The sequence below is a fragment of the Gavia stellata genome, chromosome 16 (genome assembly GCF_030936135.1).
Source record: "Gavia stellata isolate bGavSte3 chromosome 16, bGavSte3.hap2, whole genome shotgun sequence".
Classification (NCBI taxonomy): domain Eukaryota; kingdom Metazoa; phylum Chordata; class Aves; order Gaviiformes; family Gaviidae; genus Gavia; species Gavia stellata.
In genome coordinates, this window is record NC_082609.1 from 20,937,306 (window position 1) to 20,994,844 (window position 57,539).

General features: G+C 41.8%; 1 protein-coding gene across 1 annotated transcript; it reads right to left on the reverse strand.

The window, feature by feature from the left end:
• Positions 1–6,209: 6,209 nt before the first annotated feature.
• Positions 6,210–56,693, reverse strand: PCDHAC2 (protocadherin alpha subfamily C, 2). Its single transcript, XM_059825612.1, has 4 exons — positions 54,171–56,693; positions 44,493–44,551; positions 42,133–42,221; positions 6,210–6,520 (listed from the first exon to the last, which is right to left on the reverse strand). Exons 1-4 carry the CDS (start codon positions 56,691–56,693, stop codon positions 6,210–6,212), a joined length of 2,982 nt encoding a protein of 993 aa, XP_059681595.1.
• Between the last annotated feature and the right edge of the window lie 846 nt (positions 56,694–57,539).

Below are 57,539 nucleotides of genomic sequence, written 5' to 3' on the forward strand. Positions count from 1 at the left end.
ACACATATTCAGTCTAGTTTTCCTCAGAATTACACACATTTTTCCCACTGAGGCTGCACTGAGTGGAATTTGAGCCCTAGAAAAGCTGAATGATTTATCTAACAGGAATACTATTGCAGGATTAAAAGCCTAGGGTGGCTGTGATTGATGTGTTGTAATAACTATTATATCTTGTCAGGGTTCTTGTGTGGCACCATTCCTGTAATTAATGGGCAAGGACTTTCTAATTCTCCTCAGTGCTGCTCAAGGGGTGCCAAGACACTTGAACCTTCCATTAAATATCACCAAAGGAGCTGGGACATGTTATCCCATCTCAGTGCTGAAGCCTGAAATCAGCTGTAATGCCCCAGCACTGATGCAGGACCCACTGCTGAGTCCATCACGCAGCTGTTCAGGGTCTCACATTTGGTAGGAGATTCAGATATTATTTCCACTGGAATGGCACACTGGTAATGTGGGCTTTCATACTTCACCTAACACAAAGACCCATAGGTGTGCTCAACACCTGATCTATGTATCTTATTGCAATGGTATGCCTGTAGCATGACATTTCCCACCTGACAGCATAGATGGGGTTATCTCTTCATGACATGCCCCACTCCCCCCCACCATAATGGAGCTCATTATGTTGAGGGACAAGTGAGCTGAGTGGTTGGAGAGACAACAGACTCAGGGCTGCTCTACTTGGTATGAAGGCCAGCTTAATACCTCCAACTCTTTGACAGGGTCCTGGCTTTGAAATCTTGTTTTCAAGCTTACCATTATTTTTGCCAAGCTGTGTGGCTTCTGAGAGATGTTTACCTCATTACCTCTCTGTCATCTTTTGATGTTAAAAGCTGTGTCAGAGTGATTGCATGGAGGCAGTCCTGGGATATGAAAGGGAATCCACAGTGCAATGTAAGATACGCTCTTCCCACCATGTGGCAGAAGAATTCTTTGGTATTTCATGCTGAAGAATTCCTTTCATTAGTTCTCTAAGCCAGCCGAAGGCACCTAAACAGCACATATTCCAGAAGTAGGTGCCTAATGTCACTGTAATAGCCTCACCTTGAAAAATCAGATAGATTTGCATCATAGGCTTTACCTAAGCAGCATTACCACTAACAGTAGGTGTTGCAGTATTCTGTACAACAACATAATCAGATCCCATATTTTTATATATATTTATATAAATGCTTGCATATATATGTGTGTGTATATATATACATACACACACACAGCTCCCCTATCTGCAAATGCAGAGTGGTATCACTGGATCCTCTAGTGAGGGATGGAGGCCATAGAGGGGAGAAAGAACTCAGGAGAGTATGGAGTACAGCATCCCCATACCAAGAGCTAATGGAAAATTAATTTATATGCTAGCAATATTGATTTTCTAGTATGTTGGTTTAAGCTGCACTAGGTCATTAAAATGTGATAAAGCAGTTATTGTATAGCTACAGCTATTCTATGCACTGTTGGTATGTCCAATTGTGTGAGCACTCTGCAAAGCCAGTCACTCAGGCACGTGTGAGCATCATACAAGACCATATACCAGCCACCGTATCAAGCCTTTCATATACACAATTTATTATTGCATTGCTTGGAGTCCTCAGCCGTTCCTATACTTTCCAGGGCATACATTTGCTTCATGCAGACTAAACTACGTGTGATGATATCAAAATGTTGTTCAGCTGTTCACTCACTTCTCCTTCAGAGACATGTGAAGGAAGAAACCAAAGGACTTCAGTGTACACTTACTCACCAAAGCCGAACTTCTGATCAAAGTGCTACTTCTGCATATTTACAGGAGCCTTAACAGAACATGGGACTCTTGGCACTGTCTTAAAAAAGTGTCTGTGTCAAGGAACAGCCAGTAGTTTCCGAACAATTAAATTACAGCAAAACTGAGGAACCTACTCATTCTTTAGGACTCAAATGAGGATAATGGCTCAGCTCCTTCCTTAATACCTGTTTTACATGAGATCCACAAAACTGCTGCTAGGGGAGAATAGGACAAGGAAGGAAGATTGTGCATGGTTTATTTTACCCAGTCATTGACACAAACTTGGCTATAACCTAGATTAAAATGTGAGGCCAATTGTGTAAAAGAAAGGCAGTAACTGACTTTACATTTTAAGAATGTAATTACAGTTTGAGAACAGGTGATTTTAGAAACACAGAAAGCGCTAGCTGAAGTGTTTGGTGGCATGAAGCAGGAAGAATCATGGACTCATTTTTGTACCTAAATATGTTACATATAGATTAGGGAGCTAACAAAATGAAGTTTCCTGGAGCAAATGCTATTTATTGGAACCTTGAGACTGTTAAGCCCCAGAATGGGCAGGTCTAAGTTTTTGACCAGCCAACATGAATTATGTATCCTATAGAAACTGTAGTCACTGTATCATGTACTAATAAGCACTGTTCTATAAAGGTAGCTTACTCACATTTCTCCTGGGGAGAAAGTCAACTAACAGTGTAACAGCTTTTTCCAAAAATGGAAGCGGTTCTTGAAACACATCACATGAGTGAAGAAGAAAGGGAAATGAAAGATGATCCTAAAAGATAACACAGCTGGCTGCAATTAATTCCATAATGGCTTTTCATATATGCAATTCGGGAAAGGCATTTTGGGTTCTATGTTCTTCCCCTTATGTAAGATCATTGGAAAACTGTAATTGGATCCCCTCCTGTGATGTGCAATGACCCAAATAACTGAGCAGAAAGAAATTGCACAAGACTAAGTCTTAGAAGCCTAATGTAAAATAAAGTATCTTTTTAATGACAGGATGTAATTAATGTACAACAATACTCAGGCTTAATTGTTATAAAAGCCCAATAGTTTTGGGCACTGATCTTGTATGCATAAAAACCAGACTTCCAAAGACAATATGCTCAAAGAAAATATATGGATCCTGAGACAAATAAATTGTTCAAGTGGTAAAAAGCCCCAAAATTGTCATTTCCTTATTAAACAAATTCTGCAGTGTATTTTGTCTCGCTGACATTTCATTGTCAGCAAGAGGATAAAAGACACTTTTGTTTCTTGATTCTTGTTGGTCTTGGCCACCTCTGATTCTCAGTTCTCAGTTCTCATTGTTGTGTGGTATTTAGACAGTAACCCCCTAAACTGTGGTAGAATGTGCAAATTCTGCCCCCTGCCCTCCCCACCCCAGTCCTCCAAAAATACTTCATGCCAAGGGTTTCTCTTCCTCCTGGACATCCAAAATCAAGGATGTCAATAGTATAATTTGTATACTAGTTTTGAAATAGCCAAATTTCACTTAAGACATCCCAGCATTCCAGTTGTACTAGAGGGTTCAAATAGGGAAAAAAATCTTTTAAAAATCTGGTGAGTTGCCTGACTCAGTCTTCTGAAAACACAGTGAATCTGTGTAATGTATATTCGACTAGTGCAATCCAGCCTCCTTTTAAACAATTCCAGCAAGAGCATCTCCTCTGTCCTGAGAGTTTTTTCTCCCTTCTATCAGATCTCCATACTGGAATGCTTATCTTTAGATATTCTGCTTTTGCCTACCAAGTCATGCGAGCCTACAGTCCTCCTGCAGTAAGCACCTGTAACAAACCAGCATTGGCAAATGTAATTTTGTGTTAAAACAGGCAAATAGGAGACATACTGCAGCTCTTGGTTCATTCAGATAGAAGCAAGTCTTGGAAAACCAGCTATGTATGACCACTGATAAAAAATGAATTAATCAGATTGGCCTGTATAGAGGAAAATGCAAGCACTCAAAAGAAAAACAAATATTCAATTAAAATCTAAAAATAAACAAATGTTAAAGATTCCTGGAAGAATTAAATCTTTGTGCTGGATTCTTGCCAGAGACATTGAGGAGAACTACCTTATAATGAGTACAAAACAACAGTATCCTTCCGTGTGTTTAAGTTACTGCTGTAACTCCAGTTTATGAACATTTTGGGAACTGTTGGATTAGTCACCAAATAAAAAAATAAGCCTACGTGTACTTGCATAGCACACTTGCATAAAAGAACATCTCCCTCCCCAAATCTTAAGTTTTTTCCTCTTGGTTTTAAAACTGAATCAAGGATTCTCTTTCTCAAGGAGCATCTTTTTCATTGCCAGTAAAACAAGACATAGCAAAAGAAAACTCTAAATAGACCACATGAGGCCATTGGTGGTTCATGCTTTGAGAGATGAATTCTTTTATTAGAGCTTTACCTTCTGTGATGTTTTATGACTTGCTGCAGGTTCTTAAAAATGAATAGGAATTGTCCTATTCTGAACTTGGAAACTTAAAACATCCAGGACATGTCTCAAGAAATCCAGTTGTTCTCTTTGATCGTAGATTAAAGGGCCTGTAAGAAATTTTAGAGCTATGTAGTTTCTTACACAGTTCAAATTAATATGACACTTGAGCTTTATTCTGTGAATGTACAATAATGTAGAAAACTCTTTGGAATTCCCTCATCAGCTATATTCTATTTAAAAATACATGTATTGGGTTTATATCAACATCCTCAACCACATTCAGTACTCCCTTTGTACCCTTAGGTTTAGTAATTCACAGAGCTTTAGCTTCACAGATTCTTACCAATAAATCCCAAAACGCATGCATGGCTTGATTTAAGAAAGATATTTTACTCGTGTTTCATACACAAAAAACTGATAATCAACAGTGGCTTAAAAAATTAACACTACTCCACTTTTCCACAAGTGTACAAAAAAGAAATAATGAATTTACATTCAACGGTAAAGCTTAAAGTCCACTCTAATAATAGTTGCATTGACATTCACATACACAAGCACAGAATAAATATTTCAGGATTCTTATAAGAGCATACAGCATACATACAGTACTTGAATTTTACATAATGAGGGTTAGTAGGATCAGAAATTCATAATCTCATAGAAAAGTAAAACTAAAATCAGAAAAGGTTGTGTGGGAGGTAACACCAAGATACTGCACAGAGCTAGCAGGTTAGTAAATCCATTTGTGTGAGGAGTTTGCTTCTGCTTCTTCATATTAGGACAGTTTCTTTGCAAAGGTGTATTCAAAGTGCAGATTAATGCAAAAAAAAAAAAAAAAGAAGATATTCTTGTATTTATTAATACATGCAAGAGGCAGCCCCCAAGTCACCCGACAGAATAAAGCTGTTATTGGCAAGTGGCCGATATAATACGGATGTTTCAGGCAATTTCTCTAAAGCACTTTAATAGCAGCAATTGTAATTTATAATGGCTCTAGATTGACTTCTGTTTGGGTTAAAGGGCATCATATTTCTTTAACATTTACAGCTATATTTCTTTATAAATAAATATCTCAAATAACAAATAGCATAGTTAACTTATCTTTTTTCTCTCTTTTGCATAAGTGTCGTGGAAAAACTCTGACCTTTTCAGAGACATAATGTGCAAAATAATGTTAAGAGTGGAAATAGGGACACAGAGCATCGCAGTCGGTTACATTCCTGGGATGTCAGCCCAGCCCTTCTTACACTCTGAGGGCTAGCCTTGCCAGGGTAATGCAGGGCTTTAAGGGACAATTTTCCCAATGGCTTGCTTGGTAAGAGATAAAATTTATGGTATTTTCAAGAGCTGTAAATGTGAGGTTTTATTTGCAGGACTGTGTACAATACGTCATGTATAGGACTCAGTATTTCCACACAGTGACTTCTCAAGACTTGAAAAGTCTGGTCATCTCCTTTCAGACATTTCCTCCCCAGCCTGAACATCTTTGAACATTTGTGTTCATTAGGTGTTTCCTCTGCTGCATATTTACCAGCTCTTCTTGCATTTTATAATCTGAGCTCATATCACCTAGCTGACATCTGCACACAAATATTTCCAATCAGATAGAGGGTGCACAACATTAAAACTTTTAAACCTGTCCTGTAAGTGTCATCAAGACAGGAGCACAGGAACCACAGTGCAGAGTCCAACCTCTCACTGGCTGTACTGTGAAGATTCTCCTTTTCGGCGTAGGAGAAAGGAAACTTGTGTCTGCTTTTTAGATTCTGAAAACAAGCCAGAGTGGAGAAAAAGAGTTAACACCAGACTTAATAAAGCTTTTAAGACAAAACCTGTTAAGCAATTCAGACAGACACTGTGAATTTCCTGCTGATTTTCTCAAGTCTGTACATACAGGAAATTTCTTAACAGTAAGAAGAAGTTGGGAGTTGCTACATAGGAGAAATCTGCCATTATTACAAAAACTGGCTAAGTGGGTTCTTTCAGTATAAACCCCTCACTGGTCACTGTTCTCAGTGGTGCTGTTGCCCTTTTCTTTTTTCTCCTGAGTCTTGTTTCCCTTCTTCTTTTTCTTCTTTTTCTTGGTCTCTTCCTTCTTGCCAAAGGTTATGAAGTCACTTTTGTCAATTTGGCTGTTTGATGGCTCCTGCCGGATGGAGATGATTGCAGGAGATCCTGGGATAATGAATTTGTCTGGCAACTCACCAGGACCACCTTGTTTGGGATTGCCCGGTCCAAATTTAAAGGTCCAGCTGTTGCTGTTCACACCAGCTCCCACTGGGGGGGACACCTCTCCCGCCTCAGGTTCTGAAAAAGTCAAAATAGCAAAAAAAGCTTAAAGCACCATTAAATACAAGCACTCAGTGAGTATCAGCTTCCTATTTGAAAGCTATAGCGTTAGCCTGGCTCTACATTGACTCTTGGTTGCCTGGCTGCACATCTGGGTGTTATCGACTGGTTCTTGACCAGGCTGCTCAATGCACTGACTCACTCCCTATGCTGCTGGGCCCAACGTGCTCTGGATCCCATCTTGTACCTTGAAATACAGTTGTTCTCTGTTTTAATTTTGAATTTGAAGTGCATGGAATAAGAGATCGCTGTGATGCAGCCCACTGTAGTGTTTTATAGCATGAAACACAAGCATGTGTACTGCATGGCGCAAGGGTATTTTTGAGGGTGTCAAGTGTTTTGGGATAGGGTTAGAGGAATGTCCAGGGCATGGGGAGTCAGCCTTGGCAGTATGCATATCCATGCTGGATATCTTAGCAAACCATCCTGTCAGCTGTGTCCAGGATTCCTTGTGGAGGGAATGAGTTGGTGCATCCCAGAGAGGAACCTGAGAGCCAACTAGCACATATATAGTATATATGCATATATAGTATATATGCAATGTGTGCTGGAAACAGTGTTGACAACACAGAGATGTTTTCATCACTGCTGAGCAGTGCTCACACAGAGTCAAGGCCTTTTCTGTTTCTCACCCCGCCCCACCAGTGAGTGGGCTGGGGGTGCACAAGAAGTTGGGAGGGGACACAGCTGGGACAGCTGGGACCCAACTGACTAAAGGGATATTCCATACCACATGACATCATGCTCAGCAATATAAAGCTGGGGGAAGAAGAAGGAAGGGGGGGGACGTTTGGAGTGATGGCATTCGTCTTCCCAAGTAACCGTTACGCGTGACAGAGCCCTGTTTTCCTGGAGATGGCTGAACGCCTGCCTGCCAATGGGAAGTAGTGAATGAATTCCTTGTTTTGCTTTGCTTCTGTGCATGGCTTTTGCTTTTCCTATTAAACTGTCTTTATCTCAACCCACGAGTTTTCTCACTTTTACCCTTCTGATTCTCTCCCCCATCCCACCAGAGGGGAGTGAGCGAGCGGCTGGGTGGTGCTTACTTGCTGGCTGGGGTTAAACCACGACAAAGCAAAATGGGAAATCAGAAAGGGCTGGTGCCTATTTTGGAGTAAGCTGTCAAAAATGGTTCAGAAGTAAATAATGCTGCAGTGAGTTCTCAAACTGGGAAAGTCCTCATTATTATGTTCTTTTTTCTTATTGTAGTATCACAACATAAAGTCTGAAAAACACCAGACTGGTGACTAACTCCTGGTTCTTTGAATTGATATGGTAGAATGGTAGATCACAATACTTTATACAGGCAGATATAAAGTGAAGTTCTATCCCAAGCTTTAGGCTTGCAATATGAAGCAAGTTTTAAATTTATTTCCATGATTTTGCCAAGATTGAGCTAATCAGATTGAAATGTTTATGTATGTTATCCTGACAAGGACAATTTTCTAGCATAATGAGATGCAACACAAATCAGGTTCTTCTATGACAGAAAGTCTTAAAACATAGCTGTTTTCTTTTTTATAAAACTTTGTAAATTCTTTGTAAATTACATAACTCCCAATTTTGAATAGGAACAGCATATCCATTTTAGTGGATCATTTTAAGTGTTTAAAGGATTGTGATCGGGGAAAGCTCAATGCTTACGCATTGAGGCTAAAGCCCTCAAACCTGATGAAAACATTCTTACCTACACTCTCAAAGTGCAGTATCACAAACATAGGACCTGTTACACTTGTAACACCCCTAGCCACACAGAAATTCTTGAAATACCGCCCCCAAAATGCCAATACCACTGATCTGATGAAGTCTCAGCATTGTGTATTCTGCATCAGAGCTGTCCAGTTGAATAGGTAAAGATGGGATCTGCATTGCTACAAGGGAGGGTTAGAAAACCAGTTGAGAGGGACTCCATACCCCTTGGAAGAGGAGGCAACGGCACAGAAAGGAGAAGAAATGGAGAAGTCCTAGGTCTCCCACTGGTGAAAGAGGGCAGGAAGAGAAAACGAAGTAGACAATCTAGAGGGAGATCTCCAATGTTTTGCCAGACCAGAAGATGCTATTCAGTAAACCTCAGCCAGTGACTGCTCTGTACCCCTGTAGCAGTAATGAAGAATACTGCATTTACTTTAGCAGCCATTTCATTAAATGAACAGCAGCTCCTATACTTCTTATTCTTTCATGATTCTTCATCTTCTATAACGTTCATACAATTTTCTATTTTATGAAACAAAATGTATGTCATGTGTGCAGACATAAAGGTCTCCTGGTTCAAAAGCTAAAGAACACATTCTGTTGCTTGACAATCTTTCTCTTGCCTGGCAGCAAAATAAACACCGCTGGAAAGCACGTTTCCTTTTTAAGCTTTTCCGTACTTCCGCAGCACGTCCACGTTACAGAGGCGAAGAAATGTGAATACATGACACATTGGAACTGTCTCTGAAACCATCTATGTAATAGGTTTGGCACATGGAATCTTTGTAATGGAGGTGATATGACTGCTTTTACAACATGGTGTTTAATCAAGAATTAGAAGAGCCTGTACACTTCTTTTTCCCCTAAGACTGTATTTAATGATGAAGGTTTGACTTCATGTTCTTTCCAGGAACTGCTGAAGTTGTTTTAGTGACCTTAGCCTCCCTAGTCTCAAATATCTTTTCTGAAGTTATTATTAATGTGGAAGTTCCTCTATTTTATCAGTTGTAGATTTTCTGTAAATTTCCTAAGCTCTTAACGATCAGCTTCAGATTTTTTATGTTTGTTGTTGGTTAATAGCAATGTCCTAGCAAGCCTCTTCATACTAAACGCATGAATATGAACCAGCTTTCATTTCTGCTTAATAAAGTATTTTGGTCAGGTACCTTTTATATCGCTTTATTTTCTTTGAGATGCTAAATTACAAAGGTGAATGTTGTGTGTCTTGGACTTTTTCCAAATTATTAATCAATTGTCTTTCTCCAGCAATAAAAATTGTGAGCTTTCATATTGTACATAATAAATTAAGCCCTATTTGACAAATAAATCCTTTCTGCTTCCCAACAAGCCCATGCAATATTCATTCCAGATAACATTGGCCCAGACCCAATGCTCTTTTCCTGTTCCTGGCAGGAAAAAAACAGCTGAAGGTGACCTCAAATCATTTTTGAACCATCCTTGCTCTGGTTGGGGAGATCTCTGTAGCAGTGAATACTCCAAAAACTGCTTTGAAGTGTACAGGGTTACACCACTCCATGGATTGCAGTGCTGCCCCAGCACAGCTGAAACAACGTGGTGTGTGGTCGTGCCATTTTGACGTGAGGGTATTAGGATGAAGACAGGACCTGAGACAATGACAGTGACTTTATATTATCCACTTTACCACACAAATACAGTCACTTGCAAGAATAGAGGGTATCCTTAAGGTACGGCATCTCTTTTTCCTTGCATGAAAAGTCTTGCCAGTCTAACAGGCTGCACATACACGTCTGCATTATTGAAATCTAATTCAGAACAGGATCCTGACCCCTTAATCTGGTTCTGCCTAGACAAATCCACTCACCAGATGAAGTCAGTAACATTTATCACAAAGCCATCTGACATAATGTATCTGAACACAACAAACCCATCGTATCTACCCTGGAATCAGGATTCTGTCAAGCTAAAGACTAAGGGGGTTTGCTTGCATTTCTGTGTGTTTTATTTTCCCAGCCCCTGAATATGTTTGTTGTCTGTACAAACTAAGCATTTTAATACTCCTTAATACTCACTAAGCCAAAGGAAACTAATTATCCTTACAGCTGTGTGGAGAGCTCACATACAAAAAGCCAGAGACAGACAGAACTTAATGAGTTAATAGCCATCATTTCCTACGAGCAGGGCTTCAACAGTGTCCTCAGGAAATTTCCCTTCTGCGTGATTTACCTGATAACATGTGTGTTTATCTGTATTGGCAGGCTGGGAGGTCACAGTTCAGCTGTATTAACAAAGTTGTATGTTTAGGCATTTCAGATCAAGGATAAATGTCACTTACCACCTAGTTTCCCAAGCTTCCTTAAACATCTCTTCTGTTTCTTATCAGCAGGAATTTAACAACAAAAAATTTCCACTTAGATGCTATTCTACATTTAACAGGATTAGAAGTACTTCTCTTGCATATTTTCTGGGTCTTATTGAATGCTTTAAAGTTGTTTATCAAACAGAGGAAAATCTAAATAAAGCAAATCTGCCAGCTATATTTATAACACTTAATTTAAAACATTACACTTCTTCTACAGCCACACAGTTTTTTTTTTGCCAGAGCTCCTACATAAAAGCCATTTCCTGGTGTAACTCAAAGGATTACTTTGGAGACTGCCCCTTTGCTTTATTTTCAAGGAATACGGCAGTCTTCATGTTCAATGACCAAATGATTTATTTTTAAAACGCATGCATGCAGCAGAACCCAAAATCTAGGCTGCACCTGCAGCTCCTGATGCTTCTTTGCCTGTGTGTCTGTGTGCTAAAATGGGAGATGAACTTTTCACCCCTTCCATTTCCTCCTGCTCTCGCTAAAATGCAAGTGTCTCAGTGGAATTTAAATGGAACCTAGAGCAACAGAGACTCTGCAGTTGAGCAGATCATGTATTTAGTTGGGAGGAAAGCAGTTCTAGGTTGTCTTTTAAAATACTTCTTTTTCTATCCAGTGACTGTTGTCTGAAATGCACAGGGAGATCAACATACAAAAAAACCCCCACATCCTAAAATCACCTATCTGAAAGCTTGAAGCAGTGGGCTATGGTGTCTAACTACTTTTTTCTCTTCCAAAGGCATTTACAGGTCATATACGGTAGCCCTCTACCTCTCACAGGACTTGAAAAACATACAAATCTCATTCAATAGGCACTTATTCAACAAGTCCTAATTGCTCTGAAAGCACCTGATTTCCTACACATTGTCAGATAGAAAGTGTCATGTGGATGTCATAGGTTCCAAGATACTGGAGAGGGAGCAGGTTGCAGGTGAGCTGTGTCATCTCGCTGAGCACAGAGCTTCTTGCTCTTATGCTCTGGGCAGTCCTGAGCTCAGCACAGAGATTTTTCAGAGGTACCTAACTCTCCCCGTGCTCCGTGCAGGGAGCCCAGGCACCTACTACAAGGAACAGGGTCCCTAAAATTTAGCTTGTAGTAGCTGTAGGCACCTGAATTTTTTTTTCTTAGATGTCATCCACAGAGTAAGGTATTCCTTTTCTAAATTCAGTCACCAAAAACAGTAGGCATCCAATCTAAACTGTCTAATTTAGTTCATGCTACAATCTATAAAGAGAGACAGGCACCCTCAGAAGGCAGTTCAACCCACCTAGCTTAAACACCTGTTTTTAGATGCACTGAATTTTCTTTGTTCCTCTCCTCTCAGCTGGAGCTGTATTACCTTTGCTTCTTTAACTACAGATAAAGCCCAGACAGCTAATTTAAACTAGACAGCTAACTTTTGGGTGGCTAGTGCAAAAGAAGCTGTATTCCACCCTCAGGAGCAAGCTAAGCAGCATTATGGCTTGGGGAATGTTGTACTAATGACCATGGCAGAGTATTTAAAAAAAAAAGAAGGTTGAAACTAACCTCTTTAACAGTGACAGCCACAAAAATCCTGTGCAACTATTTCCAAGATGAGACCACTTTCTCAGCCCTAATCCCTTCATAGGACTTTCATTTAGGCAGGCATTGGCATCTTCTGTTCAGAAATACCTGAGAAAGCTCAGCCATACTATTATGGTTGCACCATTTCCACCCCTTAAAAGGCCACATCTTAATTATGACAGCAATAACACCAGTACAGTTTAGGTCTTGAGTGATACTCTGCTGCAGAACACTGAAACAGGTTTGTCACTGGGATTTACAGTACTGTCTTTTCAGATGCGGCATGTGTGAGTTCACTCAATTGGGGTGGCTTTCATCAGCTTGTAAAACCAGCCCAGCTGAATTGTAAGCGGAACAAAGTCGAAATGCTGAGTGATGGGTACAAACAGTCTGAAACTGAGATGCCTGCTAAATTTGGGGCAAAATCCCTGCTCACAGAACATGTCATCACTTAGCCCAAGAATCGATATTCCATCAGGTCTGGGCTAAGACTGCAGTTTCTACCTCACTGACATTTTTCTCTCTTTTGGGGAGGCCACATGTTTTTTTCTTGTCCCTGTATAGCCCCACAGTTCCAATCTGGTGTTTACTAGGAACAGGTTGTGCTTACTTCTCATAATGCGAGCTGGCCATATATTCTGCATGTCATGTACACCCTCTCTACCTCCCATGTCTCTGCTGCTCTCTTAAAGAACCTTTGTCAGAAGAAGGCTAACTCGTGTTAGAACAGATGTGCCCCTGCTCAAGGGGGAGAAGAGGAAAGCATTTCTGTGCAGCTCTGTCTCCCTGCAGAGCCATTTTTGACTGTGTGACATGCTCAGCCAAGACAGCAGCTTGCTTTCACTCTGTTCCACCCCTCCCCTCTCGCCACTTTGTCCCCTGTCTTTAAAAATTTGATGGCTCATGGACTCAGGAGATCATTTAGATAAAAGCTTTCAATCAAAGCATCTATTATTATTAAGTTTAAAGGAAATATTTTTCAATTTTTTTTTCTTGACACCAGATCATGCCGACTAAAGCCACCGTGAGACTAGGAATACCCCAGCATTAATCACAGCCCCTTCTGTCCGCAGGTCAGAGTAGCAAAACACATTAATTAAATGCATTTATTTAAAACTGAGATCAGGCAATAAGCAGGAAGCAAATTGCAGAGAAAGCTAGTCATTAACCTGATTTCTCTCTTCCCTGCCTCCTCCACTGATGCTGTACTGACGGCAGCTTCTGCCTCTGGCAGGCTTAATGAATATTCACTGTTATAAAGAGTCTGACATTCTGCACTGATTCCGAAACAGCACATCAAATGCAAACAGCGTGCACTGAAAAATCCTCTCTGTGTCATTTGGAAGTTCTCTGAGGACATTCTGGCTTCACTGATCATCCCTAAGCCTTTTTGGGATTAAAATGCCCATTTAATCTTTTTTTTTTTTAAAACAAACAAACAAAAAAAACCACAAAAAAAAACCCCAAAAAACCCAAACAAACAAACAAAAAAACCCCCCACCCAAACCCAAGCCCACAACCAACAACACAACAAAGCAAGCAAATAAAAATCCATCATCAGCATGATAAAATGACAGATACTGAACTGAAAGATGGAGAAATGAGTCAGAACAAAGTTGAACCATTTTAAATATCAGTTTGCCAAACAATCCCAAGCATCTCTAAGGACTATGTCAATTTGGAGTCTTAAAGAAAAAAAAAGAATAAATAATTCTCACACTCTGTCCTTCCATCTGTTTAACCTGTTCTGCACTAATGATTCAGAGACAGGAGGAATGAACAAAATGAAAACTTCTCCCCACCAAGGAGCCTGTATCTTTAATCCATTGCTTGGATTTAAAGTCAGTAACATTAAACGGGGTAATTATAGCACATATATTGTGGGAAATCCGTAACCCCCCGCTGCTCCAACATCCCAATACAAAGCAGGGGCGGCACGGAGGTCACTTCCAGCTCAGTCTCAGGTTACTGTCCATGCTGACATTGAAACGGAATTTAAATATTAGAGATTATCTATCTCATTATAAGAAACGAGTCTTACATGGCTGTGTATTAAAGCACTTGTCTCAGCTACCAAATAGCTCTGCCAGCATATTCTGAGACATGTGAAAGCAAAAATTGATTTGCTTGCTACCACAGCCTGCTGTGGCCAGAGCACAACACAGGCTAAGTGGTTTCTCACAGCTGCTGAAGAAGAAAACAGAGCCCAGTGTCTGCAGCCCCCAAGCTCCTCTCACTCTCTTTTCATTGAAAGAGGCTTTTCCTCCCAGAAAAACATCAGCCTTCTCAGGTAACATCCTTCTAGGGCTCTACTTGTGCCCAGTCCTGCTCCCACCCATAGAATTTGTCTTGTAAAGCACCTGTTAGTACTTGCTCAGCACAATCTTTAACCTCTTCCTCAACAAACTGAGGACTAATCTGCTGCATCACCGAGACAGCATGAGCACACACCCAGGATGCTCCATATCATCTTTCCAGCCCTAATTGGACACTGGACTCTGGGGGATGCAGCATCTGAATGTTTGTATGGCATGCAGAGTGGTTAGGGAAAGACTGCTCCTGCAATGTAAGGTAGATGGATTTTTATTTGGGCATTTCACCATGTCTGCAGGCCCACAGTGACCATTTTTAGGAGTTCATAGTTGAAAATAGCCAAAAAAAACCCCAGATGATTTTCATCTTATAAATGCATTGTAAATATAGTGCGGGCAGCTAGAGCATCAGCCCTTCTGCCCTTGTTTTAATGCAAACAGTAAGGTAAAGGGCAGTGAACAGTGCAGGAAAACTGGACTTGGTGTTGGGGGGACTGCTGTGCCCCTCAGTACCTGGGAAGGGAGAGGGGAGAGGTGGTGTGGGCAGCGCCTGGGGACAATGTTCCCCTGAGGACCTGCGGTGGGTTGGCCTCGCTGCCACCCACCCCACCTCCACCACAGAAGAGGCTTTTCTTTGCCTTCAGGTCAAAACAGGTGCTAGGTAGCCTCCTTAAATGCCCTACACTGAACTGACTGGAAGCAGCAGACAGCTACCCAGGCCTCTGCTGAGGGCTGATTTTAGGACTGCTAGGTGACACATCCCAAAAAGGTGGTCTTTGAGACAAATCTTTAAAAACTGGGATGTCTGACTTGTGGCTCAAATCTCCCTCTGGATGTGACCAGAAAGGAGGTGGCATTCTAACTGCTTTCAGCTGACTGGTGCTGTGTGCGGGTGCTGCTTCTGTTATATGAAGACATGAAATATTGCAAAGAGAGCAAAAGTCATTGCAGAAGACAAAGATCCGAATGTCGGGAGGACAGGAACAGGGCTGCGCACTGCTTAATCTGTATTACGGAAAGCCAATTCTGGTTACTGTGTTTTGTCAAATTTAAATAAAAAATAATTTAATTCTTACATAAAAGCACTTCTACGTGAAAGACAACAGGCTCACAGACCATCATAAATCCTGCTGTGAAGGTGAAAAGGAGGAAGTGTTTCCTGGCTGCTGCCGCAGCCTGTAACAGCATTCTGCAGCCAGCCAACACCCCCTCCTTGCTCTCTCCTAGACGAGCCATCAACCTGAGGCCACGAGCACAGATGCGCTACCTATCCAGTCACCTCCTGCCACTGGAGGCCACTCTGCTTCTATGGGGTGATCACAGAATCAGCAGCTTGGACTCCTGTCTACAACCACTACAGACACCTTCTGCCTCAGCCCCCATCTCGGTGGCTGGCTGTGACTGATTCCCCAAAGAAGGAAAATTTCAGGTCGGGGATTTCAGGTTACCTGAAGGGAAGACAGAAGGCAGGATTAGATGTTCTCCTAGCATTGTATGTCCTGGACAGGACTAGCTCGTTTTCATTTGTGTCCACCTTGGAGAGTGAACACTCCTAAGAGAATTCAGTTGAATTCGGTCCCTTCTGCTTACCCTCAACAAAAGTGTTTAGCAAGTACCAGTCTCTACAGCTGTGAAAACCTCCTGCAGGTAAACTTACCTTAGCACAGTCCATATTACTGCTGGTGCATAAAGAGGAAAATGCCCAGTACGGCTGCCAAGCCCAGTGCTGGTAGGCAAAAGAGAATCCCCACTTTTTAACTGAGTGCAATTAATAGAAAGACAGTAACTATGGAAATGTGAAGCATCAATTTTAGTCTTTTGAAGCAGAACCTAATTTTAACCAACTAATTGGATGCTTGAAGAGTGAAAGAAAAAGGGACACATTTATTTCAGTGCTTTTAGAGGTGTCTATTTTAAACATGAATGACTGTTTGAGCTTCACCACTTAGAAAGCATAGTATAGTAATGGATCATGGACACCTAAGAAATGGTCTTAAAAGAAACTTCTTTTTTCTTTCTTCATCATCTATGTGTAGCCTACAGGCTTCAACTGTTCCTCTTGTATATGGCTCCCACCCCAGCAGCCCAAACCATTGTAATCTCCAGCCCAGATGACTACAGTGTGACGCTTTCTGCTTGGATCTTCCTTTCAAAAACCACACAAAGCTTCAGAGAGTGGAAAATGCAGTGCCTTGTCTCTCAGATGTTGAAGGTGGTTCCGTGCTCTGAACCTCAGTGCTGGAACCTGTTCCCTGGCTCCTTCTGGTTCTGATCACAAATAAAGGGATAATTCTACTGCTATTTTATGGATGAAAGCTGAAACTGGCATTTCTCTGTCTGGACCACAAAGGGGAAGAAAGTGTACTATTACGGTTTAGTTTAATTGGGTTTTGTTATCCTCAAGGGATTTCTTATTTTTAAAAATAAACTATACCATACAGGTATATGAAATTAATTTAGACCTATAAAATCCTTTAGCTGACCTACTCTGACTAGTTTATCACTGAACCTCTGCAAACTTCTCCTCCTCTGAAAGCCAATTAACTAAATACTAACCAATGCCTATTTTGATGCTCACTGATGTGACTGTTAGCCAGCAACCTGCCCTAAGAGGTGTGTTACTTTAATACCTTCCACAGGAAGGGGTTATAAAACTGAAGACATCACAGGCCTCAAAACAGACTCTAGCAGTCACAGCCCTCTTCCCTTCCACAATATGTATGTCACATTAGCAGCTTCCTATCATCTCCTGTTAGGATCACATCCCATTATTATTCCTTTTTACTGATATGGGATGAATGCAGTTAATAATATTTCACATCAGCTCAAAAGGAATCTTAATTAAATGTGATAAGTAACTGCTAATACAATATGATAAGCCCCCTGGATAAGCACGCTACACAATTTCTCTATTTTTCAGAATGCTTTAAACATTCTCCGAGGAGAAAATGGAGGTGACCTTGCGAAGACTCCCCACATCCTTTCCCCTGCTGCAGCAATAGTTTTGCTCTTTCAGGTGGTTGTGAGGTCCACACTCGGAGGACTTTTTCTTAGGTTGTAGGTAAATCCAGATATTATGATCATTTAGAGTCATCTGGGTCTTTAACCCTTTAAAGTAGATTATTTTGGTACCGATGACCCTGGAAGTCTGGACCTACTGTATCATGGCTCCAAGCCTTCTACCTGTTTCACGGAATCACAGAATGAGAGGGGTTGGAAGAGACCTCTGGAGATCATCTAGTCCAACCCCCCCACCAGAGCAGGGTCACCTAGAGCAGATTGCACAGGAATGCGTCCAGGTCAGTTTTGAATATCTCCAGAGAAGGAGACTCCACAACCTCTCTGGGCAGCTTGTTCCAGTGCTCTGCCACCCTCAAAGTAAAGAAGTTCCTCCTCCTCATGTTTAGATGGAAAATGTTTAGATGGTTTGTCTGTCCCTGCAGCTAAAGGTGTCCTCTCTTAATTGAGAGGACAGTACCCGCTTGAACCATATGATGAAAAGTTTGCATTAGGTTTTCAACAGATATGTATCTGTGTAGTTCTGCTGAATTTAATCGATCTGCATGCAGTTCTGCTCTGGCTGGCTGTTAAAAGCCGATTTAAATGTGTTTATGAACCTCCTAACTTGTTCAGCGCTTTATTCTACTTGGTCACATAAATTGAAATCACAAACTGCTAGCTGATGTGCTGTAAAGGCCATATGATGCTGAAACAAAATCAGTTTAACAGAGAGATTACTTGAGGGGGGATAATACACCATTATGTAATATTAAAGGTATATTATCTAAATAAAAATGAGGTCGTAGTTGGCAGTTGCTTGAAATGGATGGCACCACATTGCAACAGCCATTTTAACAAAGTTGCAGGTGCCTTTTGTGTCTTGTCTCTAGGACTACACTTTCTCAAATATTCATCAGATGGTAAGTATTAAGTCTTGGAGACTTAACACTTATACAAAAAGTGGGTAGAGCCATCTGTCAATTTTTGATCATTGTAACCTTTTCAGAATAGAGCCCTCATAATCCCAGTTTAAGAGTTAGTAAATTATCTACTTTATATTTCAATTATTTTGATTCTAATTTTATAGCCTCCGTTATGCTTTAAGCCAAGAATTGTTCCCTCAATGGAACAATTGGAGAAATGGCTCCAGCTTGTCCTTCCACGTAAAATACGCTTTACATTATACTCAGGAACTGCTTATTTGCTGATGAACTCTCTTTCAAGAAAGGCATTGCTCAGTTGTAGTAACATATCCGAAATTTATTTATATAATACGCCTGCCATTTCACTTCTCTGAATGAAAAATTAAAAATGGAGGAACTGGCTTGAAATGAACAGGAAGATCAAATCTGGAAAATGAGTTATTATACATAAAGTGTAATGGATGTAAAATTGATGTCTGAGAGCAAAGTAGCGAAAATTAACTTCATTTCTACATTATTGCTTAATGGAGGCTGACTTAGAAAAAAATCCTATCCTGATTAAATTTTCGAAAATTCACATTTCTTATAGCTGTGATTCCTTTAAATGAAAAGGCAGGGAAAAAATCAAGGAGATACTGTATTGATAGTATAGCTATTTTCCTTCCAGGAATTGTGTCATATGCGCAGGTAACTAGGACAAGCTGTCAAAGAATAGAGACATTAATAAGATCTTAGTGTTTATAAAGGCTAAAAGGTGATGTTATTGCTTCTTGAATCCTTCACTTCAAAAGGAATTTTAAATTACCATTGGGTGGGATCTACATGTAGAATATTTAAAAAATATTTTAACACTGAGTTAAACTTTAAACTTTTGTTTTCCATTGTAATTGTGTGTATATACATACGTGTTAACACACAATTGGTTCATTTGTTTTGAATTTCTGTGATTGTTGAGGAGGTGACTGGCTTCTTAATTATTACATATATGCTTTATATGTAAGCGCACTCAGAACAATGCAGAGAGCAACTCCTGACAGAAACAGGGACCACCATGAAGTGTCAGCCTCATGTACGCCGATCCGTAATATGGACAATTCTCTGAACTGCAGCAGATGGGGGGCTGTGCAAGGCACTTCTATAGCAGAAAGGAAACCGTCGACAGAGGTGCGTGCACTGATACATTCTCTGCATAAATTGTGGCCTGCTAGTACCCACAGTAGTCCTTGCATAGAGGTGGACATACTTAATATAAAGACAATGTTTCTTTCAAATGCTTAATCAGATGCTTACACCTCCAGAACACTTTAAAGATTGATTTGAGTTAGAAACATAAGGTGAGATCACGTTATTTGCAATTCCATCAAAGCCATATACAACCAGGGCCTTCTGAACCAGTCTTTGTGCTTCCCAGGTCAGGCCAAGTCCTCTCCCACCTCAAAGAACACCCCATTTCAGATTCTACTTTCCCAGCATCTTTCCCCAGTCACACTGCTACCAGGTCAGGTCATGGAGGAAAGGGCTTGTTACATTATCAACTCTGTATCTGGAATAGTGGCTTAAAGGGTATTATGTCCTGGTCCATTTTAATCCATGCAGACCATTCACATTCACAGAGTCCTGATGTGCAGTGCAGCTCACATATGTCAGGTCAAATGATGATAAATGCATATTCCTGCTATACCAGGGAACACTGTTCTCCCACTCGGGCATCCCTGGTGCTAGGCAAACCAACTCACCCCCAGCTCTCCAGATCACTCGGCTGACTGCATTTGGTGTATGAGTTGGCAGCAGCAGCAATTCTTCATTGCAAAGGTGTGAAACCAGAATGTGTCAGTTGGGGAGCACAAAGCCCAAAGAGCTTCATCCCCCGCTTCATAAAGGGGTTTTTTTGTCAGCTATTTCAATATATTCCCTCACTGGAAAGGGAAAAAACGCCTGCAACTTCTGCAGCAAAAGGCCAGTTGCCTGGATGGCAGCAAGAGCAGCCATTCATTAATCTTAATATGCCTTGTCCCACTAAGTACTAAGTGTGAATAGCTACAATCTTTACATTGCTTCATAGTCTCCCTACGATCCACTACTACAGCACTGAACCTAATTTAAACATATTCCCTTTACACCAGACTTAAAGAAGAAATGGCCTGGGCTAGCCAGCAGAAACATAGTTTGTGACAACAAGGAGAAAAAAGCTCTATTTTTGTTTTTTCCTGCTGACACATGGAATAGCACACCTTCATTCAAGCATACACGCAACTGCTCGGTGGCTGGAATTCATGCGGTGGCTTCAAGACTAGAGGAAGTGCAGTCAGAGCATATACACTGTGTACCAAGGAGAAAAGACAGCAAAAAGATGTTTTAAAATGCTGTGCTTGATCTAGTTCATTCTACTCACCAGAGAGGCACACAATTTTGAATTTCCTATTCAAAAACATGTGTGCATATTTACTGAAACTAGCACTAATATTTAATACCTCTTCCTGTAAAAACAGTATAATCATGCATGCAAATCTTCAACAAGCAGCTATCGACAATTTTTGCAACAGCAATTATCCAATTTGCATCTCTAGTGAAACAACTCAGTGAACAGGCAAGCAGATTTGTATCTCTGTGGATGAAAAAATCTGCCAGGTGCTTAGAGCTGATGTGTCAGTCTTCAGAAGGGGACAATAACTGGAGAAAGGACAAATACTTAGGCTCAGTGGCAAACACTGACATGAGCCATATAGCCTTGCCCATAGTATCTGAGCGAAACAAATAGCAGAAATTAATTATGATGGCTTTACTCTTTTTTTTTTGCAGGGGTCAGAGCTTTCCCTTTGGCACATAAATATTTTTTAGAGATACAGACACAATTGAAAAAACCAAAAAGGTGAGAGGGGAAGCCAACAATACACCCACAAAACAACTGTTTATAAATACTGAAAATAATCTGTGAATTGTCCAGCTGCTCTCTTCAGGGCCTCAGTCATTCATCAAAGTACACCAAATGGTGCCAGGTGGGATGATTTTCCCCTCACTGAAAAGGCTGAGATAAACTCATTGATCCAAGGCCACACTGGGACCCAAAATCACCTGTTTGGACAACTATGTCTGCAACTGCACCCAAACCTGCAGAGCTTTCTTAAGGCAAAACCCACTATTTTTCCCCTCTATAAATAACTTAGGAATCAGTTCATACGTCTCGCAAATATCCTCCCGCTCCTGCCTCCAGCTTTGATTTAAAGCTGGTCTTCAGAAGCTGAAGTGAATCACCCATTTCCTGCCTCTTAATCCTCAACTATCACAGGCCTAGCTGCAGGTTTTCTGCTGCTCTCCCAGGTAATTCTGCTTTGGGCTCAGTACAAAAGCTGCATTAAGAAAGAAAAATGCTGAGCAGGTGGCACCGCCATAGTCTAACATACACAGAATGGAATCAAGTTTCTTCCATTGTGGCTGTCGTATTTAATCACAATTAAATAATGAAAGAGCATAAACTGCAGCCTGAATTTTCTCATGTAGCTTTTTCTACCCATGTGGGATTTTTGTGTCTCTAGTCTTTGTACTGTGGGATCATGTCATGCCCACTCATTCTGCCAATTCTTAGAATATTTGTCACTTTACTTAAACATCAGTAGTTTTGTGATTAAGTGAGAATCTCAAGTTTCACAGGGAAAAAAACCTGTTACTTTTGCCTGCTAATGCACCAGAAAGCAAATAAAAGCAACTCATTCTTTGTTTTAGGAAAAAAAATCATAATTTTTAAAACAATCTCTACTTGAGGATCAAGTTTTGAGTGTTCGGGATTGGCAGCATAGGACTGACCCAGTACAATTTCATGGTCTGTTTATCAATCCTATTCTCTACACCATGATGCATTTAATAACAGGTGCTCTCCCTTACCCAGGCATCTGTGACAAACAGAACATGCCACGCATGTGCTACTGCTGCAGAGAAAGCAACTGCCTTCATAAATCTAATTCCAGTCAATGAAGCGCTCATGTCTGAGAATCACAGAACTGAGTAATCAATAATCATGGTCTGCAAGACAGAAAAATACCTTCCGATGGCTTCCTTCAAAGCTGTGCACTGTTTGCTGGATTCTTTTTCAGTATTCTAGTATTATGCTGCTTCCCTAAAGGCTGTGTGGACCAACGCTGTTATTCCGCATAACTGTATCTGGCACTTGACCTGAATATGTTTCTCCCGATTAGGCAGTGACATTCTCATCTGGAAACTCTATTCAAACTGTTGTCTCAGCATAAAGGTGTACCCAAGTTATTCTGAAAACCAAGCTGAATGTTTGCTAGGATGTACTGTCTGTACCTCAAAAAAATTAGTGATTAGTATGATTTGGAAGCTTTCAGCTCCAGATTCCAGCATCTGCTGCAACTTACACCTCTCAGCCTATGCATTATGAAGTGACGGGTCTCTGGCAAGTGGTGGGAGGGACAAACCTCCACACCACAAATAACAATTACAACATCTTTTTCCCTAACTGCCAACCTCAGCAGAGAAATAAAAGAATGATTAACACATAAATAAGAAATAGCCAGTGGCTACTAGCCTTGATTGACTTGACCTCACTGCCAGGTGCAACAATTTGCCCCCTTTCACAAATACTAAATTTATCTCAGCAACCAAATAGTCCTCTTACCTTAATCCATGTCATATATTTTTCATATTTACCATCAGAATTGCACAGTCTCAGACCACATGTTCTGTATGAAAAAAACCTGCAACAGTTGCCTCTTTTCAAAGTGAGTAAAGGCCATTCGAAACACAAACAATCCTCTCATCTCCTCAGTTCCTCTGTGAAAGTAGAAGGAATTTGTACATAGCCCAGAAGGCCACAAACTCAGTATCTGGCAGAGCAGAAAGCAAGCTTTGCTCTACAGGAATACCTATTCAGCAGTTTCAAGAGTAATACTCTCAGCATCTGAGCTGACCTTAACTATTAACCCAGCATATGAAGTGAGCAGTTGTGCATCCAAAAGTCACGTCCAAGGATATCTAAAAATTTACAGTTCAGCAGCAGCACTGTGTGTTGAACATTGGATTGACTAGTGTGCCAAAACTGTTGTAGAAAACTGTGTTTATATGTTCACAAAAATTAGTACCATGGAATTAATACAGCTCTACTTTTTACCAGCAATTACTCTGAAGTGCACAGCGGCCAGTTCTTTCTTTTTGTGCAAGCTACATGATGGCTGCTAGGCTTTTTGAAGGCTCAAATGCTGCTCCAGCACTATATAATTTCAGAATTTAACAAAATCAAATCTATAATACCTATGGCTTTAGGAAAAGACTGGGGGGGATGGAAAGACAAAAGAAAAAAGAGTCATAACTGTGATGATGTAGAAAAAATAAACAAGAAGTTTAATTTTTTTAAATCAGATTATCTTTGGATGTTTGACTACTGAGCTCTGTACATAGGATTGGTAATAATCTTTCAAGTAACTTCTCAAGTATAATGTTCTGCACAGCTCAAAGAAAAGGTTATTGCTGTGAAGCCAAAATGGTAGAGCAAATATTTAATTACTATTTTCTCCAATTCCCAGCTTGTATCTCAAAAGTGGAGGTATGACGAGTCCAATGCAACCTTATCCACTTCTGCCAGAATCCATCAGCATATTACCCAAATCCTAGGCAGTAATACCAAAGACTGTTGAAATGTTTGGAAAAAAAAATAGTTTGGCCTTCCAGGCAGTGTGTATCATTAAGGGAAGACATCAACTAGACTGGGAAATCTAAATTCCATAAATGAGCTAAAAAATAAAATTTAAAAAGATACAGGTAATTAGGAGTCTCCAAACAACCCTCACTACAACCTCAGCATTTTAGTTCTTCAACAGGAGCAGGTACAGGTAAGAAGATGACTGGTCAGCCCATGTAGGGAGAGAACAGCCACTCGCTTCAGCAGTGCAGAGCCTCACTTCCCATAGAAAGCATGGGCTAAACATGCATGTGAGATTTTCACTCATTTCCAGGATTCAGAAGAAAACCTGGGGCTCTCCCATAACAGTAACTGGATAGCCTGTTCATTTCAGTAGAAACAGAAAACAGTGAGATTTCACAGAAGTCCAGGTCTCACCAGTCTTGGTCTAGGACTGCTCCTAGAGCATGAGATGCAGTGATAGTCTACGCATTGCGTGAATCACAACGGTTCAAAGATGCCATGAGGAAGGGCATGCCAATGCAAGGCTGCGACTCCTAGCCAGGGGGGAGTCTCTCCAAGGGGAATGAAAGTCCCTGTCCTTGGAAAGGAATCCCCAAGGACAACAAGGCAACTATGGCTTGGGGAGGACAAGGAGCACAAGACGTGGCTCAGAATATAAATATCATGTTTTCTGCTCCTCACTCAGATCTTCAGTTCCCTCTGTCAAGGAAATGGTAGGGATACTAAAAGCAATAGCCCAGTGCATGAAAAGAATGCTGATTACCTAAAAGTGAGATAAAAATGCATGAAAATAGCACTGTCACTTCAACAGGATGGAGGAAAGAGAGAAAACTAGAGCAAAGTATTACACATATGTGGATTACAGAAAATTTTTTTATGGCCATGTAGATGGAGAATTCACTAGAAGTGAAGGATCAATGCACAAGGATCTCCTCTATACTGAGAAATCATCAGAAAACGTGTAGCTAAAAGGGTTAAAAGTGTAGGAAGGAGAGTGGATACAGGCAGGACCTCTGAATGATGGGTTTGTTTACTCTTTCAAGAATCTGGTCTTGTTGCATTATCGCAAGTCAACAATCTGAAGGGCTTCCTGGATACTGATAGTACAGAATTTGGAAAGGCGATTGCTGACACTATAAACTGCTTACTCCCTTCCTGTCCTTTGGTCTGGGCTTGTCCATTCAGGCTCTCAGTCTCCTGTGGACTACTGGCATTTTCAGAAGTTAGCATTATTCAGATTTCTACTGCCTTATTCATCTTCAGCTTGTCTGCCTGGCCAAATTTTCCTGTCTTGGAGCAGGTTTCATCTCACCTAGAAACACTGTAAAGCTGAGTCTGCAATGAAAGGGAGATAGTTGGCTACATCCTTCCTACACTGAGTAGAAAGAGGCATTTCTAGGGCATGATTTGGGGATTTTTCTCGAGGGTTTCTTTCTTTTCCACGAAAATGGTAATTTAGTGCCATTTCTCTAAATGGGTGCCATTCAGATGTCTTGGAGTTCCTCTATTGTCTGCATATATCAACAATAAAAAATTTTTCAAGCCCTAATGCCCTTAAGCAGTTATTCCCAGAAATGCCTACCAAAAGCCAAGACACAGACAGTCAGCTGGTCTGATGAGTCCTCTCATTCTGTCCGGCAGAACACAGTCCTTGCACCACAGTCAGGGAAGACTGCCTTGGGCAGACCAGTTTGTCCTCAGATGGTGGAAACAGCTGATACTTTTTTCAATGAGATGTCAATGCTGATTCTCAGTTTACCTGTAAGTTTTTAAATAATTATTTGGCTGTGGATCCCTTTTTCTAATTTTAGTGGATATAACAATTTCTTTTCTTCATGGACTCTGTTCTTTCTACAATGGTATTACCACATCTGATGGCCATCTGCACTTCAGTAGTTTCATGGACTTCATAGTGGATTCTGTTTTGACTTCAGTTTCCTCTTAGAAACATATCCTTAAAGGGTGTGAGAAGGGCAGGAAGAACCCATGATGAGTTCTCCCTCCTCTCTCCTTGTGAATACGCTCATGCAATGCTGCAACCACGTGCAAGGCTTACTCTGCCTGCTACGATGAATTCCAAGCAATAGCGTTTCATGGATAGTGGCTTCTCAACAGCCTGCAACTGCCCACTAGCTATTAAATAGTTCTGTTAATACAACACAAGCATTTGGTCACGTTCTCCAATCCAATATTGCTGCTCATCAGTATTGCTGATTATACTGCAGCTGGCAGCACAATCCATCTGAAATGGAATTGGTCATTGATCAAACAGACTGGCTGCACATACGGCAGCTGAATGCCTGGCAGCTCTTTCTGACTAGCGTATCTACCAAGAATGTCTGGGCCTGCTAAAATCATACCATAGGTCTCATCTTCATTGTAATTTTCCACATCACCAGGTGCATTCTTGTACCTAGTTTTTCTTAGGCTGGACGGCTACAGTATTCAGACTTAGAGTAAATCTGTTTCCATACACAGTGTCACTGCTTCTTTCCCAGCACAGGGCAAAGGTTAGAGTCTTAACTAAGAGCACAGAAGTCATGGCTCTGTGTATTTTGGTCTCCATCTACAACACAGATGTCAGCATTTCCAGGAGTCATGATAGGCTACTCGAAAAATAGTGAAAAAGGAACTTTGTGAACATAATTAATCTGATCTGTTTTAGCTACCTGCTCTAGGAAGTGACAAACTAAAGGTAACATGTCATTTCTCTCCATCAGAATTTGCTTGAGTTAGCAAGTTTGTGTGACCAACTGGGATGCTATCGTTTACACCACAGGCAACTTAAGTTAAACCAAAAACCCAACCTCTGTTTTTTTCCTGATTCTTAGTCTCTTGCATGTTGACCTGGTACCCTTGTCTTGTGTTCAGAGCAGTCAAATGTTGATCCATCTCCTAAAGAACTGAGCATTTCTCTGATATTGCAGCTGGTGTTTTTTTTTCCAGTATCTATTTTTTTTGAGTGGCCCCAAAGCCAGATTCACTGACTATTGCAATGCTTATCCACACCTGAGGCTCTGCTTAAAGCCAACCAGGGAGCACAAATGGGAGAAACGTTCAGTATTTTTGCAAGTTCACTGCAATATGGAGAGCCATACACGCTGAGCATAGCCTAAGTTGTTCCTAGAGCATAGCTGTAACCCATCTGTATCTCATCTCTAATTTCGGAAATCAGTGTCTCCGGTGCTGGGGCTCTATGTTCTTCATGCAGATATCTATTCAGTATTCTATTTCATAAATATACTTCAAAAATAACATATTTTAGAGGAATTAATTCTGTCAGGGGATTACTACGCTTCTCAAACCCCTTATCAAATGTTTCATTATTCTTGGACATAGTATCTCTTTCATTGTTTGTGTTCTTCTTCAGATAATGAAAGTCCTTATCTTCCTTTTCTCTTCATTATCTGTTACGATCAACTCTACCACAAGACCAGTTCTTGTTTCCTCTTTCTGCCACCATGTTTCCACAAGGTTGATTCTCTACAAGCACAACAGTCCTTTGTTCTGAAGACGCAGTGGTATCCCTACCCCTTTTTGTGCCAGTATTAGTTCTCAGCAGCAGCTAGTTGAATTGAAAATTAAGGTTACACAAGCCTTTTCAGGCAGATCAGTTCCCTGAACCAGCTAACTCTACAGTCAGAGAAGAAACAATGCTGATTTGATAGAGGACTGGAATGTATGGCAAGAACTAAAAGAAATAGCAAAACCAAAAATCCCAGACTTTGGTATAAGCTGATACGGAACTACACAAAGCCCATCCATTTAGTCCACATAGCCTCCCTGAAATGCAGGCAAGCTCTTCCCTGCTACAAGCCTCACTAACTTCCCTGCCAGCTGCCTCCATGTTTCTTGGAATACAAGATGGTTAAGAGCAGGGAAGTATCCCATCGTCCTAAAGTTGAAAACTAACTTTTTTAAAATTAAAATTACTTGCAGTAAGCCTGGTCCTACACAGGTAGGACTACAGACATCAGGACAGAGATCAGCTTCCTAGTGCTTACTCCAGACTCTGGCTTGTGCAGCCTCTCTCCTTCCTCCATCCTCCACAACCTTGCTTAACCATCACCAAAAAAAAAAAAACAACCCACAAACAAACAAACAAACAAACAAAAAAACCCAACAAAAAAACCCCAAACAAACAAACAAAAAACCCCCCAAAAAAACAAAATAAAAAAATCCCCGAATAGCAGCAAAAATCTGCTATTTTTATTTTGGTTTCCTAGCAACTCTTCAGGCCAACTTGGCAGTGATTTTGTACTAAGTACTAGTTAACATAGGGTTGTTGCAGCTCTTCTCAAGGAGATACTTTACACTCTTTAACTGCCTCTTTCTCTCCTTTAACGCACAAGTGGAGTGCACGCCAAGGCTGCCTGGAAGATCAGTATGAAGCAGGAAGAAACACCTACATTTTACTTTTACCTGCATTCCATCCTCTGATGAATTTTTACTTCACATGAAGGAACTGTGAAGAGTTCTTCAACTAGTATTTAATTCAAATTAATCAGGGGAAATGAACAAATGGAAAGGAGAATCTGCAGATTAGAGTGAAGTTATCATCAAAGATCTCCAGCCAGGGCTGACCTCATGTCATAGCTGTGAAGGACCCAGATGCAGTTTCTACAATGTCTGTTACAAACACTTGCCATCTGGGAATGGCAAAAAGCAAAATACCAGGCAAGAATAAGGAGGTTAATTGTAAACCTTGATGAGGATTAAGCTTTTAAAATTGTATTTGACATATAATTTGAAGAGTCATAAAAATGCATCAAGAAATAAACAATCATAGCATCAGTATTCATGTCTGGGAATATATTTTCCACTGAGAACAGCTACAAAGCTGGCAGAAATGATCCGAGCTTCCCATCATGCTTTCTAACCAGCATGCCTCAGAAAAGATCAGAAGCTGACCTGCACGGATTTAGTCTGCATGACCCACTGGCCTCCCTGCTAGGGCTGCCAATTCATTTCAGTTGTGATAGTGTTTTCTCTGATGTGGCAAATTGTCGGTGGGGAACTGGATTAGGATTGCCAAATTATTTTGCCTGTTGGCCCAGGAGTAAGTAGTTTTCTTTCCCATTAATGGGTCTTCTAGATAGGTTTAGCTGCAGTTTGAAAGTCTGTACACTGAGACGGCTATACTGATTTACAGTGTGGAACAACAGAAACACGCTTTGTTCTTTCTCCAAACTTCACTACTGAAAATAGCTTTACTCTATAACTGCAGCTGCACTCTTCAGAGGGGTAAAGACAGGGATACAGAGTGGACCACAGTGTGTGTGGTCCTTGTGAAACTGTGACCTTTCTTGCCCCACAGGAAAAAAGCTCAATTAAAAGCAAAAGGTGATGTTGAACATGGTGCTTTTTTTCTCCCAACTGCAGTGAAATCTGGGAATAACTGAGGCAGATAATCTGACACTAATGTTATTAATTTATTTTAATTCTTCTCTTTCCAGCTACACATGTGGGAGACTCTGCTACCTACTTAGCATAAATTTGCAGCAAGATAATAATCTACCAAGAACACGTATTTTTTGACAAGAAGAGATGACATTATGTGTGGTAACTAGAGAGAACAAAACCCTTGGAAACCTTATGAGTAGTGTGGTGCTAGCACACTCCTGCTCATAGTCTATGCATTCCACAGTTGCAGGTTACTTCTTTGGGCCAGCTTATCCTCTATACGTGACTGAATACATTTGTCTCCAGGCATTTGGAAAGGACACTGCTTACCATTACAGTCTGTCTGCTTATACTGTCTGAGATGACAACGGGAGTAGTTTGAAATGGTATGATGAACATTGAAGACAAAGTATCCAGTTACTCTACTTATTCATTATGACCACTTAAACACCACTGTAGGCATGCAAGTTGATTTACCACTAAAATGACATCCTCTTGCTCCTGGGAGCATACAGGATCATGGAAAAGCAATACAGCATGAGATAGTGACAAACTGAGAGCAGGAGGGAGGAGAATGTAACTTGCAACTGCAGATCCTGAGATGCGTTTAATGTGTAACGTTCCTTGGTAATGAAAAATCCAGTTTGGATTTTCTGTCTTGAAAGCAATGTTGTGAGGTCTGCAGGCAGTGTTTGAAGGAAACCTGCAGGAGGAATTGTTCATTGTGCATTTTTCAGTATTATGATAATATTTTCAATACAGGTCTTGCCATTTTTCACTCACTGCCTTTGTTCAAAACCCCTCTGATTTTATTCTAAGCCTTACAACATTCTGTTCTTCCTTAAAGCTGAGCTACAATATTCAAGTGATTATGTGCAACAAAAATATCAGAAAATTGAATCAAGATAACTAAAGAAGGTTCAGGACTTTCCTGACTGTTTTTGAGCTCAGTCTATAGTTTCTTGATTTCCAAGTGCCTCCCAATGTATTAAAAATCTGAATGTGGAAAACCTGCTGAAATTACTTGAAGACCAGAGCTTGCCTCTTGGAAATAACTAGATATTGTTTTCTCAAGGTTTGAATAACCTAGCTAGAATAAGCAATCCATAGGACCAGGCACCAGGCCAAGGAGGTGTGTTTACAGGATAAGAAGGCATAACCTAAGGCAAAATCCCTTGGCCAGCTCTAGTAACCACAGGGACAAATGCAGAGAGGGAAGGGCAGAGGGCCTCTCTTGCCATTAATTGTCTAAGTGAGCCTAAGGAGATTAGCTGCACAATTAGGTATTTAATCAGTACCACTCCCAGCCCAGGCAGCAGCCTGTCTTGTGTGTGCTTCAGTATTATTTGCCTGAGATCTGACCTTTACATGGAGATTGAACTCCCTTTGCAGCGCCTCAAATCCCACCCCACCCTATGCAACAGCATAGCACACAGCCTCCAAGAGAGCCTGTGAATCCATCGGCACAGGATTCGCTTGCCAGTCAACAAATCTTACTTGCTTTTTCAACAGCTCCTTTTCTTAATGGTCAAAAAACAAGTCATGGGAGGCAGGCACAAAACAGAACTGGGCCACTAACAACAGCAAATGAAGCACTTGCTCTGTTCCTAGTAACAACCTCGATCGAAATATAAGCAATTTAATTTCATCATGTTCAAACCACTAGCAATAAATTCTGTTCTAGCTCCAGCCTCCTTGATAGCATTTGTTGCGGGATGAACTGCTGCTGTTAATGGTTTCGCTCTGGTCATCTCTTGGTATCTGATCGCAGCACTGCGTGCTGAGCTGCGGCATGCAGGCTCCTCACAAAGTCCCGCAGGCTGCACCAAGTCTTCCCTGCCTTCTACTGAACCTGTCCTATCTACCTGTGCAAGTAGAAGCAGCACACTATTTTTCTCAGCATAAACACATAGAAACAATTTCCACAAGACCACAAAGGGCTTGTGGTTTTTTTTTTTCTTCCTAATCAACCCATTTATTTTGCTAGCTGTGTGTGCATGCTAAGAGGGGATGCTTTTAGGGATGGGTGAGTGTAATTATACAAGACAAGAGCAGAAAAGCTGCACTCAGATTCATTCCCTCCACAGCCAGAGCCTTGATTTTCTGAGAATTAAATCCTCATAATGAAGGGGATGCCTTTGCATGCTGCTATTACTGTTTTACATCTCTCATTACACCCTCTGAGTGCACACAAGTAATGACCGAATGAGTTCAGAGTTTAGCTCTCAAAGTAAATTCAGCATCTCTAGGTCAACGTTACATAAATAGTCAGAATGTGTGCTGGAAAAATATGCACAGTACTGCAATATTGCTTTTTCCGCTTTGTGCAGCCCAGTTCTATTCTGGCAGTCAAACCGAAGCAAGGATACAGCAAAGAGATTGGGGGGTGCAAAAGAGAAAAGCATAATGGCCAAGAGGAGTGTGAAGCAGCCACTGCCTGCCTCTTTAAAAGCAAGGCTTGTGAGCTGCTAAAGGTCTGACATCGCAGGCAAAGGGCCTGTAAGCACCACAGAGAAACACAGAGGCTGAAAGAATAATCACAAAGTGTTGAGGAAGCCCTGACCTAACGGGCTCTCTCTGGCTCAGCAGCCTGGAGAGAGGCAGGGAGGGATGCCCCGAAAGAGGCTCATGGCTCTGTTATTCTTTGCTCACCCCTGCTGCAGTGAGAGCATTTGGGGACAGGTGGATGCTGACCCAGTCCTCAGCATCACAGAATCACAGAGGTTGGAAAAGACCTATAAGATCATCAAGTCCAACCATCAAACCAACACCACCATGCCCAGTAAACCATGTCCCTCAGTGCCACGTCTACATGTTTTTTTAAAACCTCCATTGATGGTGACTCCACCACCTCCCTGGGCAGCCTGTTCCAATGCTTCACCACTCTCTCCATAAAGAAATTATTCCTAATATCCAGTCTAAACCTCCCCTGGCGCAACTTGAGGCCATTTCCTCTCGTTCTATCATTGCCACAGAACACTCTGTGATAAGAATAATTCTCATTTTTCTGCACCTTGTTTTTTTCTTTTTAAAACAGGATAATGATCCTTCCCTCTCCCTGGTATTCCCAGACTTTGTCTGCTGTACTCATGTAAGTGGCAAGTTCCTTAAGGCAAGGCTTATCTTCTGCTGTTTGTATGAGCTTTGCATAGTGCCGTCTGACCTGAGAGGCACTGCCACACTACAACATTAATAACAGACACTGAAGCAATGCCCATTAACAAAAATAAACACATGAAAAATATATTCATGACCTTTGTGTATAGCAAAGTGCTGCACACAGGCAGACATCCATTAGGGGAAGATGTAATATCACAGAGTGGTCTGTACTGCCTCACCCTCTTTTCTCCTTCCATTGCTTGCAATATAAATACATTCCAGATCAAAATTTCTTGAAATTGCTTAGAAGCTTCCTTATTTTATCCACTTATTTTCTATCAGATAGTGAATCATATATTGCAAGAGATAACAGGGCTGAAATTGCTCTGGGATCATGAATACGATAGGTTGTTTTAACATTTACTTGAGTATATTTTCTTCTAAAAAAACCCTAACCAGAATAAAATTAAGCCCACAGCAGTAGAGAAAGCAAAAAAAAAAAAAAAAAAAAAAAAACAAAAAACCAAACACCAAACAAATACCAAACCAAAAAAACCAACAACAAAAAAAAAAAAAAAAAAAAACCAAAAAAAACCCAAACAAACCACACAACCAAAACACACACACAAAAGGGAGGCACAACAGGGAGAAAATAAAGCAGCTGTTAGCTCATGTGGAAACAATTTGATTACCATCAATTCCCTGAAGTACTGACCAGATAAACACTTGTTTGGCTTATAAGTTCTGACAAGATCACAACCCAAGGTAGTACAGCTGCAAGTGAGTGATTTTTCTATTTATTTATTGAAACCTCTGAGATGGGAATCAAAATCCATGTCTTCTGTGTAGCTACAGAATATTACCAGTAGGCATGCAGGACAAACTCCCTGGTATTGTTACCAAGATCACAAAGAAGCACATGCCTAGAGCAATGGACAAGTGAAATAGTTGGTTAGGTTTGAAAATCGGACTTTATTTTATTGACGAAATAATTTCCTAGCAGATGTCTAGGAATCAATCACATCATCTGGCAAATCTATTTTTTTGGAAGAAGTGTTGTCATCCCCCCTTCACTTTTTTCTCAGTTACAGCATCATTTGGGGTATGACTAACTTCTAGATGGCAGGTTAATCAGGGTGGGAACCCTGATAAACTGGCTGGAGGTTTTGGAGTTTGATTCAAAAGAGTTCACAAACTATTGGCCATTAAAGACATAACAAAGTTAAACATAATCAAAATCAGGTACTTTTCAAGAGATGTTACTTTGTTCTTAAAGAGTTGAGTTAGTAACAGCTATCAAATAAGAAACATTTCTTAGGTGCAACTGTAACTTCCATTTTGAGGAAGCAGAGAGATTGTTACAGGAAAAGATTAATTAAGTAGACAAGGAGTTGCTGTTATTAAACTTTCTCCTAGCACCTAAATATAGAAATTATAGCCAGTTAAACTGCTTGTGTAAAATCTCTTACTTCATCACTCCCTAAAATGATAAAGTCTTGAGCTGCAGCAGCTTTTGTCTGCAGTTTGGGAACACCTGCTTCACATTACTCAATCACAGAAAACCATTAGCCTTTTGCTCCTGTTACTCTTATTTTATTCCAGGTTTTAGAAATTTTGCAGTTTTCCTGTATTATTAGTATCTCAGCTGGAGCTCTCAGTCTTACGTGAAACTTCAAGAAATCTGCATTGGAACAATCACCCCATGTGGAGATCAGAAGTTGGACATGGTCACCTCCACTTTGGCAAATTCAACAACTGGCTCCAGGCAGGGACAAATGTGGCCCTAATCTAAATGGAAGGGCTGCATATGCACAGGGACTTGACTAAATGACAAGATGCACAAATGCATTCTGCGCTGCCTGGGGCTAATGAGAAAGGTTAATTCCTCTCACAAATCTTTGCAGCAGGTGGCATCAAGAATTCTCCGAAGTATATGAAGACATAAACTCTTTGAAGACCATTCTCTTTCATAGTCAAAATGAAAACAAAGTCTTAGTCAAATATATCAAGACAAACAGAGCCCACAACTTTGAAGTTTCCAGCATTAGCTTTTTCAAATTCTGATGAGTCCTTTTTTTTTTTCCTTACACTGAGTCTTCAAGGACTAAGGTATCACACACTATTAAATCTCTCATCCATGTCATCTAATTTACTTAGTACACTCCACTGAAAAATAATGGAGCCCGTGATAAAGATCACAAATGTTATTTCAGGTCAGTCATGGGTTTCTTGGAGCTAAGAGGAAAGTAACAAAATAACAGAAAGTAAATTTAACAGTAGCCAAACCATGACTGCAGTTTCTGTTTAATATAATCTATCTTCCCCTCCTTTCTTTGTCCACTCAGCTGAAGAGAAATCTAAATTAACCTATTCATTTACCTCGTCCTGGCTGCAAATACTGAAAGCCCAAACTGCTGATTCAACTATAGTTTGCATGTGGTGAAGCAGACGAGTTCCTAGTCAGAACAGTCATCAGCTTTTAAAAAAGAATAATCAGTATGTCAAGCTGCATCTGTCATAAAAATATTTACATTTTTTGACATGTTCTTTTGAAAAATCTTTCTGATTTCAAAATGCTTTTCTTCAGCCCAAGCAGCATCTGAAATTTTCAGCCCTCTCCAGCTTCCATCAGGCTGTTAGAAATGAGAAGCATTTATCACAGAAAAGTCTTAGTTCAATGTGAAATACTGAAAAGGTGATGTGTGGCCAAGCCAGTGATCTACATTTCAGCATTCCTGGAATAATAACGAAGAGGGGAGACACAGTGGCCAGATAAGCAGGCAGAGACAAGAGTCGTTAGATGAAAGGAATAAACAAGTTTTGAAGAGCAGTAGGGAAGAGGGAGGTGCGTACTTGGCAAAACAGATAGGTAACAGGAAAGAGGTGAAAATGGAGGAAACAGAAGTGGAAAGCGGAAGAGCAGGAAGTATACAGGGAGTATACTGGGAATAAAGCGTACTGGGAGTAGGGGCAAAACTGAGGACTGTGCATCACGCTGAAGGTCTCAGCAACTACGTGGAATTAACTTGAGAATTCAATGTCCGAGGTCAAAACATGAGATAAAAGAAGGGGATTTAGTCTTATATGGTCCTAGCAGATTATTTCTATTTCAGTGTAGTGTCATTGCTCTGCATCTACATGAGAAAGCTGGCATGATTTCCTTCTCCAGACTCTGCTGAGCTGGTAGAGATACTGCAGCTTCAAATTATGATTTTAGTATGCTTTATGGGATGATTTTTTCTATGATTACAAGAGGCTGTGAACCAAATCTCTATCATACTTTACTATGTAGGCTTAGTAACTAGTTAAACTGCTTATGATCCTCATTTTGGGGATTTATTATATCACTGATTTGAAGACTAATTTTCACAAGAAATATGAATAACTTGGCTGTTCTGTATTTTCCCTATTTTCTCCTTCAAAAATATTACACATATTACCACAGTGTTCCTTAGATGACTTAGGTCTTGGAGCTGGTATTTTGATATGTAGGTATTTCTGGTTTTGAAAGTTGGAATTATGAAATTTCATAGAAAATTGGTTATTAATTAAAACCAGTATAGCAGATACAGATGTGCACAGCTGCATTTTCTAGCTGCTTCCATTTTAAACAGCTGCAACATTAAGCAACAAACCAACATCCCAGTTTTGTATTGTGGGTTGCTAATTAGTTATTACCTTTTACAGCTTTAATCAATGAACTGCTAAAGCTAAGGCAGACCAGTGTTCTGTGCTGTTATTTGTAAATTAACCTTTAACAGTGTCAAAGCAGCAGCACTTTTGGCCCCTGCGCATTCTTTGCAGTGACTGTTGACAGTCTTAATTAGCCCCTTTTTCTATAGATAAGGAAGGTGATTTGAAGAAGGTGAATAGAAACTCACTGACATTTAAGAAGAAATTGCTCTCCATTTACAACCACAACGTAAGGTTATATCATATGAATTATGTTATACCTGAGGTCTTACAGCACTCAGTTATTTCCTTAGGCTCTTTCTTTTTAAACTGAATTTTTAGAACAATACTTCAGAAGCCAAGAGCCTTGCGACAGTATTGTGGCCCCCTGTGAGCTTTTACTGGAGTGTTATGCCTGCTGAATTTCAAGAACAGTGTCTGTTGCAACAGTGAAAGAGTCAACCTGAAAAAAGAAATTAATTCATTCCCTTCTGTGCTGATGTTAAATGGACTCAAAGACACAGAGAGATCAAATGATTATCCCATGAAAAGAACAAATAACTTCAGTGTGGCTTTCTGTTCCCCTCATCACAATCTATTACCCAATCTCCATGTGCCAATCTTCTTTCCAGTGACCTATGCTCAGTACTCACTTAAGAGTCGACACTGTGCCAATCCCAATGTCATCTGCCTCCTGTAGACCTTCTAGCATCCTTTTCCAATTGTTTCCCTCTACCAGATCCTCTGTGCTCACCTTCCTATTCCAAGATTTTTAATGGTGCCTCCCCTCATCCCCCTCATGTCCTTAGATTTCTCTGCTCAGATCTCTCCTGCTTACACTAATGCCCCATCTCTCATCTGGGCCCTTCTCACACTGTTCTGTTGAAATAAAGTGTCTCTTTCTGACCGATTGTTCTTGTTCAAGTAGGATTTACTTGCTTAACATACACATTAGTCTGTGAAACACAGAATTATGTATGCCACAACTTACACTAAATAATTTTAATAATTTCTTCTCCTATCAAGGCACTATTGGACATTTTTATTAAAATCCATGCAAGCAACCCCTTTTCCTTTCATCACAGCTTTCCCACAGTCATTCCGTTCACAACGCTGTACTCCAAACCAGCAGTACAAAACTTACTAGGAACATTGACTTTACCTTTCAGACAATTTTGCTTGTTTTCCATATTTATAGTTGCTTCTCATTTAATTTTCAGTATTCATCACTTATTTTACAGCCCATGCCCCATCAATGGACCTCTTCTGCATTCCAGCTGATTGGAGCAGGAACCATCCTCTGAGAGCAACATAAATCTATTCCAGAGCAACTGTAGTTCACAGCATAAAACCTAAGAGTCTCTATAGTCTTTCAGAACAATCTGAGAGTATATTGGCATAGAATATCCCTAGCTAGCATGGCATGTGTAAAAAGGTCACAGTCAGGCAGGAGGTAAGGAACAGCAGGAAAAACTGAGTAAGAGAGGAAAGCTGTGATAGACACAAACTTCACAGGACAAAGGTTGAAAGAGTCAGGCTTGGGGTGATGGGAAACAAGGAGCTATATATATTTGTATAAAGATTTTATATATATACAAACATATATGTATATATAAAAAAAAAATATACATACATATATAGCACACACAGTCCTCTTCAGACCTAGAGTTGATCTCTGGGTTTCTTGGTTATAATATTCCCCTGCCTTTTCAAGTAGATATGAAATCCACAGCTAACCTGTCTCTCCTGCTTATTTCTGTTATGGAATAGCAGCCAATATTACTACTGCTGTTCCCTTGGCCAGTTCAACGGATAAACATATGCACCATGAATGTCAAACATGGAGCACTGCCCATGTTGAGGTCAGTAGATTCTCACACAATATAATTGTTTTTTTCATAAGAGTGCTTTAAAAAATATGACTACCTTCTCTCTTGCCCAGGTAATTAGCTGGGAAAAGGAGAAAAAAATGGCAGATATACTTAGAAGAATGTTACCACTGCAAAATCAGAAGCATAAAATTAGCATATTTTTGGATTATATTTGCCTATACAACCTTAATTCAGTCCCTTGTGCACATTCGTAAGGCTAGACGCTGAAATCCTAGCTTCCTTGAAATCAGTGAGCTATTTGCCACGGACTTCGGAGATGCCAGTATTTCACCCACGGTCTTCACCCACATGCTTCCAAATTTCAGATGCAGATTTTTTCATGCAGTCTTTTCCTCTTTTGTTTACAGAGTTGTCTGAAGTATACTTTTTTCCCTCTATATATGTGGTGCGTGGCCCAGTGCCTTATTTACTTACTTACTTATTTACATAGAAAGGCTACATTGAATGGAGGATTTAAAATTCCTCATGGCTGTTTTTCATCACAAAACTTTACTGTTCTCCTGAGTCTTACATATGCTGTGGATGCATCTTTAGACTGTTTTGTGAAGCACTTGCTTTACCAGTTCTGTTTTGTAGATTGGAACCAGGAGCACAGAGAAATATATACAGATTTGTCTAATGCCCGCTAATTCTAAGCTCTGAATTATGCATAGGTCTGATTTATTCAGAAATCTTCAGTGTTGTATGTTTAGAGCAAAATTTCTGTTTATCTTAGTTTCTATTACGAGCTCCCACCATTTCTGCAAATCAAGCTCCAGTTATTCCGAGTTAGGCATCCAGAAAATAAAGTTCACTCAGATTAGTGGAAGTCTGATAAAATCGCCAAATCTGTCCAAGGACATAGAGCAGAATCCAGAAATCTGTCTGCATTTCCTGGACTCACTATATAGCATGTGAAGGACAAATGAGATGTTCCAGAGAGCTAAACCCAATGCTATCCTCTACCCAGAGAGAGTTTGAGCCTTCTTGTGCCACTTCACTTGGAAGTATCCTGACTACAAACCTACAAACTATTGGACTGGTACATAAGAAAATGCAACGACAATTAAAAAATCACAGAATGAGATTTCCCCTGCATGGGTGAAATATGTGATAAAGTCAATACAAGTGGTGTCAGTCAAATGAGGACCAGGTTTTGCTTGGACAACGCATATTTGCTGAAACATCATGTGATGTTCAAGTACAGCTATGCATCAGGAATTAAGGATTTACTGATTTAACATTTGACTTGTTCATCCTTCTTAAAGTGTTCCTATGACATCATCTTTGAATGCTCTCATTGATTAACTCTCTGAATCTGTCTCTGTGAGGCATCTTATCCTTGGCTTTTGTGGATTGTTAAATTAAGTGAATGGTTTAGTGACAAACTGATTGAGATTAATCAATTGACTAAAACAACTGCATGGAGAATGTGTGCACAGAACAGGCTTGGAAGTGGTTTCTAGTAAGCAGAAGTCGAGACCTGCAGCTGCCATGGTATGCTGATGATAACAGAGATAACAAATAGCTTATCTAGGAGTTTATCTGGACACAGGTGCACTCCATTCATATGCAAACAATATGTCGGGAGCAAATGCATTTGTTGACTCAGTTGACTGCAATTGACCATAATGAGTTGAATCTCTTCTGAAAAGCATCAGTTGTGTATATTAACCTGATGAAAAATATTACAGGTCTTGAACCTAACCCATAAAAAGAAAGAAGCATTGAAAGAGATATTTGTGGAAACTGCAGATAGGATTCTAAAACAGTGGTAGTAAATTGCTGAAAATGTGATGCATGATGATGTACTCAAGCTCTGAGAATTAACACAATCATTAAGCCTAACTGAGATTTCCCTATGACTCGTCTGTTTGCTATTAAGGACCAGGGATATCTGTAGCTTTTGCTTACAAAGAGTGGAGAAGAATATTACCTGAAACCCACTAAAAAAAGGGCTAATTAATGTTATGTCAGGGTCACTAATCCCTTGGGAGTGGACAAAGACAAAACAAATGAGTCTTCATTGTGCAGGAAAAAGTATTCATTTACGAGGAACCTGATTCACAAAAACTGGATTTAAAGGCAGCTGTAACTAGCATGGATATTCCATAGTGCAATTTTAATTAGTCACATTTTTCTGTATGGCAGAAAAATTTCCTGTTGCTGAAGGTATTTCTTACAACCTGTTTGAATATATTACCTAGAAATAAAAAACCACAGAGAAACAGTGATCTACAATGCTCAGTCCAAGGGCCAGAGTAAACAGCCTCCGCATTTGGAGTTCCAGCTGCCCAGCTCCACAGGACCTCCTGCCAGCTTCTCCTCTCACTATGCCTTACAGTTTTCTCCACCCTACATAGCCACCAACACACAGAGCAGGGATGCATTCATTGCACAAGTGCAAACTGCATGGTCATGGAGGGAAAGGGCAGTAAGAGCCAAGGGTTACTGCTGCTCCTCAAAGAGATGTTCAGGTTCCTAAAGTGAGTCTAAAATCATAAGACCCAAAAAGAATAACAGGGAGGAGTCCAGATAGTGGAATAGGGCTCTGGGACCCAAATGCCAAGGGACCTCCTCAGAAGCGAGGACCATCCTACCTTTGCATTTACATTCACGTACTTAGAAATCTGCATTGCCAGCAAGCAGACATCTGGGTGAATATTTGCATCCATACTGAACTTGGTGTAAGGTAATACACTAAGCGCTCAGTCAAGGATGATTAGTGCAGCTGAAAGCCTGAGGGAACCCCTTGTAAAGGTTAGAGTGTACTTGTGGTGACATTTTCAAATGCAAGCTCAACAGTTACACACCCTTTATAACATGCACAAGCTGTGTCTTCCTGCAAAGCCTGCAACAGAAGGAAGAGCACCCAAAAACCAGGTAATTGTAGCCTAGGGGCCCGTTATATTTTACATTATTTTCCAAATCTGCTTCTGCAGACAACCCTTCTGCAACGTCAGTGCAGGGCTTGCTGGGCATCATTAATTCATATATATGTTGTAACTGTGATTGCAAATCCTGAAGTTGCTCCTCAGCCCTTTATCCCAGTAAAATTCCCATTTAAGCCAAGGGGAAGTTTTGCACCAAAAAAGGATTAAATAAAGCAGCTCTTACATCTTTTCTGCTGGAGACCCCACTTCTTGGCCTTTGACCTGCCTCTGTGATAGGAGCGTCACTCCTCATTTGAATTTCTGGAGGACTCACAATGCTCGCAGAGCTGTCATACAGGGCTCACAACCCTATGCAGGGCATCCAACTAAGCTGACAGCTTAGTTTGGACATGGCTGAAACGGCCGATCACATCAGTGACTGGCTGCTCTGCTACGTCTCTATATTATCCCTGCTCCAACGTGAAAATTGAGAAAATTTTATTGCCTGCACTGCAAAAGATACAGGTGATCTTTTTTTTTCCTTAACTCAGTGAGGACCTTTTGCCAATTCTTATTGACTGCTATAAAGTCATCAGTCAGTGACTGAGTAAATGAAGCTACATTCTAAAATGTGGTTTTGGTCACGTATTTTGACAAGCAAATTATAGTTTAGTTTCCATCATCGTGTACTAGTGAATGAAAATGGCTAGCAAAAAAAATAGGTCTGATTTCACCCCAGAAAATGAGAAGAGACATTCAAAGAGACTTACTGGGTTTGCAAAAATACCAAAGGGAGAACGTACAAGCTCCTACCCCAGTTTTACTGTTCTTTTGAAATGGAGGGTAAAACAGCTCTAGACCCAAGCATTTTGAACGTGAATGCACACATCAGAACTGAAGCCCTTCCGTTACTCCATTATGCAAACCAATAACCTCCAAAGTCAGGTTGAAATCTGGGATCAAGGACTCTTATCTCCAACACTCATCTGAGACTGAGTAAAGAAAAAGATGTATTTTTTGCTTTATTTTTCCACTCTATTTAGATTCCACAGATTAATGTACAAGAACTTCACTCAGAGACACAAAGCAGAAGAAAAACTCAGACAGAAGCATTAGGAGGTCTACTAGTTAACATTAGTTCCGCAGATATATTCTGGATTTTCACACCCTTACCTGGAGTAGCACTGGAGACTGTTGGCCACTGCTGATCAGGCCCTCCTGGTCCTCCACGTAGGACTCCTGCCTCCTCCATATGAACAGCACTGAATAAGCATATATCACAGTTAGATTATACAGTTCCCCTCTGCCCTGGGCTTTATAACATTTCCCTTTCTTGCTACTCTTCAAAGGTCATAACTGTTTGTCACTGTGCAACTACTCCTATAGTATTGCACGATGCTAACAAATTCTGCTGGAGCAGTGGAGAACTAGCTATTTTGACTTGCAAAAATTATCTTTGATTATTTACTAAACCACAGTCGTGGCATAATTTATAAAACAAACATAAATGCAGGACACTTTGGAAGTCGCTAACAAGGAAGTTACACACCTTCTTTGCTGTTATAATGTATTGGCATTAAAGAAAATGATAAAAAGTTGTAGAGTTAGTTCTGAGCTTCTGTCATTATGCTACTTTAGCAGATCCCACCTTCCTGGGTTACTGTATGCTTCTTGTGACCAATTCAGAAAGAAAAAAACATTTTCTCAAGTGCAGAAGCTAACACAGCAAATTTTACGGTGTCACTTCATGAGCACTTGGCCTTGAAAGCACCGATTTGGGTATTAGCCAGCACCTTACATGGAAGGCAAAGAAAAAATGTGCTGCTTTTAATGCAAAACTAGGCACGTATTTGTGTGCAGTTCCTTAGAGAAACAGGATTCTGTGACTGTGTCCCTGCTCTCTGCTGTTCTGCTTCTCAGCTGCCTTCCACACTCCCAGTTGAACTGAACAGGTGATTTCAACCAAATGTCACAGATGTCAAGGGTCCTACAGATACCAAATTTCTACAAGTTTTATTAAAAATCAGCATTTTATGAAAATGCTGGGCAGGTCACACAGGCTCAGAACCTGAGATTTCAGGTAAGGAGGGGGCTGCTGATGTGAGATAACAGAGGAACACATACAATTTCTCAGAAAGGCTTCATTAGTTCCCCTGCTCTTGTGGGCTCAGTTGCTTTAAATGGTCTCTGACTTCTCCTTTATCGTTATTCAAGTAACTTCAGGCAAGATCTTGAACTCTGTATAGAAAGGAGTGTGGATCCACAGGATCACATTGGGAATACACAAGAGCACAACCTGACTCTGAGAACTGGTAGATAAGATGCTCAGGTAGGCAGGAGAATTCCTGTTTCAGGATCCTGCTCCCCAGACTATTTATTCATTTTGCAGTAACCAGTCAGGGATTAAAAAAAAAAACAAAACCAACAGCAGGAACATAAAAGAAAGAAACCAGTTTGTCCAACAGGCCACAGAATCAAGCTTGTTCCTTCTTCCCTTCCTTCTGGTCCCTGAGCTTTACGTTCCTTTTTACACAGCAGCCCACAGTCAGCTGGAGGGTTACACACTGCCCTCACCCCCATGAAGCACAGTCTCAGGGATGGGCAGTCTGAATCTGAGTTTTGGACTTCAACCTTATGAAGACTCTTCAACTCTGTGGATAACAGTTAAAAGCTGATGACTACAGTCCAATTGCACCAACAATTTTGGGAAAAGCATACCATCCTGCACTTTGTAGTGCCACTAGGAACAACTGCAGCCTTATGAGTGCGTCTAAACCTGTAAGGTAGTCTTACTAATCATGTCAGATTACACCTGAATATATAACCAGCTGCTTTCTAATCTGCTCAGGAAGGGAGAGCAACAATATTATTTTATTTAGGCTCTACAAAACCAACTTAATTATAATTCATTTTTTCCAGGTGTACTGAGTAGCAAATTATAGCAGAGACTGCTTGCAATGTTAGGCAGAGGACTTTCAAAGATGTCTAAAGAGATTTGGACATGGCCTCACTTTTCCTTCTTTGAAAATCCATCTCATATCTTCAAAATGTCCTTTAAACGGTGTTAATCATCTTGATTGCACCATGTGGTTAATAAACCGCCTGCAGGAGCAGCATACTTTTATGGTAACGAGAAACGAGAAGATGGCAAACGCATCAATGCTGCAGACAGTCTATTGAAACATATCAGCACAGATGATTACAGGGAGCTTTAAAGTAAACACAAAGTGTATAATCACAGTTAAATAATTCAATAATTGGAGCAATTATGGCTTGACAGTCAATGTATAAAAAGGCAGGCGGTAAACACAAAAAAAGCACAGATCTATGGTAGTATAATAATAGCATAAGATGCAGTCAGCCTGAATCTGTAACACTTGGAGATTGGAAGTGACAGCAGCAGAACTCAGGTGCTTTCCATCTCAGCATATAGATATCCTCAGTCTAGGGCATCAGAGGAGTCAGACAGCTTTGTCCTTTTCACAAAGGACAAAGACAGAATTCCCCTTCATGTGGGGAAAGACCATACGTACCTTTGCATTCCTGCCCTTAGGGATGCAGAGTAGCGCCAGTCAGGATTGGGGTGTTTTGGCTGTAGAAACAAAAGCCCAGGATGACATTGTTAATGTATGTTAAACATGCTGAAAAACATGTGCATCTGGCTAATTTTGTCAAAGAGTCTATATGGAGCTACTCAATTTTTGTGAACGTTCAGAACTGCCAAATTCTTCTAAAAATCTAAAGAAACTTTCAAATGGACACACAGAGATTTTCTAACAAAGAAACTTGTTTGTATGCCAAGGCCTTTGGCTAGAGATGATCTCTGTGGAACGACATTTAATGCTGGAAACTGATGGACAGTTATTTTGTATATTCATCAACATTCTGGGCATAGGAAAAAATCCTGTCATAAATCCATAATACACATTGTTTGTTTACCTGATAAGCTGAGGAAACTTGAGCTCCTGCACTGAATAGCATCTGCCTGAGGATGTATAAAATACAGCCCCCCGTGAAGGGGACATGCGGGGTAGTCTGTCTGCTGTGAGGTTTCTGCTGGCATTTAGTGTACTGCAGAGGACTGCACTAGATTGTATCAGATTTGCAGACTGCAGCAAGTCTTTTATCAAAGGCAGATGTGTTCTTTCGTAACATCAAGAACTACTACATTCTGCATATTCATGAGAGGGCATAAGAGATGGAAGGGAAAAATAGCCAGCAATACCCTTTGACCAACAAACCTCACCTTATGCTGACCTGCTGCAGAATGGCTTGCTAAATAAAGAGATAATTAAGAAATCCTCTGTTGATGAAAAATTGCTCCAGAAAACCTCTTTTGCATTGTCAGGGTGATACCAAAGACTTAAACAAATCAGTTAGCATACAAAAACAGACCCCTTTGTGCAAACTTTGTACAGATGAGTTAAGACGATACTGTGTCACACAAACTGAAATATGCATTAATTTTCCTGGAAACAGGCTGGCTGTGGCGATTAGCTCTATTGGGTTATGTTAATGTTGTCTACCTGGAGACAAAAGTATACTGAGATATAGCACCTGATATAGCCTCTGGGTCTCCTGATAATGGCTGATATGCAAACTTGAGACTTGGCCAAACAGCAAAGTCAGTGCAATGCCCCTAATGGGTGCCCTAAGGCTGACCTACCTCATTATAATGTTAAAAAACACACCTCCTAGCTAGAAAAGCCCCCAACCCAAATAAGCCCCCTACTCTCTGGGCATGCATAGTGAATTAAAAGAGAACTGTATCTTTAAGATGAAGTAAGAAAGGTCCTAACCAATAGTTAGCTAAGGGGTAGGACCAGTAGGCGTAACTAACTCTGTTCACTGTTTAAATACTTGTCATGATTTCAACTGGGTGTGCATGTTAGGAGGAAAGATCCCCCATGCACCCAGCGCTGCAATAAACCAATGTCAGCTTTCTAAACTATCATTTGGTTTGGAGAGTTTTCTTGGTTACGATTTTCGGTAACAAGGGGACCGTCACAATAATTTTCAACTACAGCCAATGAATGCAAGCTCAGGTCCTTTAAAATTAAGCCCTAAGCACATAACAAGGTTATTCCTCAGGATTCTCAAGACGTTGTTCTGTAGGTGATATCACAGCCAGTGCTTAACTTCAGGCACTTGAATTCAAAGAGAGAACTTATGTCCAGAAACATAATGGACTAGAGTCATTCCTGGTGTGTCTTGTACAGTGCCAAACACACAAATAATATATGACAGTAATGGTTTAATTCTCTTCAAGCTATTGGAGGGAGATCAGAAATTAATTTGGTCCCATTACTTGAAAGAGAAAAAAAAGTGTTGACTGCTCTGAATTATTTAAAGCCAACTCTGTCTTTCCTCTTGAGGTTTGGGGTATGCTTTTCCCTGGATCAATAGGTTTTATTCAAATAAAAATGGAGCAATTACAACTTACACTATCGCTCTATCACCATATTTCCCGGGACCAGCATCACTCAAGACTGAGATGCTCTTGGATGATGCGCATCCTAGTATTCTTTATGGTCTGAGTTACACAAAAGGGAAAATGCTGCTATTTGCAACCACACATTAAACATCTAGGCTAGCAACTTCCTTCCCACTTAGCCCCCAGTTCTCTGGCATGCTCAGGTTCTGCTGAGTTTAGCAGAAAGTGGCTTGACAAGGAGCCCATTATGCATGGTTCCAGTATTTTCTGATTCATTCCATTTTGGCCACGGTCCCAGGGATGTGAAAGCAACACTAAAGTCAACCACGTAGTAACAGTCAATGAAAGAGGATAGAAAATAACACACCCTGATCAGGCCCTCTCCTGAGTTTGCCTTTCTTGATATATGAAGAGTGCTGACACCAGAAGATTCAGCTTTTCCTCTGCTGGGGATTTTACAGCAGGGGAACTGCTGGGCTGGTGGGGGAAAGCCCCTTTGTTCTTTTTTGCAGTGGGACAGGTGCAGGTTACTAATTTGCACAGGCTTATAGGCAGTGGGAGGAGGAGGAATCTTACCACAGTCTCAGGCAAAACACAGATGAAGTGAGATTACATCAAAGAGCTGGAAAAGTCTGACATGAGTTGGGTAGGAGTGAGAAGAGGAAAACGGCCACTCGCTCACAGTATATAGATTTTTGTTCTTCAGCTGAGAACTTTCCAGCTCTTGGCTAGAAGACAAAACCCTATGTTCTGTTGCAGTGGGAACTTTCAGACACCAGATCGTAAATGGGTGATGATGGCAAGAGAAACTCATCAGTTAGTTAGAAATTCATCATTCATTCACTCCATGTGCATGGACCAACATTCACCATGGCAATATAACAGAAAAAAGCAGCAATTAGGAGATTGTGGTATTTTCAAAGGTTACTATCCAGAAGCTGTGGCATCTTGTGACTACCCCCAAACAGCTCTCTATTTGCTATTACTCTTTAGGTAGAGCTGTAGTGCTGCTCCCAGAGGAGCAGAAGAAGGACGGAGGGGACAGGATCAGAAAAATATACTCTGGAGATGGAAACATCTATTGCCACAGCTGACTTTCCGACCTTTTAGGGGCTGTTTTTTGTTTTCAACTGTGAAAAATTCAATGTTTGGGACTTCTCTACTTCTTGAAGTTTTCACAGGAAGAACAGGAGAAGTAGGCAGTTGGGCAGCAGTCTGCCTTCATACAAACCTATTCTCACCCAGTTTTACCGTAATGCACACTGCCTGACTGGGAACTTTCGGACCTCAGCAAGAGACGCAAGTTTGTCCCACACTTGTGTTATCACAGGACAATGTCCTGCAACTGACAAAATTAGTGAAATTCCAATTTTGTCAGTGTAACTGGCTTCTCCTTTTGTTCTGCTACAGACTGTAATTCTTTAAGACCCTCTGGTTGTAAGACAAAAGTTGTTTCAATAGACCTTTAAATGAGATTGGGCAATTAGGAGCAAGAAAAGCAAAAAAGCATGGCCAATAATAGAAGTGACAGCATAGTAGAAAAAGTAAACCTGTTCAGCAATATCTTTCCCCAGTTCAGATGCAGCAGTGTTGCTTCTTATAGATCATAATGAATTCACAGTTTGCACGCTTGGGTTGGCTTCTATCTCTGGCTATGAACAGTTCACCTTTACCAGACCACACACTGAAACCTGCCACACTGATGTGCTGTCACACAGCACGCAGTCACTGTGTCATGACACGATATGGCCCATCTCAAAGTAAAGCAGTGTCTTCAAGCACAGTCCCACGGGACAGGAGTCTGCACAGGAGCTGTCAATGGGCTCCTCTGGAAAGCCCTGTCACAGACTTTGCTGTGAGAAGTGTATCTGTGTCATAAATCAACACCACCAGGACAAGGTACAGCTGGCCAGGAAGCATGAGTACAGAGAGGAAGCACAAAGAGGAATAGAGACTCTGAAGTGGTCCAGATGCTTCCCAGTTGTATATCCCCATACTCTCGCTATGTCACACAATGCTGACGAAGACATTGTTCCTTTTACCTCCCCAGCTCCCAACTAATTACAAGACCCTGTTTATCACATGCCAGCCCATTCTACTAACTTTAAGATAATCCTAGCTTGCCATTTCCCTCAGAGATTTTTGTAGGCCATGTATCAAGTCCAGTGGTCCTGTCCTTACCACTCATCAAGGTGAGGGAAGTCACACGATCCAGCACAGAAGTAACCAACCGTTCCCTGTTTCTCTCATCACTTGCTTTTTCTGATTTACAGACTCACAGAATCATTAAGGTTGGAAAAGACCTGTAAGATCATCAAGTCCAACCATCAAGCCAACACCACCATGCCCTCTAAACCATGTCCCGCAGTGCCACGTCTACATGTTTTCTGAACACCTCCAGTGATGGTGACTCCACCACCTCCCTGGGCAGCCTGTAGTAACAGCACACATTATCATAGTTGTGAGATGAGTCAAATCTATCCAGGTGCCTACAGAAGTGGTTGTCACTGCACCAGGTGAACACCTCATGCCAACAGTTTGCTCCTGCTGGTTCTTCACCAGGGTTATGTACTGCCAACCACATAACCATAAGCATTAATGTGACTAGTCATAAACAACAAACACTATTTGAAAGTCTGATAAACAAAGCGAATGTATAATATAAAATGGAGGCGCCTTAGTAGCAAAAAAGCTCACGCAAAATTTCACACAGTTGTTTTCAAATTGCACAGCATGGGTTAATTTAAGAATCATTTCATTGGTTCATGGAGAATAAATTTACTTGAAAAGACATTGTTATAAACATTTTGCTCAGTTCTCTTTTTTAGCTAACACTTCAACACAGTAAGGATTTGTCCCTGGGATAGAAGGAATTTCTAAATTTTTTGAATGTTGTTCTGATCCTGTATTCATGAAAATCAATGCAAAGGCTATCATTCACTTCACTGGGTATTAGAATAGGGCCTGCTTGAGGTAGAGAAGTGTGAATCAAACATTTACAAACAGTTACCAGATGATGAGACTGCTAAAAACATCCCACTCCATTCCTATTTCCACACAAATGCACAACAGAATGACATAAGGTATATTTATTAAATATATCTGCTTTGAAGCAATAATAAAAGGCCTTTTAGAACCCCGACCACATACAGCTCTGCTTATTTTCCAGAGAGACAATGCTAACATATGTGGGGAAACAGAGGCTTCTATTTCTGATTTTCTTCTGTAAATGTTTAGAATTAATTTGATGTGGAGAACAAACTATTTATAGACTGAACATATGTTTATCATACAAGAAATCAGAATGGTGACTGGAAAAGGGTGTAATTCAGAAGCCCAAAGATTTTCTTCCTGGCAGTGTTCATTTGCATTCCTAACTCTGAGAGAACTAAGATGAAGGGAAGAGGCAGGTGCACCTGTAAAGTGTATTTCATGCGTTCCAAGAGAAGGAAAACTCCTCTGCTTAATACTGGATGCAAATTTCTGCTGGCACAGCAGTAAGCATCAAACCAAGAGTCTGACTGCCCTGAAGCAGAGAGAAGTGTTACTGCTTAGCAGACCAGGTTCAGATGCTGTCACTAAACAAAAGAACAAACATTTATAGTTAACCTTTACAATGTCAGTGGCGCTGGAGAATTTCTTAAAGGCTTAAGTTCTTGAACTGAGATTGTAAGATATTCCACCATTAATACCTTTAAAGCCTCTGTGAGTGATCTCTTGGAAAGACTGCTCCACACAACACTGTGGGTTTACTAGATTTAGACACTTCAACACATGCTTGCATTTTAAAGCAGTATCAAGATGTGTTCAACTCAAGTGCTGTTTGGTTTTTTCCAGGTGTTTAGCAAGCTGGTTTTGAAATGTAAAATACAGAGGAAGAGCCAGAAGCAGAGCAAGAAGGCGTAAAACTCCAGTGAACCCCTGGGTCTTACCATCAATAATGTGCAGCTTTTGTTCTTTCTGAAAAGCGTGCAGAGAGCACCATGCAAATTTATTTACGAACACCACATGAAACATCGTATTTTGTCAGCTGCATGTGTCGCCACACAAAAAAGGGTACAAGGAAATGTATAATCAGAAACCTTATATCTATTTCTATCAAGTGTCCAGACTGCCCACTCATTATTAGGAACATGCCAGGCTGCCTTCTGGGGCAGAAAACTTCAGTTAAAACATCTGTTGGTTTGATTGTTATTCCCTGCATTGAAGGGAAAAGGTTGTCTTGAGACGCAAGACATAATGCATGAGCTTAACCGCAAAGAACTTAAGAACAAGAGGGAGAGATGAAAAGAAAGACCAGATACTAACTACTCAGACATCACTTGGCATTGTCATGGGCATAAGAGGAAAGGGACTCCGGATCAAAGCACTGAAACCTTTCCTGAAAAGGACAGATCATCACTGCAGCAGTGCACAGTAAAAAAAAAAACAAAACACATCTTCACACACCCCTTTCAAAAGGCAGGAACCCAGGCTGCCCATAACCTCAGACAGTGCCAACAATGAAGCCACAGTATTTTGCTATCTCTGTATTTTGCCTACACTGCCTGCCTGGTCACCCTGCAGTAGTTATTTAGCTGATGAGAGAGCGATACCTATTAAGTCTGCGTTCTGATCCTTATCACCAGACTCCTGCCAGCGATAACTGTTTCTAAGGTTTTCAGTGCAGCTGTGTTAGTACATTTCTTCTTTTACAAAACATGCTTGGTTTGAGATATTCTCATAAACCTATAAAGCACCATACAGGCAAGCAGGGTGAATCCAGAAGCACAGGCTGCCTTGCAGAAGCACAGGCTGTCTTGCAGAAACAAGCTCCCATTCCACCATCACGACACTAACAGTGCAAGTCAGAATAGTCACACAGGAATCAGCGGTTCAATAGATACAAAGAATTCCCTACCTAACCTTAATACATTTGCTTTTCCCTTCCACTGCATCCTTCTAATCACAGAATCACTAAGGTTGGAAAAGACCTGTAAGATCATCAAGCCCAACCATCAACCAACACCACCATGCCCACTAAATCATGTCCTGCAATGCCACGTCCACACGTTCCTTGAACACCTCCAGTGATAGTGACTCCTCCACCCCCATGGGCAGCCTGTTCCAATGCTTCACCACTCTGTCAGTAAAGAAATTTTTCCTAATATCCAGCCTAAACCTCCCCTGGTGCAACTTGAGGCTGTTTCCTCTTGTCCTATTGCTAGTCACTTGGGAGAAGAGACCAACACCCACCTCACCACAACCCCCTTTCAGGTAGTTGTAGAGAGCGATAAGGTCTTCCCTCAGCCTCCTCTTCTCCAGACTGAACAACCCCATGACCCAATGAAGTCAGTAACAGCTTAGTGTAAAGTAATTATTAGCATCTTTGACCTTACTAGTAAATATGAAAAGGACTAAGACCTTATTGCATCGAGTGTTACTGAAATTAATCCCAAATAACTTTGAAATATTTTTTTCTCCCACTGTATAAACATTTGCAAAATATTAGCCTCCGTGAAACCCTACGTATGGTATGCATGCATAGAAAGCCCATTCACCTGGTCCCATCCTGATCACTGAACAACTAATAGAAGATCAATTTCCAAAAACTGTTAAAAAAAAAAAAGACCTGTTCATATTATCCAAAAATAACATACACATCCGAGATTAACTTTCTAAATCAACACACGGACAATGATGCCTGTTGCTATGCTTTACAGGTGAAGGCACGGGCTTTTAAAGACAGATTAAAAGTTCACTTTAACTAAAAAGAGAAACACAGTTCTCTGAAGATCTAGTAATACAAAGATCATTATCCTTAAAAAGAAGAATTTGGTGTTGCTAAGCAATGGATGGTATTTTCAGTGCATATGCTGAGCTTGAAACAAGGGGTAGACAGGATTTTATAGTATGTAATTAGCTAGGAACTAGTAATTAGTGAATCCCACTACAGTCACCCATTTTCTCACGTACACCTGGCATTGCTGCATCGTCATAGCATGTACTACCACAGGGCAGTTTAAGAAGGAGAGACCTAAGAAAAGAACTTGTGATGAGTAGAACTTGTCAGAATTTCACCTCTGGTTTTATCATACAGAACTATTTGAATAATTGATTCCTCTTTTGGATCATAACTCCACGCAGGCAGGCATTCATTAGTTTGTTCTATATATCTCTCTACTTTTGTACTCCAAGTTTGGGCCTGATCTGCACTGGTGTTCAAAACTTGCTAATTCATTGCATTCAATGGAGTGATCCCTAAAACGTGATAGGAATCTGTCTGTTAAACTAATTTCCTACTGGTCTTGCATCCAAAGTGAAACCAATTTCAATTACTTCTCCTCTTTTGTTCCCCAGAAAATCAGATTTAAGGTGTGTACTTCACTCTTTGATTGTTCAGCATACATGCTTATAGAATATGTCTCACATTCCCTCCTATATCAAACAGATTCCAGGCATTTTATTATACTCAGAAAGATTTTCAGGTACAAAAACTGTGTAGAAAAAGAAAAAATACCTCCCCCATACCCTGCCACTGTGATTTATAGAAAAACACTGCATTAATTTTAAATGGATTAGTTTTGAATGGATGATCATTACCCTCTAAAAGCATTTTTATAGAAGACTTTCTAGTCCTCAAGATTTTTGCATCTTTGTGTAACTAAACAACAGTTACAAAAGATGCTAACATCTTCATATGTGAATAAGTGTAAAGAAATAAGTTATATTTTTGTGGCAAGAATACACAAGTCGGGCTCCTTTCTATCCCACCACAGTTACTCCCCTAGCTTTCCCACGCCTGAGGGCATAGCACACATTGATGCACGAACTGATCTTATGTCTGCCACAATTGTGGGGTACAAACAACACACAGTAATTGCAAAATTTTCCTTTTGTGAACCAGAATTAGGCTCTCCTGTGAGTGCTTCTCAGCTTAGCTCCAGTATGTGTAGAAAGGAAACTGTACAGAGCATGTAAACCACAGGCTAAGTGCAGACTGCCTGTATGCTAGCATAAAGCAACCATTAATTCTTCACTGTGGGAAAATATTGAAAAGGTTAATACGCTGCTGGTCAAACCATAGGTATTAAACAATTTTCAGTAGCAACCCAGCAGGTTAGAAGTTGTCATACTGTAACGTAACGACGGTAACTTGCTGTAATTCTCTACAAAGACGTCACTGGATTGTCACTGTCCTGAAAGCCTGAAATGCAGCATTGGGTAGAACAAACATTATCAAAGGAGGGACTGCAGTTTTCAGACAACTAAAACATGCCACATTAGTAAGCAAAGCATATTGCAATGATCTAAATTCAACAGCTTGGCCTAGGTATGAAATCAATGAAGTAGCAAACATCTATAACTGCCATAAAGCAACCTATTGATTTCCAGGCTAATCACTTTTAAAATTTTTTTTTTCCTGCATTATTAGTTTTAGCATTAAAAATTTAAGACCACATGTGTCATTCCCTAGCACTCTATGGCAGCAGGCAATTTTAGATCTGTAAGAGAAAAGGGAAGGAGGCAATACTCTATACAGCATACGCTGCAAAAACAAAGTGAATCTCAAACAGGCGCAGATACTGAACTTACCAAATGAACCCTTAAAGTCCCAGTATTTACCTAGAAACAAAATGCATTGCACAGATTAGAATTCATTAGAACCGTGTTTCATAGCTGTCTGTCAGTGAGCCCAAAAGGTAACACGCTTAATCTGAGTTTCCCAGTTCGAACCTCTGCTTAAGTATAAATTTGCCCAGAGCACTCTGCTGACCATTTATCAATGCAGCCTCACCTCATTAGGAGTAATGGAGTCATTTTTAAGTATGATCAGGTTTTGTGCACTCTGCCCACTCTGTCCTGTCAGATGCCTCTCAGTCATCACTGCAGAGGGACCAGTAGTTCCTGCTGGGCCACAGGTATTGTAAAACATAAAAGTGTCACTTCCTGATCCTGCTGTTAGGCATGCCTTATAGCAGTAGGTCTTAGTGAGCGACCCATTGCCCCTCACTTCAATGAAATGGGGTTGTACTTTTAAACCGTGGGGCAACCTAGCATCGATGTTGTTGTTGGCCTGCTTGTACAATTCAGCAGGGCACCGTTCTCTCACCCCGCAGAACCCTGCACAGCAGGAGTCCCCATACAGACTGTATCTGTAGCACTTGATAACAGTAAGCCCAATGATTGTGAAAAGGAAAACGAAGGAGATAGCGCTCAAAGCGATAATGAGATAAAGAGTGATCTCTGAGTAATTGCTTGGACTTTTAATGTGCCTTCTTGTATCAGGGATGATTTTGGAAACTCTGTCCACCACGGCAACAGTGATGGCTACTGATGAGGACATCGGTGGCTCTCCATTGTCTCTCACCTCCACCGTCAGGTTGAAAGTAGGTGTGCTGTCCTCCCCCAGTTTGCGAGTAGTCCTAATCTCCCCAGTATGGAGCTCTACCCTGAACAAACCCGGATCTGAGCTTTGCACCAGGTGGAAGAACAACCAGGCATTTTGTCCTGAGTCCCCATCAATGGCTATAATTTTGGTTACCAAATATCCAGCATATGCCGAGCGTGGGATCATCTCCAGGGCTGCTGAAGCGTTGGTTGAGGTAGGATACAGAATCTGTGGAGCGTGGTCATTCACGTCTACCACATAGATGTGGACAGTGACAGTGCTGCTCAGTGGTGGGATCCCAGCATCCTGAGCCTGGACGACCACCTGGAACTCCCTTAGTGTCTCATAGTCAAAGGACCTGACAGCATACATGTTGCCACTATCGGATTTAATGGAGACATAGGAGGCAACAGGTAGCCCTTCAATCTCCCCATCTAGTAGAGAATAGGATACATAGGCATTTTCAGCCACGTCTGGGTCAGTGGCTTTGACAGTGCACAGCAAGGCTCCAAGTGGGTTGTTCTCAGGGATGTAAACTGAGTACACAGGTTCCTCGAAGCGTGGAGGATTGTCATTGATGTCAGAGATCTCCACATGGATCACCTTCTGGGAGGAGAGAGGGGGGCTCCCAGAGTCGGTAGCTGTGACTGTGATGTTGTAGGCTGCTGCTTTCTCGTGGTCCAGTTTGCCCTGGGTGATCAAGGTGTAGGAGTTCTTGAAGGAGTTGAGTGTGAAGGGGAGGCCGGGGGGAATACGCAGACTCACCTGCTTGTTCAGCCCTGAGTCCTGGTCAGTGACACTCATCAGGGCCACCACAGTTCCTGCCTTTGCATCCTCTGGCACTGGGCTGTACAGGGAGGTCAGGACCACCTCAGGAATGTTATCATTGGCATCCACTATGTTGACCAGCACTTTGCAGTGCCCCGCCATAGAGACAGGGCCCTGATCAGTGGCTTGCACATAGATCTCATAGGAGGATGCCTCTTCATAATCCAAGGTACCATTAACCCGCACCTCCCCTGAATGTGGGTCCACACTAAAGAGCTGTCTCACCTTCTGTGGCGTGTAGCTGCCAAAGGAGTAGATCACATCCCCGTTGGAGCCCTCATCGGGGTCTGAGGCATTGAGTTTGACCACTAGCGTGCCAGGCGGGGCATTCTCCAGCAGACTCACAGTGTAGGTGGAGCGGTCAAAGGCAGGTGGGTTGTCATTGGTATCCACAACTCGCACAGAGATCTGGGCCGTGCCGGACTTGGGGGGATCCCCACCATCCACAGCAGTGAGCACCAACTGCTGCAGGGCACTCTGCTCCCGGTCCAGTGGCTGCTGCAGCACCAGCTCCAGGAGCTTGCTGCCACTCTGAAAGCCTTTAAGGTCCAGGGCAAAGTGTCGGCTAGGGCTGAGCTGGTAGCTCTGCACAGAGTTGGTGCCCACATCAGGGTCCTGGGCACTCTCGATGTGGAAGCGGGCCCCAGGCATGGCGGACTCACTGATCTCCAGCCGGTAATCCTGGCGGGGGAAGCGCGGCGCATTGTCGTTGATGTCCAGCACCTCCACCTCCACGTTGTGCACCTCGATGGGCTGCTCGATGACCAACTCCAGGCTGAGGAAGCAGGTGGGGCTCAGCTCGCAGAGTGCCTCGCGGTCCATGCGCTCCCTCACCAGCAGTGCCCCGCGGCCCAGCTCCAGCTCCAGGTACTGCCGGCCGCTGCCCGAGGTAAGCCGCGCTCCCCTCGCCGCCAGTCGCCGCGCATCCACGCCCAGGTCGCTCGCCACGCTGCCCACGAAGGCGCCGTGCGGCAGCTCCTCCCGCACCGAGTAGCGGAGCGGCCCGCCCGCCGCCCGCCCGGCGCACAGCCCCAGCAGCAGCAGGCCCAGCACCACCGCCCCGCCGCGGCTCCGCCGAGCAGCCGCCACCGCCGCCGCCATGGCAGGCGGGGGTGGGGAGCTGCCGGAGCCCGGAGCCGCCTCGCCCGGCCTCACTCCCCGCCGCCCGGTCGCCTCATGCAAGCGGCGAGCAGCAGCCGCCGGTCGCCTCCGGCCCCGTCGCCGCCCGGTCCATGCTTTCCGGCTGTCCGAGACGGCGGCTCCGGGAAGGAGGAGGAGGAGGAGGAGGAGGAGGAGGAGGAGGAGGAGGAGGAGGAGGAGGAGGAGGAAGGAGGAGGAGGGACCGGGACTCGCCGGATCCGCTTTCTCCTGCTCCAGCTGCTGCGCGGGAGGAGGCGGGGGAGGACGCTTAAGCCGCGGCTGGCTCCGGTTCAGCACCTGGGCAGGGAACAGCGACAGGGCTGCCCCCGCGCGCGCCGCCTGCCCCGCCGCGCCGGCCTCACCCACGTGTTGCGGCCCCTCGGTGAGCCGGGCCCCTCGCTCCCGGGGGCTGCGGGTTCCCGCCGCCCAGCCCGGCCCCTCGCTCCCGGGGGCTGCGGGTTCCCGCCGCCCAGCCCGGCCCCTCGCTCCCGGGGGCTGCGGGTTCCCGCCGCCCAGCCCGGCCCCTCGCTCCCGGGGGCCGCGGGCTCTCGCCGCCCAGCCGGGAGGGGTGCGGCTCCGCGCCGCCGCCTCCCCTCGTCTCCGCCCCGGCTTCGCTGCTGAAGCTTCGGGGGTGCAGGGAGGGCGGGGAAGGGCTGCAAACCGCCTGCACTTCTGGACCTGCTGCTGCAGTGCTAAAGTACGTCCGCTTGGGAGGGTTAAATCAGCGCAGGGCTCCGAAAAAAAATGGGCCTCCAGCCAGGTCTGGTGCCATCTCTGTGTTGCTGCAGTACGTTTGACGACCTCTTT

Coding starts and splice junctions, on each gene's coding strand:
- PCDHAC2 (XM_059825612.1), bottom strand. CDS start 56,693: ATGGCGGCGGCGGTGGCGGCTGCTCGGCGGAGCCGCGGCGGGGCGGTG. Junction 44,552..54,170: donor ACTCCATTACTCCTAATGAG/GTGAGGCTGCAT, acceptor TTGTTTCTACAG/CCAAAACACCCCAATCCTGA. Junction 42,222..44,492: donor CTAAGGGCAGGAATGCAAAG/GTACGTATGGTC, acceptor ATGCTTATTCAG/TGCTGTTCATATGGAGGAGG.